The sequence below is a fragment of the Hoplias malabaricus genome, chromosome 10, assembly GCF_029633855.1.
Source record: "Hoplias malabaricus isolate fHopMal1 chromosome 10, fHopMal1.hap1, whole genome shotgun sequence".
Lineage (NCBI taxonomy): Eukaryota > Metazoa > Chordata > Actinopteri > Characiformes > Erythrinidae > Hoplias > Hoplias malabaricus.
Window position 1 is genome coordinate 19868816 of NC_089809.1, and position 60948 is coordinate 19929763.

The 60948-nt window shown below is 38.0% G+C and overlaps 1 protein-coding gene across 2 annotated transcripts; it reads right to left on the minus strand.

Annotated features, from left to right (window-relative positions):
- Positions 1 to 8219: 8219 nt before the first annotated feature.
- On the minus strand, positions 8220 to 59333 carry lancl2 (LanC lantibiotic synthetase component C-like 2 (bacterial)). Of its 2 annotated transcripts, none has more exons than XM_066683260.1 (10): positions 59122 to 59333; positions 57595 to 57888; positions 47178 to 47295; positions 45752 to 45959; positions 44787 to 44934; positions 39019 to 39165; positions 29875 to 30057; positions 27709 to 27885; positions 21745 to 21817; positions 8220 to 8991 (listed from the first exon to the last, which is right to left on the minus strand). In XM_066683260.1, the coding sequence occupies exons 2-10, from the start codon at positions 57754 to 57756 to the stop codon at positions 8915 to 8917; spliced, it is 1293 nt and encodes a 430-aa protein (XP_066539357.1). In that variant the 5' UTR covers positions 57757 to 57888; positions 59122 to 59333; the 3' UTR covers positions 8220 to 8914. The 2 variants fall into 2 exon arrangements, with proteins under 2 accessions (XP_066539357.1, XP_066539358.1); XM_066683261.1 differs by having other exon boundaries at positions 59112 to 59333.
- Positions 59334 to 60948: the final 1615 nt, after the last annotated feature.

Below are 60948 nucleotides of genomic sequence, written 5' to 3' on the forward strand. Positions count from 1 at the left end.
TCTACAATTATTCTGCCCTCTACACTGTCTACAATTATTCTGCCCTCTACACTGTCTACAATTATTCTACCCTCTACACTGTCTACAATTATTCTACCCTCTACACTGTCTACAATTATTCTGCCCTCTACACTGTCTACAATTATTCTGCCCTCTACACTTTCTACAATTATTCTTCCCTCCACACTGTCTACAATTATTCTGCCCTCTACACTGTCTACAATTATTCTGCCCTCTACACTGTCTACAATTATTCTGCCCTCTACACTGTCTACAATTATTCTGCCCTCTACACTGTCTACAATTATTCTACCCTCTACACTGTCTACAATTATTCTGCCCTCTACACTGTCTACAATTATTCTACCCTCTACACTGTCTACAATTATTCTGCCCTCTACACTGTCTACAATTATTCTACCCTCTACACTGTCTACAATTATTCTGCTCTCTACACTGTCTACAATTATTCTGCCCTCTACACTGTCTACATTTATTCTACCCTCTACACTGTCTACAATTATTCTACCCTCTACACTGTCTACAATTATTCTGCCATCTACACTGTCTACAATTATTCTGCCCTCTACACTGTCTACAATTATTCTACCCTCTACACTGTCTACAATTATTCTGCCCTCTACACTTTCTACAATTATTCTGCCCTCTACACTGTCTACAATTATTCTGCCCTCTACACTGTCTACAATTATTCTGCCCTCTACACTGTCTACAATTATTCTGCCCTCTACACTGTCTACAATTATTCTACCCTCTACACTGTCTACAATTATTCTACCCTCTACACTGTCTACAATTATTCTACCCTCTACACTGTCTACAATTATTCTGCCCTCTACACTGTCTACAATTATTCTGCCCTCTACACTGTCTACAATTATTCTACCCTCTACACTTTCTACAATTATTCTTCCCTCCACACTGTCTACAATTATTCTACCCTCTACACTGTCTACAATTATTCTACCCTCTACACTGTCTACAATTATTCTACCCTCTACACTGTCTACAATTATTCTACCCTCTACACTGTCTACAATTATTCTACCCTCTACACTGTCTACAATTATTCTACCCTCTACACTGTCTACAATTATTCTGCTCTCTACACTGTCTACAATTATTCTGCCCTCTACACTGTCTACAATTATTCTACCCTCTACACTGTCTACAATTATTCTACCCTCTACACTGTCTACAATTATTCTACCCTCTACACTGTCTACAATTATTCTACCCTCTACACTGTCTACAATTATTCTGCTCTCTACACTGTCTACAATTATTCTGCCCTCTACACTGTCTACAATTATTCTACCCTCTACACTGTCTACAATTATTCTGCCCTCTACACTGTCTACAATTATTCTACCCTCTACACTTTCTACAATTATTCTTCCCTCCACACTGTCTACAATTATTCTGCCCTCTACACTGTCTACAATTATTCTACCCTCTACACTGTCTACAATTATTCTACCCTCTACACTGTCTACAATTATTCTACCCTCTACACTGTCTACAATTATTCTGCCATCTACACTGTCTACAATTATTCTGCCCTCTACACTGTCTACAATTATTCTACCCTCTACACTGTCTACAATTATTCTGCTCTCTACACTGTCTACAATTATTCTGCCCTCTACACTGTCTACAATTATTCTGCCCTCTACACTGTCTACAATTATTCTACCCTCTACACTGTCTACAATTATTCTACCCTCTACACTGTCTACAATTATTCTGCCCTCTACACTGTCTACAATTATTCTACCCTCTACACTGTCTACAATTATTCTGCTCTCTACACTGTCTACAATTATTCTGCCCTCTACACTGTCTACATTTATTCTACCCTCTACACTGTCTACAATTATTCTACCCTCTACACTGTCTACAATTATTCTGCCATCTACACTGTCTACAATTATTCTGCCATCTACACTTTCTACAATTATTCTACCCTCTACACTTTCTACAATTATTCTACCCTCTACACTTTCTACAATTATTCTACCCTCTACACTGTCTACAATTATTCTACCCTCTACACTTTCTACAATTATTCTACCCTCTACACTGTCTACAATTATTCTGCGCTCTACACTGTCTACAATTATTCTGCCCTCTACACTTTCTACAGTTATTCTACCCTCTACACTGTCTACAATTATTCTGCCCTCTACACTGTCTACAATTATTCTGCCCTCTACACTGTCTACAATTATTCTGCCCTCTACACTGTCTACAATTATTCTACCCTCTACACTTTCTACAATTATTCTGCCCTCTACACTGTCTACAATTATTCTACCCTCTACACTTTCTACAATTATTCTACCCTCTACACTGTCTACAATTATTCTACCCTCTACACTGTCTACAATTATTCTGCCCTCTACACTGTCTACAATTATTCTGCCATCTACACTGTCTACAATTATTCTGCCCTCTACACTTTCTACAATTATTCTACCCTCTACACTGTCTACAATTATTCTGCTCTCTACACTGTCTACAATTATTCTGCCCTCTACACTGTCTACAATTATTCTGCCCTCTACACTGTCTACAATTATTCTACCCTCTACACTGTCTACAATTATTCTGCCCTCTACACTGTCTACAATTATTCTGCCCTCTACACTGTCTACAATTATTCTGCCATCTACACTGTCTACAATTATTCTACCCTCTACACTTTCTACAATTATTCTACCCTCTACACTGTCTACAATTATTCTACCCTCTACACTTTCTACAATTATTCTACCCTCTACACTGTCTACAATTATTCTGCCCTCTACACTGTCTACAATTATTCTACCCTCTACACTTTCTACAATTATTCTGCCCTCTACACTGTCTACAATTATTCTGCCCTCTACACTGTCTACAATTATTCTGCCCTCTACACTGTCTACAATTATTCTGCCCTCTACACTGTCTACAATTATTCTGCCCTCTACACTGTCTACACTTATTCTGCCCTCTACACTGTCTACAATTATTCTACCCTCTACACTGTCTACAATTATTCTACCCTCTACACTTTCTACAATTATTCTGCCCTCTACACTTTCTACAATTATTCTGCCCTCTACACTGTCTACAATTATTCTACCCTCTACACTTTCTACAATTATTCTACCCTCTACACTGTCTACAATTATTCTACCCTCTACACTGTCTACAATTATTCTACCCTCTACACTGTCTACAATTATTCTGCCATCTACACTGTCTACAATTATTCTGCCCTCTACACTGTCTACAATTCTACGTTTGAATTATTATTCATCTACACTGTCTGGAAAATAAGGTAATAACCTCTTTGGGCTGCTTCAGTAAATGGAAATTTTTCGGTAACTTTATTTGTGGTATAGAATTGTCAATTGGTTATACAGACGTGTCCATGGGTGCCTGTGTGAATGTATGATGGACTGGCGCAGATATAGGGGGGAATATTTTTGTTGTAAAACCCTTGAGCACATATGACAGTGAAATTTGTAGGTGTAGAAAGTAGGAGTAGGAAACCCACACGGACACGGGGAGAACACACCAACTCCTCACAGACAGTCACCCGGAGCGGGAATCGAACCCACAACCCCCAGGTCCCTGGAGCTGTGTGACTGCTGCAAAACTGAGCACATGATATTTGTATGTGAGTAGAATCGTATTTGTGCACCAGCAATGAAGAATTTGTAAAGGTGTAACTATTAAGTTGTATTTGTGGGAGAGGGAAAAAATCTACGGGTTTGCAACTCCTCAAGAGATTTTCTCCATGACTTCAAATGTATTAATACACATATGTGACTATTTTCTCCAACTACAAATTTCACTGTCACATGTGCTCAGGGGTTTTGCACCAAATATACCTCCATTATTTCAGGCGTGTGTTCCTGCCTTGCGCCCCCCATATTTTTGGAAAAGACATATTTCTGCCTTGCTCTGGACCCACCGTGATCCTGAACTGGATAAGCGGTTACAGATAATGGATGGATGGATGGATAGTCCCTACAAGTTTGGTAATGTCAATACAATATGTACAGTACATATAAATATATATATATAACTATCGCTGCAAAGATTAGTCAGCATAACCAAAAAAAAAAAAAAAAAAAATGTTGACTCTCAATTGGGCGGCACGGTGGTGCAGCAGGTAGTGTCACAGTCACACAGCTCCAGAGACCTGAAGGTTGTGGGTTCAACTCCCGCTCCGGGTGACTGTCTGTGAGGAGTTGGTGTGTTCTCCCCGTGTCTGCGTGGGTTTCCTCCGGGTGCTCCGGTTTCCTCCCACAGTCCAAAAACACACGTTGGTAGGTGGATTGGTGACTCAAAAGTGTCCGTAGGTGTGTGTGTGTTGCCCTGTGAAGGACTGGCGCCCGGTCCAGGGTGTATTGCTGCCTTGCGCCCAATGATTCCAGGTAGGCTCTGGACCCACCACGACCCTGTACTGGATAAGCGGTTACAGATAATGAATGAATGAATGACTCTCAATTTCTGTGTCAGTGCCTGGTTAAATCCCTTTGCTTTGTGCTCCAGGTTGAGCCAAGAACATTGCCCAAAACCTCTTTGACTTATGTCACAGCATAAGTTTTATAGTTCTACTGTATATTTTGGTGGAATATACAGCCCAGGGTTTATTTCTAATATGAGGCTTTATGACCTTATGTGAATGAGTAACATTAGAGAAACTAATGTCCTAATTAACTCATTAATATTCATGGTATTCTTGATTAATGGGACAGTTGTGTACATCCTTTGTTTATTCCTTTTAATTAACAAAGATATTACCTTTTTCCCCTGATGATGTAATTTATCATAATATACCACAGAATTAACACAGCAATAGGGCTAATTAAATGTACTGCATGGTCAATATGCTAATTGGATCCATCTGTTTTACCCATCCACTGAGATCTTCTGCAAAGGATGAAGCTATGTGAACTCAGTGGGTTTCTTAGTAGTCTTGGAAATGTCAGATGGTTCCTAGCTGCATCTGACAGCTCCTGATAAGGGCGGTGTGCTCCAGGTGTAAACAGGACAGAGCAGTGTGTGTTTGGTTAGGTGTTTTCAGAGAATGGCTGAGGGAAGACGGCTGAAAATCAGTGTGTTTGTAGTTGGATTAGTTCTGAAAAACATGAGTTGTTGTGGACTGTATGTTAAGAACCTTTGATGCTATCAAGTAATTCATGATTAGAGGGTGCTTCTGTGCAAAGGGATTTAAAGAAGCAATGACACAAATTCAGAGTTGACAGATTTTTATAATCAATAGTGTTGATTATGTTGAATATTCGTTGCAGTGTTCATTATATATAGTTGTATTTCATTGTTATTTGTTGATTAATAAAAACATACATTTACTTGGTTAATCAAACACTAAAGATATAGAATGCAGCAATTGTTGAATCCCACTTAATCCTTCAAGACAAATGTTGAAATAGAATATTGATTTGTACAGGTATGGACCTAAGCAGAATCTTGTAAGTTGTAAACAGACAATACTGACATTAGTCTGTTTTGCATGGGCAATTTTAGTAAGTGTGTGGAACTCAAAGTTTGCACCACATGCTTAAAAAATATATAGTGTACATTAAGTCACTGATTGTGGAATTAATTTTCCATTTTAAATTCTTTCAAATTATCAGTAGAGACTGAGTTTTCTGCAGTTAAGCATTACTCCAGTCTTCAATTAAAATTACCCTATGCTTTTCTCATTTTTCTTCCAGGCTAACAATTTTAGATTCATCGTTGTAACTTGGTACATAAATCTCCGCTCCCTGAACCCCTCACATAACTCAAGGCAGGGGCAGTTTTAGTGCTTAACTGAGAGGTGGGTGTAATTAGACTTTACATAACTGCCATACCACCCAGAGGCCCACTGACCTCCAGCACAGTAAATACTGTAGAATGTGCCTTACAACGATACAGGAGACATGGTACAGTCACGCCATATTTGTGGGACTGTTATATTTTAACCACCTTTTGTGAAATAAACCATGATAAATGTAATATGGCAACATATGGCTCATGATCGGTCCAGTCTGACTATTAATACATTGTTGCCACCTATTGGATATGTCTTGAACTGTAGTAATTAATAATGAAATGTGTTAATTTCTATATTTTATGGGTAAATTCATTATTAAAATTAATAAATTCCAGTAGGGTTTTGAAAATGTTCTTCAGTCCCGCTCTTCAGAACCAACATGCAACCTAACATTATTGTATTTAAAATCTCTATTAAATAAAGCCCCCCCACCCCACCCCAGAAATTGATTAAAACCATCAAGACTCATCTCTACTAAATTCAATTATTTCTACAAATATTTATTTACAGTGATTATAAATATATGTAGTTCATTTTTAGAAATTCTAGAAATAAAAATCCTATAATGCCTTACAATTTGCTCAAATGTAACTCTACCCTTTTGCCATATTCATTATTCCCCACCTCCATCTTCACTGATTCCTCCAATCATCACCTGCTGCTTGAAAGCCCCGCCCAAGGGGTTGACAGGATTGGTTCCTTAGGTTTATTATCTATAAAACACTGACTGTCTGAATTAAGCCTTTTGAGGCTGTCACTGGAACACTGCAGTTTGAAAGCAGAAATTCTCAGTCCTTTTTTGTTCATGATACCGATTTGATGGTTTAAAGTCATCCTGAAACATATCCTGACAATTTATTGAAAATATATTAACCAGTAAGATCATTCCTCATGTCACAACAATCAGCACCACCACCTATCACTCAGCAAAAATCCATACTGATCTCAGACCCTCCCTGTTTCTTTATTTCAGGAATGACCATTTCAAATTTTCGTTTGACTTTAAAATCAATGCTTGTGATTGTAATCTAATACTTTTTAAAATTTAGGTAAAGTTGTGGGTGTTGCTGTTTCTGCTTCATAGGTGGGTAATGGGTATTTTTTTCAGTTTCGGATGTATTAAGATAGAACAGACTGCTAATGTTTTACCAAATGGCTTGAGTTACAAATGAGTTTCTGTGGTAAATTGAACAGTGCATGAAAACTTAGAGACAAGTTAAACTTCAACCACGAACAAGGTACATTCAGCTTCTTACTCAAACGTACCATCCCAATTTACACTAGATGTTGGAATGTTTTTGTGAGGGTTTAATGGCATTCAACCTTGAGGCCAGGTACTTTGTTGGATGATTAGTTCTGGATCCCAAATGCTGCTCATTTTATTGCACTTTATTTGTGCATGTTGAACTAAGTCTCATATGCAGCTGCTCCAGGTCCCATTTGTTTCAGGCTTTTCTATGGAAAAATATAATCTGTGTGTGAACATCTGTGTGTGAACATCTGTGTCCACAACGGGAGCGCTGTAAAATATCTGAATTCAACCATTATAAGGGGTGTCTACAAACTGTCATAAGCCCAGTTCGGATGGGATTAGTTTTAGGTGGGGAGCTGGCGTAATGTGATTTTATCAGCGTACATCAGTAATGTTTTTGATGGATTCAAACTGGATAAGAAATCTTGAGGAAAATAAATAAGACATGAAAGTGGCTACACAATTCAAGTACCACACAGTGGATCATACACAGCATAGCTACTTAAATATTGACTCTCATTGCTTTTCTGAGAACAGCCCACCACCTGAAATATCCATCTCTCATTGACCTTATCTTCTAGTCCTTCATAACAGATAATGGGTGAGCAAGTGGTACAAACTTTACCAATCGTTCACACAGTTATTTTAACTGATATTAACCGTTTAATTGTAGCTGAATGATTAGGAAACCCAATCATATCACGTATGGAGGATATTGTGAAAAACCCACTGAGTGATCCTGTAGGTTGTTTTGTGGATTTGAATGTGGTGCTTAACCTCATACTTCTACTGTGTATTTCGTCACTGAACACCAACTCCAGCTCCTCTGTTCTCGAGAAAACCCACACAAAAGTTCCTTTTACCGTGTGATATGATGGAATATTCCCCCACGTCTATGTGCATGGGGTTAAAATAAACAGGGATTATTTTTAATGCTTTTTTTAATGCGTTTTACAGTAGGTAAAAGGATTAGAATCGTTTCTGAAATGCGAGTGCACACTCGTCAATTTGGACAAGCTTAAGACCACAGATTTACCCTCTGTCCAAGTTAAAACTAATCCTGTCTGAATAGGGCTGTATAGTGCACTTTAAATGTGGGTGATGTGATTTATTTCTACTCAGATATGTTTCAGTTCAAAGAAGCCCAATTTATTGCAACATTCAAAACAACAGTCTGCCTGAGTGACCAATTTTTACTGGAAAATTGTTTTTCTTCTCAATCTCTTAAGACGACATGTTCAAACATCAACTGCACTGACACACATTCAAACTCAACACTCATAGGAACACCCACGCAATTTTGGGTGCATCAGTGATGTTAATAGTCTAATTAGATCTGTACAGTGGCACGTTTCAGCCATCCCCATGCAATGACACGACAAAGACAGGTGTGAACACAGGAAAAGCCCTTTCACACGAGCGATAAAGTCAGAGGCGAACATGAGGCGATCGAGGCACTGCTATAGAATCCAAACACAAGCATGCAGAGGCAAGGATCCATTTTAAATTGAAGACCATCCCTTTTTAGAAAAAAGAATGCGACAAATGGGAATAAATGGGACATTTTTACAAAGACTACACACAACTCATCCTTTCACACGTTTTAAAAAAATAGCACAGCGAGGGCAAAACGTCCAAGTGACAGAGACAGGCCGCGTGTTTAAGTTAAAGGCTGAAGGTCGGGATATTCTTTTTTTTTTCCTTCACATTTTTGCGTGTGTGTGCCCTGGGATATCGGCGTTTTCACCGTCTCAGCTCTCTTCTGATAACTAGGGCATAAAAGTCAGTGCTTTCCAAGGTCCAGGTTAAAGTTCAAAGGCAGGAAATCTGGAAGCCTGAGGCTGAGCCAGGTCTGAGAGAAAGTGTATCGCTCCAGCCATTCCTACAGAGAGAGGAGAGACAGAGAGACAGACACTAATGTCTTAGCATGCCTGAAAAAAGGAAAAAGGTACATTTGTGTCATTATCTTGGACTGAATCAAACAATCTCAATCAGGGTCCAGGAGTACTCGGCTCATTGCACCGCGGTCACGCCATCTGCACTTCGCGAAAACGCAGTCACGCCATCTACACTAGGATTTCTTGTGCGCTTCTACATCACAGTTTACGGTAGAACGTGTGCGAGCGAGAGGGGGGACTCGCAGAAAAGCGCAGATATTGAAAATTCATAAGAAATTAATTTAAAACATAATTCAATACAGTTAATATTAAAAACCTTAAACACCTGATTTTAAACACCTGATTGGCTAAAATATTAAACACCTGATTGGCTAAAATATTAAACACCTGATTGGCTAAAAGAACGGTTTGTTACCAGAAAATCTCACTGTTGTATTGAAAAACATGTCCTCAGGTACACAGGGTATAACATTTATGTGCATTTACTGTAAGAATTAGAAGTAATAGGCTTGAAAAAAACTTCAAAAAACCCTATGGATATTAAATTCCATAAAATGGTTAAATCAAACTGTTACCAGACCACTCCACTGCATTCTTGAAGAGCATGTTCTCAGGTACTCATGGTATAATTTTCATACATTTTTACTGTAGGAATATGAAGTAATATTATTTGATGATGTTTAATTTACATATATGGACAATTTTGAGTTCTATTAAAGGGTTAAATCAAACTGTTACCAAACCACTCCCAGCAGCCTTGAAGAACATGTTCTAGAGTACCCAGAGAATAATTGTCGTACATTTTTACTGTAGGAATTTGGAGTAATATCATTTCAAACTCATAAATATGCTGTTTAATTTACAAATATTGCAGAATTTTGAGAGCTATTAAAGGGTTAAATCAAACTGTTACCAGACCACTCCACTGCAGTCTTGAAGAGCATGTTCTCAGGTACCCAGAGAATAATTTTCATACATTTTTACTGTAGGAATTTGGAGTAATATTATTTCAAATCTCATAAAAAATGATGCTTAATTTACATATGTGGCCAATTCTGAGTGCTATTAAAGGGTTAAATCAAACTGTTACCAAACCATTCCACTGCAGTTTTGAAGAGCATGTTCTCAGGTACCCAGAGAATAATTTTTATACATTTTTACTGTAGGAATTTGGAGAAATATCATTTCAAACTTATAAATATGCTGTTTAATTTACAAATATTGCAAAATTTTGAGAGCTATTAAAGGGTTAAATCAAATTGTTACCAAACAACTTCACTGAAGCCTTGAAGAACATGTTCCAAGGTACCCAGAGAATAATTGTCGTGCATTTTTACTGTAGGAATTTGGAGTAATAGCATTACAAACTTCAAAAGAATTTCGTTTAATTTGCATATAAGGCAAAATTGTGAGTCCTATTAAAGAGTTAAATCAAATTGTTACCAAACCATTCCACTGCAGCCTTAAAGATTATGTTCTCAGGTACTCAGAGAATAAGTTTTATACATTTTTACTGTAGGAATTTGGAGTTAGAGCATTTCAAATTTCAGTAAAAATTGTTAAATTTGCAAATATTGCAAAATTCTGAGAGCTATTAATGGGTTAAATCAAACTGTTACCAAACCACTCCACTGCAGCCTTAAAGAATATGTTCTCGGGTACTCAGAGAATAATTTTTATACATTTGTACTGTAGGAATTTGGAGTAATATCATTTCAAACTTATAAATATGCTGTTTAATTTACAAATATTGCAGAATTTTGAGAGCTATTAAAGGTCTAAATCAAATTGTTACCGAATCACTTCACTGAAGCCTTGAAGAACATGTCCCAAGGTACCCAGAGAATAATTGTCGTACATTTTTACTGTAGGAATTTGGAGTAATAGCATTACAAACTTCATAAGAATTTTGTTTAATTTGCATATAAGGCAAAATTGTGAGTCCTATTAAAGGGTTAAATCAAACTGTTACCAAACCACTCCACTGCAGCCTTGAAGAACATGTTCTAGAGTACCCAGACTATAATGTTCATACATTTTTACTGTAAGAATGTGGAGTAATAGCATTACAAACTTCATAAGAATAAAAACACAATTCCATAAATTGCAGAATTCTGAAGGCCATAAAATGGTTAAATCAAACTGTTACCAGACCACTCCACTGCAGCCTTGAACAACATTTTCTAGAGTACCCAGGGTACAAATTTCATACATTTTTACTGTAGGAATTTGGAGTAATATTATTTCAAATCTCATAAAAAGTGATGTTGAATTTACATATATGGCAAATTTTGAGTGCTACTAAAGGGTTAAATCAAACTGTTACCAGACCACTCCACTGCAGTCTTGAAGAGCATGTTCTCAGGTACTCAGGGTATAATTGTCATACATTTTTACTGTAGGAATTTGGAGTAATAGCATTACAAACTTCATAAGAATAACAACACAATTCCACAAATTGCAGAATGCTGAAGGCCATAAATTGGTTAAATCAAACTGTTACCAGACCACTCCACTGCAGTCTTGAAGAGCATGTTCTCAGGTACCCAGAGAATAATTTTCATACAATTTTACTGTAGGAATTTGGAGAAATATCATTTTAAACTTATAAATATGCTGTTTAATTTACAAATATTGCAAAATTGTGAGAGCTATTAAAGGGTTAAATCAAATTGTTACCAAATCACTTCACTGAAGCCTTGAAGAACATGTTCCAAGGTACCTAGAGAATAATTTTTATACATTTTTACTGTAAGAATTTGGAGTAAGAGCATTTCACATTTCAGTAAAAATTTTTTAATTTGCCAATATTGCAAAATTGTGAGCGCTATTAAACGGTTAAATCAAACTGTTACCAGACCACTCCACTGCAGTCTTGAAGAGCATGTTCTCAGGTACCCAGAGAATACTTTTCATACATTTTTACTGTAGGAATTTGGAGTAATATTATTTCAAATCTCATAAAAATGATGCTTAATTTACATATGTGGCCAATTCTGAGTGCTATTAAAGGGTTAAATCAAACTGTTACCAAACCATTCCACTGCAGTCTTGAAGAGCATGTTCTCAGGTACCCAGAGAATAATTTTTATACATTTTTACTGTAGGAATTTGGAGAAATATCATTTCAAACTTATAAATATGCTGTTTAATTTACAAATATTGCAAAATTGTGAGAGCTATTAAAGGGTTAAATCAAATTGTTACCAAACAACTTCACTGAAGCCTTGAAGAACATGTTCCAAGGTACCCAGAGAATAATTGTCGTACATTTTTACTGTAGGAATTTGGAGTAATAGCATTACAAACTTCATAAGAATTTTGTTTAATTTGCATATAAGGCAAAATTGTGAGTCCTATTAAAGGGTTAAATCAAACTGTTACCAAACCACTCCACTGCAGCCTTGAAGAACATGTTCTAGAGTACCCAGACTATAATGTTCATACATTTTTACTGTAAGAATGTGGAGTAATAGCATTACAAACTTCATAAGAATAAAAACACAATTCCATAAATTGCAGAATTCTGAAGGCCATAAAATGGTTAAATCAAACTGTTACCAGACCACTCCACTGCAGCCTTGAACAACATTTTCTAGAGTACCCAGGGTACAAATTTCATACATTTTTACTGTAGGAATTTGGAGTAATATTATTTCAAATCTCATAAAAAGTGATGTTGAATTTACATATATGGCAAATTTTGAGTGCTACTAAAGGGTTAAATCAAACTGTTACCAGACCACTCCACTGCAGCCTTGAAGAATATGTTCTCAGGTACTCAGAGAATAATTTTTATACATTTTTACTGTAGGAATTTGGAGTAATATCATTTCAAACTTATAAATATGCTGTTTAATTTACAAATATTGCAAAATTGTGAGAGCTATTAAAGGGTTAAATCAAACTGTTACCAAATCACTTCACTGAAGCCTTGAAGAACATGTCCCAAGGTACCCAGAGAATAATTGTCGTGCATTTTTACTGTAGGAATTTGGAGTAATAGCATTTCAAATCTCATAAAAATGATGTTTAATTTACATATATGGCAAAATTGTGAGTCTTATTAAATGGTTAAATCAAACTGTTACCAAACCACTCCATGACAGCCTTGAAGAACATGTTCTAGAGTACCCAGGGTACAATCGTCATAGATTTTTACTGTAAGAATTTGGAGTAATAGCATTGCAAATTCAGTAAAACTTTTTAATTTGCACATATTGCAATATTGTGAATGCTATTAAAGGGTTAAATCGAACTGTTACCAGACTACTCCACTGCAGCCTTGAAGAACATGTTCTAGAGTACCCAGATTATACTTTTCATACATATTTACAGTAGGAATTTGGAGTAATATTATTTTAATTCTCATAAAAAAATGATGTTTGATTTACATGCATAGCATTTTTGAGTGCTATTAAAGCGTTAAATCATACTGTTACCAGACTATTCCAATGCAGCCTTGAAGAACATGTTCTAGAGTACCCAGAGAATAATTTTTACTGTAGGAATTTGGAGTAATAGCATTGCAAAATTCACTAAAATATTATGTTTAATTTGCACATATTGCAAAATTGAGTGCTAATAATGGGTTAAATCAAAATGTTACCAGATAATTTACAAGAAACTGTCCACTGCAGTCTTGAAGTACATATTTTCAGTTTCCCTGGGTATAATTCTCATAACTTTTTACTCTAGGAATTTGGAGGAATAGTATGGTAAAATTCAGAAAAAATTATAATTTAATTTTATGAATCTCGTAATGTTTAAGACCGTAAAAAGTTTATAGTACTAGGTACTAATTACCAGGGATATGTACTGCATTTACAAAGAACATGGTCTCAGGTAAGTATGTTTTTTTGTTTTTTTGTGTGTTCGGAATAGTAATATTTAAAATTTCCCTAAAAATTATGGTTAGATACAATTGCAGTGTTACCAGGGAGCCAAGTGCAGTCTTTAAAACCTTTTTTCTTAGGTACAATGTGCATACGATTTCATTATCGTTTAGTTTTGGTATTGTGGGTAAAAGCAGTTAATGATTATCTCCTGCTAGTAATTCATATTTCCTGAAAATGACAGTTATAATAGAATTTTAAAAATGTTTAAAAATGTTAAATTCAAAAAATGCTAGAGATCATGTCTGTAGTCTTGAAAAGAGTTTTTAAAGTTTGAAAGTTATTGTCTTATTGTTGAATTTAACATTTTTAAACATTTTTAAAATTCTATCTAACTAAATTCTATCAATTGTATCTAACCATAATTTTTAGGGAAATTTTAAATATTACTATTAATTGACTCACAATTTTGCCATATATGTAAATTAAACATCATTTTTATGAGATTTGAAATGCTATTACTCCAAATTCCTACAGTAAAAATGCACGACAATTATTCTCTGGGTACCTTGGGACATGTTCTTCAAGGCTTCAGTGAAGTGATTTGGTAACAGTTTGATTTAACCCTTTAATAGCTCTCACAATTTTGCAATATTTGTAAATTAAACAGCATATTTATAAGTTTGAAATGATATTACTCCAAATTCCTACTGTAAAAATGTATAAAAAATTATTCTCTGAGTACCTGAGAACATATTCTTCAAGGCTGCACTGGAGTGGTCTGGTAACAGTTTGATTTAACCCTTTAGTAGCACTCAAAATTTGCCATATATGTAAATTCAACATCACTTTTTATGAGATTTGAAATAATATTACTCCAAATTCCTACAGTAAAAATGTATGAAATTTGTACCCTGGGTACTCTAGAAAATGTTGTTCAAGGCTGCAGTGGAGTGGTCTGGTAACAGTTTGATTTAACCATTTTATGGCCTTCAGAATTCTGCAATTTATGGAATTGTGTTTTTATTCTTATGAAGTTTGTAATGCTATTACTCCACATTCTTACAGTAAAAATGTATGAACATTATAGTCTGGGTACTCTAGAACATGTTCTTCAAGGCTGCAGTGGAGTGGTTTGGTAACAGTTTGATTTAACCCTTTAATAGGACTCACAATTTTGCCTTATATGCAAATTAAACAAAATTCTTATGAAGTTTGTAATGCTATTACTCCAAATTCCTACAGTAAAAATGTACGACAATTATTCTCTGGGTACCTTGGAACATGTTCTTCAAGGCTTCAGTGAAGTTGTTTGGTAACAATTTGATTTAACCCTTTAATAGCTCTCACAATTTTGCAATATTTGTAAATTAAACAGCATATTTATAAGTTTGAAATGATATTTCTCCAAATTCCTACAGTAAAAATGTATAAAAATTATTCTCTGGGTACCTGAGAACATGCTCTTCAAGACTGCAGTGGAATGGTTTGGTAACAGTTTGATTTAACCCTTTAATAGCACTCAGAATTGGCCACATATGTAAATTAAGCATCATTTTTATGAGATTTGAAATAATATTACTCCAAATTCCTACAGTAAAAATGTATGAAAATTATTCTCTGGGTACCTGAGAACATGCTCTTCAAGACTGCAGTGGAGTGGTCTGGTAACAGTTTGATTTAACCGTTTAATAGCGCTCACAATTTTGCAATATTGGCAAATTAAACAATTTTTACTGAAATGTGAAATGCTCTTACTCCAAATTCTTACAGTAAAAATGTATAAAAATTATTCTCTAGGTACCTTGGAACATGTTCTTCAAGGCTTCAGTGAAGTGATTTGGTAACAATTTGATTTAACCCTTTAATAGCTCTCACAATTTTGCAATATTTGTAAATTAAACAGCATATTTATAAGTTTAAAATGATATTTCTCCAAATTCCTACAGTAAAATTGTATGAAAATTATTCTCTGGGTACCTGAGAACATGCTCTTCAAGACTGCAGTGGAGTGGTCTGGTAACAGTTTGATTTAACCATTTTATGGCCTTCAGCATTCTGCAATTTGTGGAATTGTGTTGTTATTCTTATGAAGTTTGTAATGCTATTACTCCAAATTCCTACAGTAAAAATGTATGACAATTATACCCTGAGTACCTGAGAACATGCTCTTCAAGACTGCAGTGGAGTGGTCTGGTAACAGTTTGATTTAACCCTTTAGTAGCACTCAAAATTTGCCATATATGTAAATTCAACATCACTTTTTATGAGATTTGAAATAATATTACTCCAAATTCCTACAGTAAAAATGTATGAAATTTGTACCCTGGGTACTCTAGAAAATGTTGTTCAAGGCTGCAGTGGAGTGGTCTGGTAACAGTTTGATTTAACCATTTTATGGCCTTCAGAATTCTGCAATTTATGGTATTGTGTTTTTATTCTTATGAAGTTTGTAATGCTATTACTCCACATTCTTACAGTAAAAATGTATGAACATTATAGTCTGGGTACTCTAGAACATGTTCTTCAAGGCTGCAGTGGAGTGGTTTGGTAACAGTTTGATTTAACCCTTTAATAGGACTCACAATTTTGCCTTATATGCAAATTAAACAAAATTCTTATGAAGTTTGTAATGCTATTACTCCAAATTCCTACAGTAAAAATGTACGACAATTATTCTCTGGGTACCTTGGGACATGTTCTTCAAGGCTTCAGTAAAGTGATTTGGTAACAATTTGATTTAACCCTTTAATAGCTCTCAAAATTCTGCAATATTTGTAAATTAAACAGCATATTTATAAGTTTGAAATGATATTACTCCAAATTCCTACAGTACAAATGTATAAAAATTATTCTCTGAGTACCCGAGAACATATTCTTTAAGGCTGCAGTGGAGTGGTTTGGTAACAGTTTGATTTAACCCATTAATAGCTCTCAGAATTTTGCAATATTTGCAAATTTAACAATTTTTACTGAAATTTGAAATGCTCTAACTCCAAATTCCTACAGTAAAAATGTATAAAACTTATTCTCTGAGTACCTGAGAACATAATCTTTAAGGCTGCAGTGGAATGGTTTGGTAACAATTTGATTTAACTCTTTAATAGGACTCACAATTTTGCCTTATATGCAAATTAAACAAAATTCTTTTGAAGTTTGTAATGCTATTACTCCAAATTCCTACAGTAAAAATGCACGACAATTATTCTCTGGGTACCTTGGAACATGTTCTTCAAGGCTTCAGTGAAGTTGTTTGGTAACAATTTGATTTAACCCTTTAATAGCTCTCACAATTTTGCAATATTTGTAAATTAAACAGCATATTTATAAGTTTGAAATGATATTTCTCCAAATTCCTACAGTAAAAATGTATAAAAATTATTCTCTGGGTACCTGAGAACATGCTCTTCAAAACTGCAGTGGAATGGTTTGGTAACAGTTTGATTTAACCCTTTAATAGCACTCAGAATTGGCCACATATGTAAATTAAGCATCATTTTTTATGAGATTTGAAATAATATTACTCCAAATTCCTACAGTAAAAATGTATGAAAATTATTCTCTGGGTACCTGAGAACATGCTCTTCAAGACTGCAGTGGAGTGGTCTGGTAACAGTTTGATTTAACCATTTTATGGCCTTCAGCATTCTGCAATTTGTGGAATTGTGTTGTTATTCTTATGAAGTTTGTAATGCTATTACTCCAAATTCCTACAGTAGAAATTTATAAAAATTATTCTCTGGGTACCTGAGAACATGTCCTTCAAGGCTGCAGTGGAATGGTTTGGTAACAGTTTGATTTAACCCTTTAATAGCTCTCAAAATTCTGCAATATTTGTAAATTAAACAGCATATTTATGAGTTTGAAATGATATTACTCCAAATTCCTACGGTAAAAATGTACGACAATTATTCTCTGGGTACTCTAGAACATGTTCTTCAAGGCTGCTGGGAGTGGTTTGGTAACAGTTTGATTTAACCCTTTAATAGAACTCAAAATTGTCCATATATGTAAATTAAACATCATCAAATAATATTACTTCATATTCCTACAGTAAAAATGTATGAAAATTATACCATGAGTACCTGAGAACATGCTCTTCAAGAATGCAGTGGAGTGGTCTGGTAACAGTTTGATTTAACCATTTTATGGAATTTAATATCCATATGGTTTTTTGAAGTTTTTTTCAAGCCTATTACTTCTAATTCTTACAGTAAATGCACATAAATGTTATACCCTGTGTACCTGAGGACATGTTTTTCAATACAACAGTGAGATTTTCTGGTAACAAACCGTTCTTTTAGCCAATCAGGCCTGTTTTTAATATTAACTGTATTGAATTATGTTTTAAATTAATTTCTTATGAATTTTCAATATCTGCGCTTTTCTGCGAGTCCCCCCTCTCGCTCGCACACGTTCTACCGTAAACTGTGATGTAGAAGCGCACAAGAAATCCTAGTGTAGATGGCGTGACTGCGTTTTCGCGAAGTGCAGATGGCGTGACCGCGGTCTCATTGCAGTGTTTTCCTCACCTCAGCACCCCCACGACAACTCGCAGAATACATTTTTTAACTGATCAATCCTGCTCCTCCCACAAAAACATCCTTTTAGAGTGATTTTTTTAAAATCCCACTTTAAGGACTTCATTCATTAATTCATTTTGTTTATTTGGAATATTTTATTGAAATTGTCTAATTTTATTTTAAATCAGTGCGGACAAATGCAATGTTAGAAATAATGCCCAAGATGGCTTTCTTTGGATACAGCTTAGGTTTCCTGTCTGAGCAGGAAATAAGTGCAAATGTTCTAAACTTTGTAGTCTGTCACACCTTGTTCATTATTATAATAGAGGATATTATTATATAGTAATATAGAAATTAATGTGTATAGAAATAAAACAGAAAAAATTTTTAATTGAAATCACAATTAAATATCGTTGCTGTGAAGAAAAAAAAATCTCTCAATAGTAATTTTAAAGGAGACAGAAAAACTTTCAGTGGAAGTGAATGTAAAAAAATTATATTCCAAGTAATTTGTGCATTTCTACTGGTCCATTCATCGTGAATATTTTCACAAAATGTGAAGGACAGCTGCTGTGTTCAAATGATGTGGTACACAAAAATATCAACAAAAACGGAGATATGTTTTTAAAGCGATAGCAATCATTTACTGCCCAAATCATTCTGACATATCTGTGGTTGGAACATTAAGTTAGTTTGCAATCACATTCCATCTTAATTTGAAATACTCCTAAATAAGGGATCAGTGAAACAAACCACATGCAACAAATATAACGGTTTTGTAAAAAAGATCTAAATATTCACTGTAAATTACGTATTCCCACCTCTAGAGAAGGGTCATGGATATGATGCTCTTTGTCATGATGATGGTGAATGAGCACTGAGGGTGTGTTCTCTCTGGTGTTTGTGTGTGTGTGTGTGTGTGTGTGTGTGTGTGTTTGTGTATACTGAGGCTCACGCCTACCACTAGCCTTTCTGCATCTGGTGCGAGGTAGGCTCCACCAATCAGGGGCTATTGTTACAAAGACTCTGGTGCAGGAAAGGGTGTTACTATAGCAACAATAAGGTAAGGCTGCAGATGAATGGCTTTGGATGCCAACTCCTTGATCATGGCTGCTGGCATCCAGCCCAGAGCACACATGGAGGAATGATGCTACACTAGAGAAGACTGCAGGCACTCATGTGCAAAGTCAGCTTGACACCCAAAATAACCTCTTAACCTATTTAACTCGTTAGCGCATGTGCCTAGTTGCATTAAAAATGTTACATTTGTCAAAAATTCTTGTTCTAGTGTCTTCTAACACACAGCATAAACGTGGTCCGAAGTCTGCTTACATCAGAATAGGCTGAGGGGTGGGATGAGGGGTAGTATTAATCAATAATAGCATTTCTCATCAGCTCCACCAAGTCTGAAGCAATGCTAAATCAAAGCCCCTCCCACTGTTACCATGTTTCATTTGGAATTGTGACATTACTGAAGGACATTTACAATGCTTTTAATTCTGTTGTCATTTGGAAATGGACATAATTCTTACTGTGTATATATATATTTTACTTTATTATAATCAATGCTCCTTGTCTGCTGGGGAATTGTTCCACAATCCCCCATAGATATCAAAACCTACTGATGCTCAAGTCCCTTATATAAAAAGATGTAATTGTTGCAAATAACCCAATCCCCTCCAGCAAGCTTTTATATCATCTCTATGATACAGAATGTAGATGCAAATAGCTGATATATTGTTTAATTATTGTTTAGGACAGTGGTGGCCAAAGTTTTTTCTGCGGTGCTCCTTTATTTTTTTATTGATTTATTTACGTATTATTATTATTATTATTATTTTGAAGATAAGAATAATTTTTGAGCCCTCACTAAGGGCATACCCAGAAATTGTCTGTTGGGTGGGCATTGGCAAAAGTGGGTTTTCAGAATTCTTTGTTGATGGGTTGCTCACACTTTATGCATTGTGTGTTTTACCTACAACTCAGAGTCATAGAAATGTGCTCGGAACAGCCAGGATGAGCACGTGTCCACACATGTGAACTCGGATGCAGGGAAATCACTATGGCTGACTGAGTGAGCCTTGGTCCAGTTATCCCCCCTGCCCATCACTCTGATATACTGAGCTAGCAGTGCTCAAACATGTCTCGATTTTGCCTTGCTGCACCCCTGTGCAACAGTGCTGTGCCCCTACTTTGGAAAGCACTGGTTTAAAGAAAAATGATGAAACAAAGTCAATACTTGCTCAGTACAAATGCAAACAGCAGATGAATGAAAAGAGACATGAACAATGCTAAAACCACGTGCTGGACTGAGACTGAGAATCTGTGAAACGGTGGAAAGCTACAGAGGGCCAAATGTACATTACCAATCAAATGTTTGGGCACTCAGGGAGGGTTTCCTTTGTTTTCGGCCATTTTTCACATATTGTGAATGTACAGTACCATCCAATGTTTTCTCTGTTTTTTTTTTTTACATTATTTTCTATATTGTAAATGAATATGGAATATATTAAAACTATGAAGGAACACATATGGAATTATGTAGTAAACTAAAGTATTAAACAAACCAGAATATATTTTATATTTCAGATTCAAAATAGCCACCTTTTGCTTTGATGACAGCTTTGCACACTCTTAAAGTTCTTTCAGTCAGCTTCATGAGGTCCTCACCTGGAAAGGTTTTCAGTGAACAGCTATGACCTCGTCAAGTGTTAAATTGTGGAACTGCTTGCCTTCTTAATGTGTTTGAGACCAGAACTTGCATTGTTCTGAGGTAGGGCTGGTACACAGTTCTATACAGTGAATAGTCCTATTCCACCAATGACTAATGTGATGTTTCCAAATTTTTGACTGGTACTGTATAACTGCACATAAGCATCAGTTATGCATTAAAAAAAATCTTTATGTATGGTTCTGACAAAACCTCATTTTATTTGATGACTTTATTAAGGGCTGATACCCATGCTTTCAACATTTCTGCTCATTGTCCCTTCACTCAAATGTATATAGATCTATTCTTGAATCCACGTGGAACCTAAGGACTAAAGCAACCTTTTTGTTACTGAAGAAACTCAGCATGCAAACAGACAAAACTCTCAGAGATAGATCACAGAAACCGCTCTATGCCTTTTATACTCTTCTATATAATGACTAAATCTAATGATGTCTAATACAGAAAGAAGGTCATGATTCTTCAAGGATGGAAACATGGGTGAAATGCCTGTTATCTACTTCTTTGTAACTGGCCTTTGTTGAAGACTTGAGAATCCTCAGAAACAATAATGACTATTACAGTGATACTCTTTTATAGAGAGAGGAAAGGTCAGAAGATTATTTCAGAAAGATGAGTATAAAAGGACAGAAGTGAAAAAAACTATACCTTCAAAGAGGGAATATGGGCGGTCTGGAATACGGCAGCCATGTGTTCCATAGTCTAGACACCACTCAGCAAACTACAACATATAATCAGAAGCATATCTACATTAAAGCAAAACAAAAGTACACATTTTGGTTCATGCAATGCATGAAATCCATACATCTTATGGAAATGAGGTAGACACATACATGCTATGCCAAAACATATGTACACAGCCCTAAAATGAATGAATCCTGACTCTAGCTAGTTTAAGGTCAAACCATTGTGGACACAGGTATGCAATTTTGTGCACACTGCAGTGTTGTTTACAGAGCTATAAAACTCTTCAGCATGAGACTGAAACAGTGGAACTGTGTATAATAATGGTTTGTCCAAATACTAACTGGCTGTTACTGCAGTAAAGCATTTGTGAATGTTTACAGGATATAAAGTGCATTAAATCTGAGCAAATCATGTCAGTAGATACTTTCACACCCTGTAATCAACTTTCACAATTCTTGCTTAAAGGTTACATTCACCATAATTATATTTATTACACACACACTTTATATACACACACATATATATCACACGCACTTTTAATAAAGTTCTGAGTATGTTAGCTTTCCAGTCTGCATGCCTGAAACCTAATCTAATGTGTTTATGAAACCCCACTGTCTGTAAATTGTTAAGATTCAAATTATCTTAGTCTGTATGGTTAGATTTTTCTTTCTGCTCATGGCAGAAAAACAGCACTTTGGAGTTTTTTAGACAACAAAGAGCCCTCCAAATGCTGAAAAGAATGAACAGAGATGAGGATATTGCTCTATTCCTGCTCTATAAGTGGGTAATGTTGACTTTTGCAGTAAACATAGTAAGGAACTTACTATAAATTTGGAAGAGCGCAAACTACATTAAAGTATAATCACCGTCCAAGATGTAGAAAGGGGGGGGGGGGGGTCTGCATGACGGCAATCGGCTCCACCCAATTAAGGCTTATGTGGATGACATGAAGACGCTGATGACTACTGGGGAAGTTAAATAATAGTGTAAGATTGGCTAGGCTACTAGAAGTCTGTCAATTTTCAAGGAAATCTTGTGGAGGAAAATTTTTTGATGGAACGACAAAATGATCCCTACGGTACTGGAAGAGACCAGTGAAGAGTTTAAGTCAATGGTATAGTGCTGCACTACATGATATTGAGCAGGTCATGGGAATAAAAGCTGAACAGTTAATAGCACTGATAGTTCGTTTTTGCCAGGGAAGTTGAAATTGTGGTGTCTGCAGTTTGACTTACTGCCTCATATTGGGTAGCCCATTGACAGTTTATGATGTTTCAATCACAGAAATGGAGAGGATGGAAAGGGTTATGAACAAGGTCATAAGGAAATGGCTACGGGTGCCGCAGTGTTTAAGTAGCATGGAATGATATGGGAGAGGGATACTGGAGCTACCACTCAAATTTATTTGAGGATTTTAAATGTAAAATGTAGCCATTTAGTAGCCAACATAGATGTGCAGGTAGCGAGGAACTCATTAGAGCTAAGGGATGTGATTGGTCTTTAGTAAGGCTATAATCACCAGAGAGAAGGCAAATGATGATTAGTTTTATTCACGAGCAGGAAGAGGGAGCACTGTGCGCAACAGCAGTGGAACAACAGTGGAAGATTTCCTGGCAAGAGCTGTGGGCAATGGAGGCAAATCATATTAAGTTTTAGCTGGGAACAACTTACGACGTCCTTCTAACACAGTAAAATCTTGGACAGTGGCTAGGTGAAGACCCAAGTTGTACATTATGTACAGGGGTTGGCATGCTGAAGCATATTCAGCTTGTAAGGTTAGTTTGTCACAGGGTCAGTATACATGGAGACATGGGCGACATTTGAAACTTGTACCGGTGGGGCAAGACATCTCAGCCAACATCATTAACATAAAGTAATCTGCATATAATAAGACTGATAAAATGCACGACAGGCAAAACAAAAACCAGATCAGCTGTAGGTCTGTATTCGAGCCAGATGTAAATTTAAACCAAAAATTTGGGGTGGAGATTGGAGTTGCCAACCTCCAACCTATCTTGTGTATGATTATAAATGTCTTCTCACTCCCAGAGAAATCAACTCGTAGTGTCATTGCTTTGACAGGAAAAGCACAACCACATTGCCAGTGCAACTCTGCACATAAAGCTGGAGTTGCTGCGACAGTCACTGAGTGCATTCTTCTTTTTCTCATGGCCCAGACAAGAGTCATGTCTGGCAGATAATTTGACTCCCGCTGTAAAAGGTTACTGCAATAATGCAGGAACAGCGGAACCCATTATGGCTTCATTAGTTGGCCAGTTTGGCCATGCTGCAGTAATTATTAGAGCTCTAATAGGAAAGCATCCCACACCAGCAGTCTGTATGTCTCCAATCAAAACACAGAGTGTCCCTCGGCAGGGACAGAGGGTCAGTCTGGAGGCCGGCACTGTCCTAGACTGCAAAACAGATTTGTGAGCTTTGTCAGGAAGAGTAAAAAAGGAATATTCAAATGTAAGAAGGTTTAAGTGATAGTACAGTGTTGTATTAAAAGCTTTGCAGTATCTGTAGTGCATCATACATTACTAAACCTCCTCAGGTCACATCAGGCAAATTATTTCTACTACCTTTATAATTAACAATAAGAAAAAAATAAACCTTAAAACCCTACATTTAGTAAGAATGTAGCCCAGGAAATACTCCGAAGACCAGAAGAACTAAATCCAGAGGCAAAAATAGAGAAAAACTTAGCAAGAAATCTGTAAGATTTGAAGACATGAAGACAAAATAGAAGAAAACACTCGGCTGAAGGAAAGCATGGCCAAAGGAAAACGCAGAAAACGCATCCCTTTGTATGTCTGTTAGGTCTGTCTGTTTCTTTCTCTTCCCTTTGTTTACCCTTGCTTTGCCTGTTTGGTTGGTCTGTTTCTCTCTCTATTCCAGTTTATGCCAATATACTACCTTTTGTACTTTTGTTCTACTGTTTGGATTTCCTTTCTGTGCTCAGTTGGTCTGTTAATGTTTCTCTCTCTCTCTCTCTCTCTCTCTCTCTAGTCTGTTAGAACTTCGTTCTATCTCCCTAGTCTGTTGGTCTCTCAGTCTCAGTAACCCTGTGTAAGTGTCTGTCTCTCTGTATACCTGTCTAGTTCTCCCTGTCTTTGTCTAAGGTCCTCTGTTAAATTACTTGTATCAGGCTCTCTGTTCAGGTCTCATCCCTGTCTAGGTCTCTCTGTATTTGTCTCCCAGTCCAGGTCTGTCTGTATCCGTCTCTCAGTCTAGTTCTCTCTGTATTGGTCCTTCTGTCTAAGTATCCTGTCTAGTTTTCCAAGTATAATTATCTCTGTTGGTTTCCTTTGTGTCTCAGTTCAATGTCTTTGTGTCAAAGTTTGTTGTTATTGCATTTGCATCAGCCCCAGTCATTCAACCCAGTCCTGACAGCTGTTTTCACCTGTAGCCTATTAAAGCACATAAAGGATAAACTGACCTCTTCTCATTTTTATTTCTTTCAAAAAGCTTATTGCCCATAAATTTTATGTTCTCATAAACGTATAATTGTTTAAAACATTCAGTTTTAGGCCTAGTGATTTGTATTCTTTATAAGTTTTAGTAATTATTTTTGATCATTTTGTGTTAAGTATGCAAATTCCAAGTAAATAAAAATGCCTTATGGCCAGAACAGGGGCCACATGTTTCTGCGGTAAAAATCATAGGTGGTACTGGATCTTTTGTTTTGATAATGGGTGGTACTTGGTCTAAAAAGTTTGAGAACCACTGGTTTAGAGGATGGAAATGCACATTTAAAGGAAAACTCCTAAAGTTAAAGTTTTGATTGGATTTTTAACAAAATCAGCTAGGGATAAATACACCAGATAAGGCCATTAATGCAAATTAATTCAGTTTCCAAATAGACCTTTCTCATATAAATGTGCAAGCTCCAAATCTCAAACCCCAGAATTTATAAAGCATTTTCAAATTCAATACATGTTTGAAATTCCATTTTTTTCCAAGCTGAATTTTTCTAATTACAAAGGATATATTTTCCATTAAAGCTAAGGACAATTTCCTTTAAAGAAATTACCATCTTATTAGAACTTTTTCATTAAGATGTAATAGTATATGTATATAAACATGTAATATTACATAATCACTTATGAACGAATAAAACTGATATATATCAGAGCCTACCTGGAATCATTGGGCGCAAGGCGGGAATACACCCTGGAGTCCTTCACAGGGCAACATAGACACACACACACACATTCACTCACACCTGCGGACACTTTTGAGTCACCAATCCACCTACCAACGTGTGTTTTTGGACTGTGGGAGGAAACCGGAGCACCCGGAGGAAACCCACCAGGACATGGGCAGAACACACCAACTCCTCACTGACAGTCACCCGGAGCGGGAATCAAACCCACAACCTCCAGGTCCCTGGAGCTGTGTGACTGCGACACTACCTGCTGCACCACCGTGCCATCCGGTTTCCTCCCACAGTCCAAAAACACACGTTGCAGGTGGATTGGCGACTTGAAAGTGTCCGTAGGTGTGAGTGTGTGAGTGAATGTGTGTGGCGCTGTGTTGCCCTGTGAAGGACTGGTGTCCCCTCCAGGATGTATTCCCGCCTTGCGCCCGATGATTCCAGGTAGGCTCTGGACCCCCCGCGACCCTAAAATTGGACAGATAATGGATGGATGGATGGATGTAATCTTTGCTGAGGTTGTTTATATTATCAGCTTTGTTCTGATTAAAATAAACCCTGTTGTGATTGCTCTATTAGTGCAGTTCATTAGAAAAGGTGTGAACTGTTCTATTCAAACTGGTGTGCACCAAACAAGGAGACTGAGACCACCCAAGCAGCTTCATAAACAAATTCTGCTGCAGTTTAGTTATTATATACTTATACTTATGCATAAGTATTAACACAATACAAAGCAAAGACATCTAAACACAGGCCATAATGTCACAACATGCAAAACGAAACTGACTGCAAAAAAACAGTGCATTGAAAGAAATATCCCTGCGAAGCCCATGTAAGTGTGTGAAGCAATATGAACCTTTGTGAAGCTGTGTGAGGCAGTATGAAATAATTAGAAGCAGTGTAAGGCTGGGTAAATCTATGTGAGGCTGTGTGACATGGCTGAGATTGTGAAGAGGTAGTGACTGATCCCACAGCACGGTGAATGGCAGAAGAGCCATGAGGAATTCAATATGGAACCACAGGGGAGTGGCTTCCGTAGCACAATCCACTCAGAGATCTCAGCAGCAGTGGGCTGGCCAATCGATGTGTCATCAATATGCAAACAATACATGTGCAGACACACACACAATACTGTGTTGAACATGCCGAAAATTTTTCACCTGCTCAGTGGAACTTCTTCTGAAATTAAAGGTATTTTTGGTAGTTTGTCACTCTTCTACTGCAGCAATGGTCTCTACACGTCTTGAAAGGCTTAGACTAAATATTGGCTGGACTTTGGCATTCAGCCACTAGAACATTACTGAGGTCAGCATTGAAGTTGGGTGATTAGTTCTGGATCACAAAAGCCACTCTGACTCATCCTACAGGTATAAATTATGGCTCCATCTCCCCAGAGAACACAGATTCACTGTCTACAGCACAAAAATGGGTGGCTGGACACTGACACATGGCACTGGGCACTGTGACCTTAGACTCGTCTGTGTCCGACTTAGAGCATTCCATTTCATTACATGCATATAGAGATTATATAAGCTGTGTTTACCCCTCCCCCCCCTTCTCTTCTCATCATGATCGTATATGCGTGCACCTTAAAAAGCTAAAGTCAGTAATTACAACGGCAAATATCTGGGCACTGTACATTTAAAAGGCAGATAATTAAACACAAGCAAATAAACATTTATAAACTACACAACTTATAGTTTTCTAGAATTTACAAGAGAATGCTCACACACACACATAAACAGCTCTGTGTTTGTTCAGTTGTGTACCTTGCAGGCTCTATACAGATATTTCTGCTCCTGTGTGAGTTTGTAGAGGGAGAGAAAAGCATATCCATTGCCAGCTGTGCCGTGACAAATCCCATAGCCCTTCCTCAGTAGTCCTCTCTGCCAGATCACCTCCCCACATTCCACTGCATCCCTCAGGTACTTCTCATCCTTAAAAATCTGGCCACACACACACACACACACACACACACACACAGTGTGGTTAGGATTCAAGCAGTTATTTTAATTCATTGTTGTTTGGTTAACTTTAATATGTAATTATATTTCACATTTAGTTAATCACACCAATGAAGACACCTGCAATTCTCTCTCTCTCTCTCTCTCTCTCTCTCTCTCTCTCTCTCTCTCATAATCATCTCTTTCTATCTCCTGTAGTAATCAGCATATCTAATCTACAAATATCACACCCACTGGACCTCTGTGTCTGTGTTGTTATTTAAGTTGTGCATTGTGACTGAGAGTAGAATAGAACTACACTGTATACACGAATACAAAGGAACTACAATATGCTCTCAGAAGGAAAACGAAAAAGTCCTGTAAGTCTAGTTTTGTGTCCTAAAGGTACATTACATTCCTTTCTCCAGAGGGTGAGTTGAATATTTGTAATTTTTCATTATAGAAATGTGTAAAATAAAAGTAAGTAATTAAGTCCTAAAACGTGTGGATTTTTAATTTTCACATTTAAAATCATTATAGACATATAAATGTATAAAAACATTACAGTCATAAAATTGACATAACAATCATTATAGAATATGGTACAAACACACTTAAGTAAACTACACTTAACATTACAACCGCAGTTGTTGTGGTTTCCAAATCCCACTGTTACTGTAGAAACGTGTTTTGCAACATCAGCAGGTACCTTTTTTGTGGGGGGCTTTATAATGGAGTAGGGTAGGTACCAAGCAATGGAAAAGCACCATATGATACATGAGATCTGTAATTGAAATAGTAGGTTTCTGGATATGCTTGTTTTCTGATATTGCTAAATGGCACAGTAGTCAGCTTTAGCCCTCAATACTTCTGAATGGCAGCTCTAGAAAATGCTCAGATTCTGCCCGAAAATCAAAGAAAGCTTGTCATTGTGGGGGCTTGGAAAAATAACGTTACAAGTATGAGGTACAGAGGAAAGTGCTTAATAGAGATCCACCCGAGGGTCCACTTTGAATCTTCTCATATGCCTTTGGAGGGAAAAAAATTGATGTGAATGCTACGAGTGATGGCTGAAAGGCACACTGTCATTTGTCACAGCGGCAGAGTTAAACACATTACCGAGGAAATGTGTTTCCAAATATAACACATGCTCAGTTTCTCCCGCCAGCCTATTTCAGAGAGATAGAGAGAAAGAGCGAGAAAGCGCAAATGGACCATCTGTCCATGAGAAGTGGGAAGGTGTGATATGAAGAAATGCTAAGAAATCTTTTCATTGGAGCAGAGAAACGTTCGCTGATAGTACAGCTAATACAAACTGAACTCTTTAAAGAGCAGACACCATTTCTTGCAGCGATGTGTACATCACATCTGTGGGACAGTAGAGATGACCTCTGGTGACCGCAACTTTTATTCAGATTTCTCACACACAGGTCAAGGTCAAGTCTTTTTTGTTTGTTTGTTTATTTATATACTTTTTTAAAATATATCAGACTGTCAGTTGTGAGAGGAGCGCCTTAATATTTTGTGAAATATTTATTCCAATAATTATTTTTAGGTCCAACCACTAGATGTCAGTGTTGGTTGCTTTGTCCAGTTTGAAAGCATGAACTATAGTCAGAAACATCATGTGGAGAAAGGAGTGAGAGATTCTTCATGAGCTGGTGTGACCTTGTGCATGTGATTTGCAGGTCTAATAGAGCAGCTATGAGCAGGTAATATGCTTTATTTCATTACAGTCTGAACCCAGACAAGATCTGTGTTCATTAGTCATTCTGATTAGCTCCCTGCATTGATCAGTGAAATTCATCATTAAGATGCATTGCAAAGCCATCACTGCCAGATACTCTTCGAGTCAGAGATGGAGAGACAGAGAGACGCATGGGTTTTTAATTCCAGTGATAATTTAAAAATGATACACATAATACAGCCGTTCTCATTAAAGAAGTTGACATTATGTTGTGTGTGTTTGTTTATACTCTGTTTGTCATTTACCTTATGGGCCATGATGAGCATGTGCACCACACCTGGCGCTCCATGACACCAGTGCACAAGCCTGTCGGTCTCATTACTGAGGGAGGATGGGTAATTGCCTGAGCGGAACTTCTTGTGCCGTAGGTAATCCACACTTGGCCGAACCAACTCAGACAGAATATCAGGATTCACTTTGGCTGAGGGCTACAGAGAGAGAGAGAGAGAGAGATGGTGTAGCAATGATATCTGCCAATCCTAAGAACGAATGAGATGTCATTATAAGAGAAGCAGGATAAATCCATATACAATTTCCTATTTTTGACCTGTTGCTACCAGGCACAGTAGCAATTTCCAGAAATGTAGACTCCAGTTTTGCCAACAAAAATTGCTGGAAACTAAATTAAATGTGAATGCATAGTGAAATTGTTGCATTAAATGTTTTTCCCCCTTTTCCAGTAAAGGTACTATTTTGGAGGTTTTGTTCTGGCAGCAATAGAAAAAAGCCAGACACAATGGTTTTATTAACACTAAATTAAACAGTAAAAAAAGTAAATAATATTCTAGCATTATAATAAAGAAAGCACTTGGTCAGAGTCCAGACCCACTTGGAACTGGACTTGGGACTTATGACTCAAGAAGACTTAAGATCCCCCACAAGCCTTTGACATGAGCTATGTGCCCATGTCAACACTTCTCTTTACTCTAGTGGGGAACTGTGTAACATGGAATTGCCTATTTGACAATGGCCTTAAGATTTACTGGTCACTTACTCAATTACTTGTTTGCATCCCTGTCTATTTCAAACCGCTCTTCTGTACCACAGCTAAGTTGTTTTCGAGTATGAATTGTGGAGAAGCTCTGGAGAAAAAGATAATTTTCCAGACATTTTCTGTCCAATGCGTTCTCACAGACGGAAATGTTCCACATGCTTTAGGCCCGGGGTGAAGCCTGTACAGCATGTGCAGGAGATGCAGCAGGATTCTCTGAAAAATTTGCAGCTCTAGTCACACATGAGCTCACTCTGACTATAACTGGAGTTTATACCAGTGGATGCTAATGGATTCTAGTTACCGAGGAGCATGAATTGGTGTCAAACTCTGGAGATTATTGTACTTTACCTGGTGTGTCCAATTTTGTTCTTTATCGCCATATTATAATTATTCATTAAATCTGCCATGTGTGCATTTGCATATTATAATCAAACACAAGCTAAGATGTAAAATATCCTATGCCAATCCATTAAAGTTTCACATTGGGCCCACCCTGCTTTCTTCCTACTGGCAGCCACACAATTTCTATTGTTCCAATCCTACAGCTACACCCTAAGGTTGCTTTGGCTGTTTATGATCTGATCAGCAACCAGCTACCCTTAACTTCTACTTCATGCTCAGTACCACCAGTTCCATGTGATCTTTACATGCTACATCACCAACCACCACAACAGCACCTCTACAGTGCATTTCCCCAACTAGTCTGTGTTCTCCTTATCCACAACCACTGACTAGACCTTTCAGCTGTTTCTGAAAAATCCTTCACAGCTGCCCATAGTTTCCAGCCCATGCTAAACCCCTTAGCACCTGATTATGTCGCCATGTATACCTCCCCTGTGACAAACTAACCTTACAAGCTGATAGAATGTGCTTCAGTGTGCCAACCCCTGTACATAATCCTTCACCTACCCACTGTTTAAGGTTTTGTGGAGTTGGAAGGACATCATAAGTTGCTCCAAGCAAAAACTTAATATGACTTGCCTCCATCGCTAAGTGATCTTCCGCTTCTCTAGATTCTCCCAGTGAAGACATTGGCCTTGTTTTGCCAGTGACGCTGCTGTTGCACACCATGCATCTTCTTCCTGATTGCAAATAAATCTAGTCATCATTTGCTTTCCCTCTGGTGATGTGGCCTTACTGAACTCTTTCCACTAATCATCTGACCCAAGGCTCGCTCTTCCACATTGCACTTGGCCAATCACATCCGTTAGCTCTAATGAGCTCCTGACTACCCGCACTGCAACTCGTGGGTTCCATTTCCTTCCTGTTTTTGTGACTGGTGCTGCTGCTTTAACCACTGCATCCTTTGATCCTGACAAAATCATCTCGCAACTCACCTTTTGCACATTTAAATTCCTGAACTAAACTTGTGAGTGGTAGCTCCAGTACCCCTCTCCCATATCATACCTTTAGCCACTTCCTTATAGCCTTGTTCTTAACCCTTTCCATCCTCTCTACTTCTGTGATTGTAACATCATAAACTGTCAACAGCCATCGAATACAGGGCAGTAAGCCAAACTGCAGACACCACAATTTCAACTTCCCTGGCAGACATGATCTATCAATGCTATTAATAACCTTCACCAATTCAGCCTTTACTCCCACAGCTTGGTCGATATCATTTAGCACTGCACTATACCATCTACCTAAACTCTTCATTGGTCTCTCCAGTACTGTATGAATCATTTCTCCTTCCATCCAAAAATTTTCCTGTATAAGTTTTCCTTTGACAATCAACAGACTTCTAGACTTGCTCGGTTTAACTTTCAACCTAGCCAACCTTAGATTATCATTTAACTTCTCCAGCAACTGCTGTGTGCAAGGCACAGTAGTTGTCAGAGTCGTCATGTCTTCCATGTAAGCCCTGATTGGGGGAAGCCGAGTACCATCATGCAACCACTCCCCACCTACGACTCACTTAGAGGCCCTGATTACCAAATCTATCACCACTGTAAATGCTAATGGTGAAATCGTACATCCAGCAATTATACCTATTTCTAACCACTGCCATGATGTAACAAATTCCCCTTTACAAAAGCAAAACTGAATGTCCTCAGAATATGCTTTATGAAGCATAACCTTAGTAACCTTATCTGGCACCTGGAAACATTCAAAAGTTTTCCATATAAGTTTATGTGGCACTAAGCCAAATGCATTCGCTAAATCTAGGAAAATGAGATGTAGATCTCTACCCTCTATCTTTGCTGTCTGAATCTGATGCCAGATCATGCTGCTATTTTCCAAACATCATGCAAAGCCAGAAACCCCTGCCTTTTGTACTGACGTATCAATCAACTGTTCCTTTCAAATAAGCAAACTAAATTATAAAAAATCTCTGCGCTATCACATTAAAGAAAATCTTACCCTCCACATTAAGAAGACTTATAGGCCGAAACTCTTCTATGCCCACAGCATCTTTCTCCTTAGGGATAAGGATACCGCCTGCTCCTCTTCACTCTTTTGGAATAATCCCTTTCTTCCAGACTATGACCATCAACCTCCACAAACATTTCAAGATCTCAGGTGCATACTTGTACACACGATACAGCACACACATTAGGCAATGGAGCAGAATCTGCCTTTGCATGATGCACCACATCTTGAACCTCACTCCATTTTGGTGGGCTAACCTCTATTTGCCGCTGTATTTCACCTTTGCTTTATCATTATCAATGTATGTGTTTCATAGTAGCCTTTATTGGTTGCGCCCACATGATTGATCACAATGCCTGCTGCTGCTATGGGTTGCTAGACATATAACCCATCTGAAAAATATGTAGTGGAAAATAACATTTTTGTGTGGTGGAAACAGAAACATTTCAGACATGGAATAGATGAATTTGGACTTATTAATCCCCCCCTCTGGGTAGGGAATGATGGGTAGAACTAAATGAGAATGTAGCTAACTGCCTCAGGGACATCAAACAGCACAGCTGCTACTCAGCCCCAAATCCCAGTTTGTATATGCATTTCTCCACCACCACTGTTCTTCCATTGCTTCTCCTGGTTAGGAACCTGGGAGGGAAGAATCAGATAACTGATTTAAAAGGGAAAAAAATAATAAGGAAGAGATTCAGGCTTGAGTCTGATATCCTGCTGAAGGCTCCTGCTGAGCTAGACGAGTTACTGCTGTTAGCAGTTGGAGGTGTGAGGAGAGCGGGGAGCGCTTCTTCAGGATATAGCAGTGTTCATTCACACTGGGATTTTCTCACTTTCTTTCCAAAACAGAAAACCCTGCTGCTGAATTTTTCACAGTTGTTACGCTGCTGTAAACAACTGCTGATATTACCAGTGCTTGAATTTTAAGAATCTATTGTATTAACTATTCAAGTAATCCAACAATTATTTTAATGATTAATTAAATAATCAAGGACAAAAATGAAAAGAAAAATGTAAAAATACCACCAATAGGTTTATTTATAGTCAGCCTAGACCACGATTTCCAAGTGGGAATATCTTTTGTAAATGAGGTTATTAGGTTTAAACAACGACAACACTGGGTTTTAGAGTAAGCTGGTCTCAAAACTGTAATAATACTGATGCTGCTTTCACTAACAGAGGTAGCACACCTAATCCCTGAACAGCTGCTTTTTGTGCTTCTAATACAGCAGCTGCTACAGTAACATTCAATGCTGCATCTGCTGCTGTTAGAGCTGCTCAGACTGGTCCTGATTCTGCTGTTTTATGCACTACTTTTTGCTCTTCTGCCACTTTGCTCATGCTCCACTCGAAGCCTGGTTGTTTGAGTTTCAGCTAAATAAGTGAAGAGGCCAAATCTAACACAGTTTTATACAGCTATGTATATATACACACACACACCCACCCATTATGAAGACAGCACAGAGCATTATTATGATCAGTGGACCATGTCCTTCTGCGTCACCATGACGCACAGCTCCATTGCCTTAGCAACTGCAAGTGAGCCACACCCAACCATCTTGCAGGGTCTCTGAGGTGTGTGTGTGTGTGCGCGCGTGTGTGTGTGAGAGACTGTTCTGAACACTTCCCCCATTTTACTTGACTTTTATGGGCAGTGTCACCGGGAACTATTCCAAGCATAACAATTTAGTCCCTTATCAATAATTCACCCGAGATTTGGACGCAGTTCAGGGACAGTACATTTGTGAGGCGTTATTTGTTTATAACCGACGTGCTCAGGAAAGCTAAATGTAGGCTGCTTTTATTGATAACATCCAACAATTCACCAGTGTTCACAAAAGCTGAAGCAGCTGATTAGATTTGTGTTGTATGTGAATGAGAGCTTATTGATTATTGGACACAGGGGAAGCAGGATTGTCTGAGCTGAGGACATGTGGTGAGAGGGAATGGACAGAGAAAGTGAGGAGTTACAATACAAAAATATAGCAAGCAAGCAAACACACACATACACACACACACACGTGCATCTAAATAAATTAGAAAATCATAATTTATTCCAGTAATTCCATTCAAAAATGAATCTTTTAATGATGATGATCATGGCTTAAAGCCAATGAAAACCCAAAATTCATTATCTCAGAACGATAGAATAATCAACACAAAACACCTGCAAAGATTTTTCTAAGCTTTTAAAATGGTCCCTTAGTCTGATTCAGTAGGATACGAAATCATGGGGAAGACTGCTGACTTGACAGATGTCCAGAAGGAAGTCATTGACACCCTCCTGCTGTATCCAAGCATAGTAATGTAAAGTTGTGTGGAAGGAAAAAAGTACTAAAAATGTAATAACCACAGTATCACTGTGATTGATTAGCCAGAAAACTCGCTTGACCATATTGTCAAGAGGAAGAGGAAGAGGAGAGACGCCAGACCCAACAATGCAGACGAGCTGAAGGCCACTATCAAAGAAACCTGGGCATAATTATCAACATTAAAAGAAATAAACATTTGAAATAGATCACTTTTATAACACATCTATATAATAGATTTTTTAATTGAATTGCTGAAACAAATATAATCTCATTCAGTTGTCAACATTTTGTGAGATATCCTGTTAAATATGTGATGTTTACATGAAATGCCTCAATGTAAAAACAAATAAAAGCAAAGAAGGGTGATCCTGGTATTCTGAGAGAAACAGTTATATCTGAGCTTTCGTTCTACAGTTCAGAGACATATTTACAACGTGCAAACGCAGCAAAGTAATATACACCTGCATCAGCACACCCATTTCACACAACACTTAATCACCTCATTAATGTCTTCACCTTCCTACACAACATACACCCACATACACATAATCATTATATCATCTGCCTGCCAAATAACGACCCAAACCTCCCTCCCTCTACTGTAATGGCACAAAGGGTTTTACTCTAGTCAGCGCAACCATGGCCACATATTACACCGAGGCAGCTCCACGTGAAAAGCCCCATTTAAAGCAAAGTACAAACACAAGCCCCAAGGGTAAGGGCTGTGAATGGTTGTGAATGGTCAACCACACACCAAAGGTCAGAGTATTGCACTTGTGTTAGCGTGACTGCTGCAGGACACATCATTTCACACACACAAACGCAGAAGCCCAAAGAGTGACTGTATTACAACAGATACGGGATAAACGTCTTTAGTTTTCCTTGGGTTGAAAAGGTTTGCAAATACAAATCCTACTGTTGAAGTAAACCGCATTTACAGCAACTGAAGGTTCTAGGGAAATCCATTAGAGAGAGGGATTAATTCTCACTGGGAAAAGTAGGCCCAGAGGATAATGCAGAAATAGGATAGAATCGGTGTAAACTCAGGGATTGGTCAACTTCCAACTCTTAAACATTGTACTCAGCTTATACACAATTTCTGCTCTTGGCCACACAAATTGTCAGTGCAACCACCTAGGGTTTTATTCACAGGCTTTACTTTATATGACATTAGCTGTTTATTTTCTTGTGCTAAGAGAGTGCTTACTAGTGTTGTGCCACATAGTAGCATGTGCAATAATATCTCAATATTTATTTTAACAAAAAAAAATCAGTATCATGATTATTGTGATATTCTGACTTATTTACGTAATAACATCATGCAATCACACATAATATGGTGTACATTCATTATGTGAGTCATTTAGGCATGGCGACAGGTACGGTGGAAATTTGCTCTGTGTTCAAAAATTTCCTCCAAAAGACGAGTGACATCAGTCGTGTGGAGGTGGTTTGAATATAAAATATTAATATTCTAAATATTTTTTAAACAGTGTCAGAATCTTGGTAAGTTATGGTTGTTTATAAAATAAGCAAATGTTTACATATTTATTTGTTGTTTCTTCTGAATTTTTGATTTTGTTAGATTTGGACTAAAATAAAATGTAATGAAATATTATTTACATATTAAATATATTAATTTAATATAATTAATATTATTTTTTTTGTTGTTGTTGAAATAGTGCGTTCTTGAAATTAATAAAAGTATTTCCAGTGGTTTTTCATATTGCCAAAAATATAGTTAGCGCCAAAATACCCTGAAATATTGTGATATTTTTTTAGGGCAATATTGCCCACCCCTAGTGCATACATCAAAAATCACTCTGTATGAAGAAACAACTCACTGGAGAACAGTATAAACAGATTTTAAATTGATCTTCTATTTATTAATAGCTATTTCAGCATAACTGATGACTTGGGTACATTCCTTGTAAAAACAAATCCTCATATGGCAAAGTAAATCCGTACTAAACTTGAATCAGTTATAACAAAAACAGTGACTTACAGATATAATCAATTTACCTCCATTAATTTCCCTAAGAAAAAAAAGGGAGCTTTCTGCATTTGAGTTTGCTCTACATATTTGGGAAAACAGAAAGTGTACAGCAGGTCACTCACTCTGGGCTGTTGGCCAGCAGTGAGGCTCAGCGGTCTCTTATGAAATTTTAAGTTCAACATCTTAAATGTTCTCCATAAATTATTCATCAGCTCTTGGGGATCCCCAATCAATCTGAAATATGATTTATGGCAAGTTTACCACATTTCCAAGACTATAAAATAGTGGTTTTACATAGAGAGTGGGGGAAGTCAAAATCATTTATACGCTGTAGTTTGAACAGCATTCTACATTAAACATGAATGTTTTTCAAGGTCTTGCTCAGTGGGCACACAAACAGAGCAGTGATTCCCGGTCCTTTGTTCAGGAACACCCAGATGGCTCATGTTTTTGCCCAGTTCCACCATCAAACAGATTTAAACCAAGCAACTGAAAGCCAATGAATACTTGCTGGAGGTGTGCTGGTAGCTCGGACAGAGCAAAAGCGTGGAATGTCGCTTTGGACAGCATTGGAAATATAAAAATTGCATTTCGCATTACATGATGCAGCAGAGTGCAAAGCAAGGACTGCAGTGTTCTCCAGAATGCAGCCGTGAATACATCCTGCAAACACACCATTTTCAGAAGACAGACAGGGAGATCTAGTAGTTTTTATGTGCTCATATTTTACAGCAGTGTAGCAGAGCACATAAAATGGTAATCTGAAAACACAATCAAAATGTTAATTAAGCTATATTTCTGGGACAATTAATAGCCTTTTATATATATTTTTTTTCACAGCAAATTGTGTCATTTGTGGTCGTAGCTTAACTATGGAAGATTTGGTAAGCTGACAGTGCAAAAAAACAGTATTTTGTCTGCAACCCAAATAGAGCTTTGATGTTATTTGTGTTTATTACTGCTTTTATAAAGCAGTTCTAAAAAATAAATAAATGAATTATCTAGTCTAAAAACACAATCAAAATTAAACTATGTTAATTAAACTATATTTCTGGGACAATTAATAGATGTTTAAAAAATTCATAGCAAAATGTGTCTTTTGAAGTCGTAGCTTAACTATAAGAGAGTGGGTAAGCTGACATTTTTACTAGATTCATGATCAAAAGCACATAAGTTAAATGGCCATTTCTGCCAGCAATTCAACCTTGTATACACTCATAGGCCAAGAAATCGCTTTTTTTGTAACAATGATATCTCCCCAGCACTCAAATACCACCGGTACACTCCAGTCCTACTGCACTAATTGCAGACTGCTGCTCTAGGGCAATTTTCCAATCAATCGCTGACTGCTCAAACGACCAGAAGAGCAGGCTCTCATGACCATTAATCACTTCACTGAGGCAATTAAATGCTAAAGTTCAGCTTAAGATAGATACACACATACACTGTTATTTCGTTACAAATGTAGGGCAGCCCTGAATTTAAAAGGATAAACGATACTCACATTTTACCTTGGAGGGTCTTTGTGAGCATGTGTTGAGTGCAAGTGTTTCTCATTCTTAATCAGTCAGTAATTAAGCAATGGGTAAAAAGGGACAAGTGAATCTAGGTTGATGATTTAATTAGTCTCAAACTACCCATGCAAGGCACTAGTGAGATTTGAGTGTGATTGAATCTGGCATCAGTGAACCACAAGTGTGGCCCTTACCTGCATCAGCATGTAGTAGATGCCAGCCAGTCCATGTGCTGCTCCCACATACTGCTTCTTATGCCACTCATAAAGCAGTGGACAGCGCTCGGTCTTCTTCTCTTCTTTGGACAGGTTCTTCCCTGACTCCAAAATGGCCGTCACTACCTATAGGAAACAAACAAAATATCGTAGGTAACTCAAGCATCTGCAAAAAATTTAATGGTAAACTAAAGAGAACTAAAAATATGCCAACTTTGGTGAAGGGAATGAAATGAGATTTTCAAGAAGCTAGAATGAGACTTGAGTGAGCCTGGTGTAAGACGCTCAATGTTGCATGTGTATATTCTATGATAAAGTGCTAATGAAGTACTAATTTATAGCACAGCTTAAACTCATTACCATTTAGACCTGCGATTCCTAAATCAATTCTTAGGGACCCCAGGGGAAAGATGTGATGAAAATTAAACTTGGAACTGAGCATTATAGCCGCTAAGCTAATCTTGAAGCAGGCAACCCTGCGGTGAAAAGAAATAACTGTTAAATTTACTGTCAGCTACAGATGTATTAAAGAACATCCCATACAGTGGACTTTTGCCTGAAAACAATAAACCCCCATTTGCTTGTGCAGACACTTGATATAGGTTACTTTAATAATACTCCCACAAAAGAGGCTGAGGAAAACAGCACGTTTTAAATTGTACTGGCCCTTTAATGTTTTGATTAAGTTTACAACACTCATGTGGACACTGACCGACAGCTAAGTCCAAGCTTCACACTCAAGCAGGTGATCCAGGGTCTTTTATTAAATAATAACAATAGAAACATGAAAATAAACAACAACAACAATCATACACTGAATGCCGTTAAATAACAGAGTGAGAGAAAGAGAGAATTTGAGAAGCATCATAAGAGGGATAAAGCCACCTGCTGTTTGCTCCCCTTCCATTTTCCAGCACATCTACACATAGCACATGCTGCTCAACATCACTGACACGTGATGCCACAATATGCTTAGGTGACAAAACCATTATTATCTTATTATTGAAATTAATGAGCAGTGATAATATCCCTTTTCAACCTTCAAACAAGATTATCATACAACAGTCAGAAATGGATCACTTTCAGAAACACATACAAATCTGTTACACTGCAGGTCAGCGCTGACCTAATCAGTGCTACTCTAGAGTCCCTATCAGAGTCAGAGTTTCTTCCATGTCTGAGTTACAGGAATCTCATGTCGGCTGCTAGTTTATGCATGGACGATGAAATGGAACATGACATGCTTCCACAACACGCAACAGCAATAGTGAGGTGCAGTGCGCCACTGAAGGATTAACCCATAAAACAGCTTTGTCATCCAGGGAGCACTGCCCTGCTGAGCCATACTGTATAGGTAAGCAATTCAGAGGATCCATGCCAGAAAAAGCTTTGATATCTCTCTGTCTCTCTCTCTCTGCGCACAGATCACAGATATGTAAAGCAAGCTCTGTATGTGAGCTTTAACTTAGGAATTCACAAATCCACATTTTTCTTCCCTTAGCATCAGTTTAAATATCAAATCTCAATAACGTTTCAGCAAGGGGTTTTTGACTGGTATTGACTGAGTATTGACTGAGTACACAAAAACAACTACAAAAAAGGATGATTGTGAACTTGAATATTTAAAAAATGTATAATTAATATTTGATAATGCCATTTAGGATAGAGTTGCTGAAGTATGAAATGTGCAGAAAGAATGTTTTCTGTGTCATGTTCCAGCATCTTGCAACTGTAAACAACACAATGTTCCAGAACCAATTTTTACAATATGCTTTATTCACATTACCTTCTGGCAGTGTTTTCCACCACTGCTCCTGGAGGCACATTGCCCTGCGCAATTTAGTGCTTTCTTGAGTGTTTGGGAGTAAGGAAAAAATAAAAAGTGCTGAGCAATATGCCTTTAGGACCAGGTTTGGAAAACACTGCCCTATGGATTTTCTACTGTTATTTCAATGCAGTATAAATATTAAATGCCAAGGGACCACTAAAGCTCAGGTATTATGAACCTGTACAGGGGAAATCTGTTTGTGATCCCAAACAGAATTTGCGTCAGTCAACATGAAGTTCGAGATCACAGAAGTAAATCAACAATAAAATGACTCAAATTAAGTGAAATGCTGAAACACTACATGAAGCAGGCAAATCAAACAAGACAATTTTTCATCAACTGAAGCAGTTCTGTAAAGAACATTGTTAAATTCATTAGTTAGATATACACTATATTTGCTCATCTGCCTTCCCACACACATGAACTTGAGTGACATCCCATTCTTAATCTATAGGGTTTAATGATGTTCCACAAGGTGACTGTACAGCCTAGTCGTCCACACCAAACTTGCTCATTCATGTCTTTATGGACCTTGCTTTGTGCACTGGTGCGCAGTCGTTCTGGAACAGGAAGGGGCCATCACCAAAATGTACGCACAAAGTTGGGAGCACAAAATTGTCGGTGCTGAGCCAAACTCGGTACACTTGGTACAATGCTCACACAAATACCATTCTCCTGGCAACCACCAAACCCAGACTTTTCTATGGGATAGCCAGGTGGAGAAGGGTGTTTTGTCACTCCAGAGAACACATCACTGCTCACTGAGTCCAGTGGTGGTGTGCTTAATGTGGAATGTTTTGTAGCAAGGATATTTCACAGCTGGTTCTCAAGCTGCACTAGTCTACCATTCTAACCTGATCACAAACACGAAGTTACACAGGAGAAATGCACGTGTTATGTAAAAACAAAATGTATGCAATATTTTTACATCTATATTTCAAGCTCCTAAAAAGTTTCAATGTTGCAGTGTATCTCTATAACAAAGCTAACTAGCAGTTTGCAGGTTTAATGTCAGAAGGCACAGAGATACAGTGTGTTATTATGTCCACAAGCTGTGCGTTTTATTAGGAATACACAGCAAATCTTTCCTCGCAAAATAAAACTGGTCTCTTGTCACGTACAAGAGCATTCGGTCCCAAAAGAAGGATGTTTTTCTTTTTCTGATCTAATACACTGGCATACACTCAGTTCATTAATATTAATGGTGGTATTCTGATTACAAGCATTATTATGGAAGGGCATGGCTGTACAAATGAGGGGAAGTGTTCCCTGAAAATGCTGTTAGGAGCCAACTGTCTGTTTTATGCAGGTTGTGTCTCTGGTGCATATTACCTGACACACTCTATCTTGAGCATCTGTTAATTTTATGCTACGCAACACATTAGTTTGGGTCACTAGGGCAATAATATGTGCTATTTGAAATGTCTGAACAGCCAAAAGCCAAGTTCCAAATGGTCTATCACACTTGATTTATTAAATCAAGCATGATTTAATAAATCAACAATTATTGATATATATTCAAGCCCATACCAGTCTACACAGAGTTGTCAAAGCATTATTTTAGCCCAATGAAGAGACAGATCTCATTGCTGCTTCTGAGCAGAAGAAAATCCAAAATACAGACATAGCTTTTCCTCTGAAAAGCTGAAACATCCATATAAGTGCAAATAATTTATTTGGACACCATATTACTTGGGAAATCCTCAGTAAAAATCTGTTAGCCACATTAGCATTTTCCTACTAGTATCTAATAAAAAAAAACTATTCTTTTGGATTTCAATGCACTTCTCTGCTCATGACCAATTCTGTGTGAGATATTCATACATAGATCATATACAAGCTTTTTGTTTGCTTGCTTTGATGGAAAATTATGTCTGTTTGCCTAAATTATTCTTGTGGTTTGACTTAATATTTAAAAAAAATCTATGACAGATGTTTCAATGTTGCAGCGACGAAGCTGAATCTCAAACGCCTCCTTACACCCTCCATAGTGCAGAGTGTCTGTCATAAAATAATGTAGTGCATTATATGTCAAAAAAAAATTTGAGTGACCTATAAGCTTCAAGTTTTCCTCTCAAATTAGCTTCTAATTGCGGTCTATATTACTGACTTTTATTATTTGTGATGTGAACTATATGTAGGGAGTATGGCGCTACTTTGCGACGTGCCCCAAGCTCCTCTACTGACTGACACAGACGAACAGAGTTCTGTTTACAAACATGATGTAGATAAATTTGTCAGGAAATTATTTTGTTTTAACGTCTAAGTGAGGACTAAGTGTTGACAGAAACATTAAAACAATTTAAAAATCACAGTTTTTATTGTTTGTTAAATGAGTAATGTAAAAATAATTAATTCATTCATTATCTGTAACCGCTTATTCAGTTCAGGGTCACGGTGGTTCCGGAGCCTACCCCGAATTATTGGGCACAAGGCAGGAACACATTGGAGGAAACCGGAGCACCCGGAGCAAACCCACGCAGACATGGATAGAACGCAACAAACTCCTCAGAGACAGTCACCCGTATCCGGACTTGAACCCACAACCTCCAGGTCCCTGGAGCTCTATGACTGGGCCACTACCTGCTATGCCACTGTACCACCCTGAACTTATTATTATTTATAGTAATAATAATAGCAGATCAAAATAATTCAATAAGTACTTGGTACTTTAAAAAGTGTTGTTTATTAAGAATACACAGAAATTATTTTTTAAATAATTTACTATACTATACTGTATCATACTATACTGTATCAAAACTGCATAACAGTTCAACTAAAGGGTATAGATTCATAATTTCCCTCCTTAAGGAATCCATTCAAACTTAAGATGTTACTAGACTTGAGAGATGAGACTTGTATAATTCATTCTTGTATAATGTTATCTGTTTCTTGCAAGGTTCATTTTCTATCCCTGTCTCTACTGCTCTCTAGGGGCATCCCCTCTCAGTTTTTGCTCCAGGCTGCAAGAGGGCGTTGGCTGGCTCATGACACATTTCTGGTCTGTTCACTCTGGACGCACTACTAAAAATAGGCTGTCTGGCTACTCAGAGTAGAACAACAAAGAGGCAAAGAATATAAAGTTTGTGTTTGCGCTGTGGGGATGTAACTAAACACACAAAAATATTATTCACAATGAGCAATGCATGCCACCTTGATATGAATACACATAGGTAGCACTTCTATTGCATCAACACCCTCTTTATATTTTGATTAACAGCAATCAGAGCAGGTCCCATGCTATGACTCTGTAAGATACATTACAGACTCCAGCTGAAATCAAGTCCATTTGCCTCTGTCCTGGTAACCAGACTTAAACAGAACCGAGACAATCCCTTAATCCAGTAAGTATATGGCTTGCAAAGTACCATGCCATTCATCACAATAGTTTAAGGACAGAACAGAGGCTCTCTTGTGCAATTTGTGCTTTTTCCTTACTGCTTAGAGTTGGTTATGTACTTAAAACTACATCCCTTTCATAGAAGATTGCATTATAATCCCTAAGGACCCTTGGGCCAGTTTTTGAACTTCTATTTCAGACCCCAACTGAGCCAGGTATGCCAGACAATACAGTGCTTCATTAAAGGACCCAGTTAGAGACCTGGAAAGAACAAGAAGCTGAATTGTGTGAACTGTCTGGGAAAAGAACATTTGGACTGTCAGAGAAACACTGAAAACTTAAGCTACTTTAATGGACTGTATTGAGTTCTGCAAAATGGGAAAGAACACTTAACACCTGATACTTAACAATAGGACCCTACAGTACTGAGCTTAGCTGCATGGCTTTAAAGGGGCATTATTATAATTGAACTCTTCTTAAGTACTCATAATGTGACATCTAAGGAAGCACGAGAATGTTTTTTCAAAAGTGTTGGTTCTCAGTAATGTGTGTGTGTTGCCAGCAGAACTGTTGGGTTACCTTGGCAATGGTGCTCTCGTCCACTGTGTCTGGGCCGATCTCTTTGTTGACATAGAACAGGGCATAGAGGTATCCAGCTCGACCATACAGTAGCTCATCCGGGATGTCTGAGTCTGGACTGGTGACTGAGCGCTGCAGCTGCAGCAACCTGCAGGAAAACAAGAGAGCTGCACAATCAGAGTGTCCCTGTGCTAAACAAATAATCAGCAATGACAATGAAAGGAAGAGAATATGTAAGGGACATGTCTATTATTCTTAAGCAGATGGACAACCCAGCAAGCCCCCAGTAAAGGCTGCCAACCAGTAAGCATCACATTCAGAAAGAGAAAAAAAAAGTCGATTGTGGTCCTAGCGTCTCACAGACTTCATAAAAAAGATGAGAAAATGGAAAGCGAGTGAGATAGAGAGATCTGATTTCAGTGGCTGAAAAAGATTTGAGTTTACAGGATGTGTAATCAGTCTCATGCTGAGAGCTGCAGAGTTACAGTGCCACACTGCCAGAGAGAGAACAGAGCACAGCAAGAGTCCTGCTCAATAAAACACCTCCTCTTAGTGTGTGTGCACACACACACATTCTCACACTCACTCTCTGTAGACACGGGGGAGTGAGGGATGTGGGGGAGGAGTGAGATGTGTGGTAGGAGAGGCATGGTTGACAGAACGCTGAGGCATGGGTCTAACTGGGCTTTGACTCAGATATAAGCTAATATGAACAGATCACAACAGATTTCTGAATGTCAACATAAATATCAGAGAACATTCAGTCCCTTAGCTCTCACAGTGCTCTGCATTATTGAATGTTTGGATGCCATTCTTCAAACTGTAAGAGCTGCAGGCAGTTACAAAGTGAGAACTGTTTATATCAGAGATGTATCCAGACTGAGATGTAGCAGGCAGTAGCAGGAGGGTTGTTAAAGGGAGGAGGAAGAAATGTAAGACAAAGAGTAGGCAAATGAATGTCGTACTTGGTGATGCATTCTTTAGAGTCTGCCTGGTTGTTCAGCCGGTGGTGGACCACCGCGGCCACAGCCAGAGGTCCAGCATCTCCACAGAGGAAAGTGACTCGCCGGCCGTTCAGGTTCCGCAGAGTCCGCTTCACATAATCCAGAGAGCGCTGCAGATATGCGGCCTCATTGCTCACCCGATGCAGCTGCAGGTACAGCAACGCAATACCTGCAACACCAAAAAAATAAATAAAATCACATTTTCTTTTTGCATGAAGTATCCAAACAGTGTTTTGGGTCTGCTCAGTCTTTTTTGGCCTGCTTTACTCACTGATGCTCTATCACACCTTAATAATGCTAGTATGGATAGAAAGATTAAGCTGTGCTGGCTATTCTACGATACGTACACATTCCTGACTTGTAAAGCCTGGCAACAGAGCTGCTTCAGATTACATTAGGTGGAATTTCAAGTTGTTTATTGGCTAGATAGCTCAAAAATGCTTTACCAGATTTTGATTATGCCAGTATGGGTTAGACAGATTAGGCCCTGCTGAACTTGAGGTATGTGTATCGTGTCTGAAATGTTATCTTGTTCCTGAGTTATTACATCCAACCACAAATAGGAGGCATATAATTCAAAGGGTTAATACTCATGAGCCACAGTGTTATTTATATTTATAAAATTTCCACTGACAAATATATTCACATGAAAAATAAATGAAATATATATCTATAAATGTACACATTTTATTTAGATTAAATAAGCCACTATATGTACTGAGATATAACCGCTATAAACAATTTAAAGGTAATAATAACTTATAATTTATTTTTCCAGTTTATTTATACATTTGTTTTTAAAAACAAAAAGGGCAAAAAACAAATGATTACACCCCATACCTTGCTACTCCGTTCATAATTTCCAGTAGCACAGACAAATTATCTATTATTAGTGCTGACTCATTTTAGTATTGTTTTTATTACGCTGCAGTTTCTAACCGTAAGTAAAAATTAAAATGCAAAGGTTTACTGTAATGAACAAATCTAATAGTAAATAATAGTAAATGCTGGTAATTTTCATGAGCCCTTACAGGGGGTGGAGGGGGTGTAATAAAATCAGTGGCTATCTAAATTGCACCTAAAATTTGGGTAAAGGAAAAAAAAAAAAAAAAATCGGTACCACTTTAGAATAAGACTACACTTAAAAAGGCACATACTGTAAATGGTTTAAAGGTGTTTACAACCTAATTAATAACCATGTAAAAAAATAAACCTTTATAATTGTAGTCTTATTTTAAGTGGTTCCGAAAACAATGTAAAACAGACTTTCCTAATATTAAAGACAACCAAGCACGTGTCTGCACATTCATATTAAAGCTGTTTATAACAAAGTTAATCAAAATCATTGCATATGTGTAGGTACTGAGGCCACCAGAGAGACCCTCACCTGTCCAGCCTGTGTAGGTGGAGAAGTCATGTGGGTCTGCAGTCTTCAGTCCTTCCTCCATCTGCTGAAGAAGGTCTTTGATCTTATTTTGTACTTTCTTCTGGAAGGCTTCGCTGAGCTATTGCAATGAGAGAGAAATAATTATAAACAGATGTTTTTCACTGGCATATACACTAGAGATGTAGCTATCATAATGTATCAACCACAATATATCATACTGTATCATATTAGAATGAAGAATAGTGTAGAATAGACAGGTACATCGGCAGCCACTCATTAAAGTTCCCCTTCAAGTGGAAAAACAAGGGGTTATTTTTACCTTGTTAACATGTCCATGTTGTGTTTCTTTATATACACTAGAAGAGTGAAATAGGCATTCAACACCATGGCTAAATGTTTGCATAAACAGTCCACACATAGTATGTCTATTTCCTCTCTTAACAGGGAGTAGAAAGCAGTTTCACATTTAACATCTGAGAGATATTTAGAAGCTCAAACTACATACAGTGCTGCCACAGATTCACTTCTGTCAGGTTTGGTGTCTTAAGTTTGCATCTCTTTAGTTTTACACCTGAGCTTTTGGCTACATGTATTTTGATTAATAATTTATTAATAACTTTTATATTGCAACAATTTTTTCCAAAGCTTACAGAATTACAAATGGCATTTAATGAATATCTCCCAAGGTTAATGCTTAACAAACTAACGTTCTTCATCATAATAGTGTGTGATTCACTGTTTCATTATCATCTACAAGGGGTTGGACAATGAAACTGAAACACCAGGTTTTAGACCACAATAATTTATTAGTATGGTGTAGGGCCTCCTTTTGCGGCCAATACAGCGTCAATTCGTCTTGGGAATGACATACACAAGTCCTGCACAGTGGTCAGGGGGATTTTAAGCCATTCTTCTTGCAGGATAGTGGCCAGGTCACTACGTGATGCTGGTGGAGGAAAACGTTTCCTGACTCGCTCCTCCAAAACACCACAAAGTGGCTCAATAATATTTAGATCTGGTGACTGTGCTGGCCATGGGAGATGTTCAACTTCACTTTCATGTTCATCAAACCAATCTTTCAGCAGTCTTGCTAGGTGTATTGGTGCATTGTCGTCCTGATACATGGCACCGCCTTTAAGATACAATGTTTGAACCATTGGATGCACATGGTCCTCCAGAATGGTTCGGTAGTCCTTGGCAGTGACGCGCCCATCTAGCATAAGTATTGTGCCAAGGGAATCCCATGATATGGCAGTCCAAACCATCCCTGATCCACCCCCATGCTTCACTCTGGGCATGCAACAGTCTGGGTGGTACGTTTCTTTGGGGCTTCTCCACACCATAACTCTCCCGGATGTGGTAAAACAGTAAAGATGGACACATCAGAGAACAATACATGTTTCACATTGTTCACAGCCCAAGATTTGCGCTCCTTGCACCATTGAAACCGACGTTTGGCATTGGCATGAGTGACCAAAGGTTTGACAATAGCAGCCTGGCCGTGTATATTGACCCTGTGGAGCTCCCGACGGACAGTTCTGGTGGAAACAGGAGAGTTGAGGTCCACATTTAATTCTGCCGTGATTTGGGCAGCAGTGGCTTTATGTTTTTTGGATATAATCCGGGTTAGCACCCGAACATCCCTTTCAGACAGCTTCCTCTTGCGTCCACAGTTAATCCTGTTGGATGTGTTTCGTCCTTCTTGGTGGCATGCTGACATTACTCTGGATACCGTGGCTCTTGATACATCACAAAGACTTGCTGTCTTGGTCACAGATGCGCCAGCAAGACGTGCACCAACAATTAGTCCTCTTTTGAACTCTGGTATGTCACCCATAATGTTGTGTACATTGCACCAGTAAGAGCAGAGTGTGAAGGTTCAGTTAGCAGAGGGTAAGAGCACAGTTTTGCTCAAAATATTGCAATGTGCAATTAATGAAGATTGGCGTTTAAACTATTTAAATAGTTACTGTGTCATCAATGAATCTGTGAGAAATATCCCAGGCTCATGGCCTAATCCTCTCAGAGTAACGGTAACTTAACTCTTGTGTCTGCCCCGGAGGCTCGCCTACACAACACAGTTTAGTGTTTTCTCTGCTGCCAATATGCCTGATCTTACTCATTAACAGCTCATTAACTAGCTCTTACTAAGTCTGTATGCATACATTAGAGCCGGGAAAACACACACAAAATGTGCAGGACAGGGAGGTCTCGCTGTAAGAAAAATTCACACTGAAACCCTCATTCAACAGTATAAAGGTGCACAGTGTTCCCTACTTATACATTCATATTTCAGAGGAACAGTGATGAGTTTGTAAGGGTTTAATTTATGACTGGAATAGAGGCTTTAACATCACTGGAGGAAGAGACGTATCAAACAGAGAAACCAATGTATTACGCAGAATCTGTGACAGTGTTTTAATGTGTTGGGTAGAGGATGCAGAATTCAGCCCTTTAAATAAGAGCAAAATAATAACGGATGTGTCCCTGGGGTGAAAGCGTATTTCCAAACACCTAGCTACTTTCATGAACAGAAAGAGAAGGTTAAGCGCAATAATGCCTCTATGGCGTTTAATATCAATCCCCGTGGCACTGCTCCAAGAGCCAGTGTATCCTCTATCATAAAAGCCTCATATAAACATACACATGCACACATCAGACAAACATTATATCCGTGTCAGAAGATTATATATTAAATCCCTGAATTAACGCTGTTAAATCACATTACTGGTGCATGATTTCAGTGTTCACCCAGATCAGCTAATCCAAGCTGGACTAATTTGTGCCTGGCTGACAATGGCATGAGGCAGCTCTGGGTACTGGCTATTAGATGTCACACAAAGGAAGTCTTTGGCTGCAGATAAAGAGCAGTACAGAGGTTTTTGATCAGACTGTGTGCCGTCATTGAGGGACAATCAGTGTCAGGGCATCTCTATCCCTTGCTGTGCCTGTCTCTCCATCTGTCTCTCTCTCACTCCCTCTGCTACACGCACACACTCCTCTGGTCGCAGGTTTTCAGAATTGACACTGCCAGGTCCAGCACCTCGGGCACTGAAGACACAGAGAGTGAGAGACAGAGAGAGGGAGGTGGACAGTTCTATCTGCAGGAGCTCTGTGTCTGTGAGCTGAATGCTAATGAGAGATGAGAGACTCTCCTGACCTCTGAATCAAAACATTCACCTATCAGACTGCGCAGAGACAGCAGAACCCAGCCCACCTCAGCAGCAGACACACACATTGAGCAGAAAACTGCACTGCAACATGTTAGGATTTCAGATGATGAAAAGAAATAGTGGGCTGTAAAGTAGGAATTGGAGGTTATTACTTAAAAAAATAAAACATCAAATTACAGCATGATATTAAAAAGGCAACAAGCAATATTATTTGTTAATTCTTTCACTGCTATATGACCCTCAGGGGCAGTGGTTCTCAAGTGTTCTCAAACTGGGGCCCATGTTTTCAAGTTATCTTTAAGTCATGACCCATTTTTGTAGAATTCAGACAAGCTTTTAAACACACACAATGATTAATAATAATAATAATAATAATAATAATAATAATAAAAAAGACAAATATCCACACTTACATCCTGCTTTTAGAGTGCATTACTTCAATATTAAGCTGTGTACATCACAACTGTGTGCTGTTGATTTCTAATAACCATAAATATCATAAATGCATATTGCGTTTGTACACACAACCTACTGCACCTTTCACACATACGTCAAAATAAAAGGATGCCATCAGCTAGCTAGCTCTCTCTCTCTCTCTCTCTCTCATATATATATATATATATTATTTTATTGGACTAACTCCCTCAACCCTGCAACACATTCAGAACTAGTGTAACCACAAGTTGAGAAATGCTGCTTTAGGGCCTTGTGTGCTGACTTACAAATGTGTCAGAAAAAAAATAAAATCTATATCTGCTCATTCTGATTTCACCATCCCAAAAACATGAAAAATAAAGACAAATCTGTACCAACAAACCATTGATGAAACATGATGAAACCTAATAAAAGAAAAATGGTTTTGGCAAAAAAAGTCATTAAAATGTAAGATCATATATTTGGCACATTACTGTCCCACACTCCCCAGTAAACAAAATGGCACATAATTCTTTCCTTCATGTGTGTTTTTTTTTTACTTTTTAACACAGTATAGCTGAGTAAACTGAGTATTGTTTGGTGAAATCTGTTTGCTATAAACGGTACATTTTTTTCCTGGTTGCCTTAGATGAGCTGCCAGTCAGTAAGCATGTTTTGCGAGCTGCAGTGATTGCGATTGAGTCTCCTACACTGTGCCACACCACCTCCTCTCTGTTTGCTCACAGCCCTGTAACAAAGCCTTCTGCTGCCTGTTCAGAACGCGAATGTTTTAAGGAGATAAGTTCCCTCAGCAGTTTGCATAACAAAAGGAGCGGGGAGTGTTGTTCAGCTTGCGCGTGTCCCATGAGCTTCGACGCTTTGCAGTCGAAAAATCCCAAAGCCAAGTGAAGTGAATGAAAATGGATTCTGATGCAATCATGAACCTAAGTTACATATTATAAAATGGAAAGCTGTATTTTTCTGGACAATTTCTGGGTTTGATTGCTCCTCTGTTAAAGGAAAACCTACAGCAGAAAAAACATTGCTTATATGTTAATTAATTTTATTTTATTTATAACTTTAAGAATTTAAACTTTGTGGGACATTTTCAAATCTTTTTCTTCTTCTTTAACAAGAATGGTAGGATTAAAATACACAAGAATACATTATGTACTACAAGCCTTGGGATAGGCGTAGTTAGGGTGGGGCAGTACATCGATAACATCGTATATCACGGTATTTGAAAATGTGGACGGTGTCACGCCCTGGTCTCGTCAGGTTTGTTTTCTCTGTCTCAGAACGTGGCTTTGTTTTGTTGTCGTTCACGCCCTGCCTTTTTCCGCCTTCTTGTTCCTCACTCTCGTTATGTTTCAGGTGTTTCTCGTTTGTTGGTGTGTTTAGGTCCCCTTCCCTCACTTCCTGGTGTCGTTCATTGCTCTTCGTGTTCTTTGTAACGTTCGCCTTGTTCTTCGTATTGTTTGCTTGTTCACCTTGTTCTTTGTAGTGTTCTTTGTTATGTTCGCCTGGTTCTTTATATGGTATTGCTCTTTGTACTGTTTGTTCCCGATTCTCGTTCGTAGTCTTGTTCTTCCCTCGCTTAGTGTTTGCCCCCTAGTTTGTTAATGTTTGTGTTGTTCTTTGTCCTGTTAAATAAAGTCTGTGTTATTAGCGTCCGCCCTTTGTCAGTCCGCACCCCTCCCCACTAACAGACGGTATCTTAAAATGAGGGTGGTATTATGACGTGTGTGTGGTGTGTCAAATTTCTGTTGTGTCTTTAAAAGTCGGCGAAAATTATCATGTGCATTTAAGAGAGCCACAGGGAGGGGGCGCTGTGGGAGCTCAATGACTGCTGATGTCACGGTCTGAAAACGGGTGGAGAAAAACACAAGCCCAGTAGCCCACCGCAGCTGTAAGTTTAGCGCTGAGTTTGGGTTAAAAGAGAAAGGAATTAAGCTGTAAACAAACATAATTCTCAGCAAATCACTTCACTTCACTCAACATTGTGCTCACAGGTTTATAGTTTTATTCTCTAAATATGTGTGTTTTGAGCCTCAATTCACTGAAAAATCTGCTGTGATGTGCTAAACCACAAGTGCCCGTTAGCACCAGCTGTGCTTCTAAACAGTGTACAGTACAGTGTTTTATTTTTTAAATTTTCTGTTATATATATATATATATATATATATATATATATATATATATATATATATATATATATATATATATATAACAGTTTTGTCCTAAAACCAGCAGTGTTGTTTTTCCACTTTCAGCTGGTTCCATGAGAGGTCACCACAGTGGATCAACAAATCTGCAGTCAACTTGGCACAGGTTTTACACCAGATGCCCTTCATGAGACAGCCCTCTGATTGTACCCAAGCCTGGGACCATCACTAGGAGCAGACACAGGGAAAACACAAACTCTACACATCCTGTGGTAAGGACAGAAACTCTCCCCATGACACTCCAGAGCAGTGAAGCAGCAGCATAACTACTGCACCACTGTGCCACCCTTATCACAGTATGCAATATATTAAAATAACTCTAATGGTGTCTGCGCATCAGTAAGATTTATTCAATAAGCTCCATTCAAAACTTTTCACTGCCCTCTATTATATATTCAGGAAAACATAGGGATATAAACTAGTAGAAAATGAAGACTGATGATGTAAATTGGCACAAGCTGAGCTTGATCTATATCTGAACTAGGGGTGGGCGATATAACCCAAGAATAATATCACAGTATTGTGCTGATAACAATATCCTTGGCAATATGACAAAACACTGAAAAATACTTTTATTAATTTCAAGAACACACTATTGCAACAATTAATGTTGTATTAATATTCATTATAATAAATATTTAATTTGTTTTATATTGTTATATTAAATTATATTACGTTTTTAGTACAAATGTAACATTTTCAAATAGTCAGAAGAAACAAAAAAACATTTGCTTATTGTGTAAACAACCATAACTTACCAAGATTCTGATATTGTATTCAGTCAATATTGTAGCGTATAAATCTACTAAACAATTAAAGTGCAGAAAATTTAATGTGTGCACATAAACAGTAAACACAAACCATTATGCAAAAAATACCCTTAAAGTGTCACAGTATATATTAAAAAAAATACAAAATAGTTGCTTTGGTCTGCTTGGGTTCGAGCTCACAATGTCTGATGAACTCTCCTCGTGGCGTTTTTGACATTCCTCGTACTCAACTGGGTGCTTTTGCTTAAGATTTGTTGTGTTTCCACTTTTTGTTGTTACAGGCTTCTTTCATGTGTTACAATTACAGTGGTTTATTGTACATCTGATATTTTGTAACCAAACCATCTCCACACTACTGACGTCACCCCGTTTTGGCTCAAATTCTTATACCGCAGAGCAGCTCTCCACTGCACTTGTCACCGTGCCTTAATGACTCATGTAATGAATGTACGCCACATTAAGCTTAACTGCATGACATCATTATGTAAACAAGTCAGAATATCACAACATAGATATACTGATTTATCGTTTTAAAAAATAATATCAACATTGTGAATGATACGATATGGCACAGCCTAAATCTGAACCAGCAGCCCCTAACCATTAACATTTCAGTCATTTTGCTACTTTAAATGTAACTGCAGTAATACATATTTTATTACAGATTTACACATTCATTCTTAAAAGCATATTATAATAATTTCAATTTAAAAAGTCTAGGTCACAAAATTTAATTTGTACAAATTTATTTCCATAAATTAAGCAAAGAAACATAACAGACATTGTGGCAGCTAGTGTTGCACAGTATACCGATACTATAAAATATCTCAATACTTTGTCATTAAAAAACGATACAATATCCCATATAATGATTTCCGGTACTTTAAGAAGGATTGTTTTAAAATAACAGTGCTATTTCCAACGAGTGCCACAGGGGGAGCAGAGTGCACCCGCAGGGCTTTGCGTCCTCTGACTCCCTTAATGATTTTGCCACTGGTTTTAGCGACTTTTTAGATCTTCTAGTAACTACCATCAGCGACATTATGTACAAGCCTTTTTTTAAGAAGAGAGTCGCCGGTAGGAACACCGGGACTGACCGTGAGCTGTCTCAGCTCTCTCTCCGTGGCTGCTCTGCTCCCTTGGTGCAGCTTAAAATCATGATGAGCTGCGAATGTGCAAAAAAATGCTGTTAAAGGCTTTTTTGCTCGTTTGCTTCCTTTTGTATTGAATTTATTGCTTTTTCTGGATTCCTGAACTGAGATCACATAATAGATTGAGGCATTCAGCTTTATTCAAACAGTAAACACATCTTATGGATGTATGACACGGGGCCAAAGGCACGATTGGGCCCTGAAATGGCGAAAGGTCACGTGTGGCGTCACACTTAACAAGCAGATTCCAGTGATTTTGCCGACCGCCCTCAGCTTGTAGAGAAAGTTCATTACTTTTCCTGATGTTTTAGGTTTTTGCCATGGTATTGTTTCAGTACCTATATAGAGATATTTAAGCCGGTATCATATCAAAAGTCATCATTTTGGTATTGTGACAACACTAGTGGCAGCTGAACCACTTCTAGACAATTAATCAAATTATATATTATTCATTGTTCATCTGAAGGTTAAGGACTGACTAACTTCATGTGAGATGAATGAGACTTTCTGAAGTGCTACATAACAGCTAAAAGGCCACCCGAGGAGCAGTAGAGAGAGCACTGACCTTTTGTTTAATGTCTGCATAGGATTATACATGTTAAGTGACAGCATGACCTTTCCTTTTTTACCAACAGATACCATGCCCACCATCATGGCCCCAACCAGTTACAAACTAAACCCCAGCAGGTTTTTTTCTTGGGGTCACTGAATAATGGCTGTGAAGATGGCCTGCAGTGATGGATGTAGCCACAGTACATTCTATGTTTGAAAAGAAAACTTTTGCTTTCAATAGTGATTGTAGCAGAGTGCCATTGACCCCAGGTTTAGTCCTCATCAATGCCTCAGCCATCCAAGGCCAGAGTCCAAGAGGACAAGGGTATTCCTCACTCTCTGGTGGGTAGATTAGCCTTCCCTCTCACATCATTACCAGCACAATGCTAACCAGTGTGGGTGTCTATTAGCTGACATAACACATATGGGATGTTAGCACTCTCCTTCAAGTGTATTGAGCAGAACTGGTAGTTGGCCCTTGGAGTCTTAGTTAAACATAATTACAAATGACTAGGATTGGGGATTTAGCAATTCCCAGTTTCTGTGCGCATCAACAGACCTGTACATGGAGTATATAAAATACATTTTATTTTATTAAAATTTGTGCGGGCGGCACGGTGGTGCAGCAGGTAGTGTCGCAGTCACACAGCTCCAGGGACCTGGAGGTTGTGGGTTCGATTCCCGCTCCGGGTGACTGTCTGTGAGGAGTGTGGTGTGTTCTCCCTGTGTCCGCGTGGGTTTCCTCCGGGTGCTCCGGTTTCCTCCCACAGTCCAAAAACACACATTGGTAGGTGGACTGGCGACTCAAAAGTGTCCGTAGGTGTGAGTGAATGTGTTTGTCTGTGTTGCCCTGTGAAGGACAGGCGTCCCCTCCAGGGTGTATTCCCGCCTTGCGCCCAATGATTCCAGGTAGGCTCTGGACCCACCGCGACCCTGAATTGGATAAGCGGTTACAGATAATGAATGAATGAATGATAAAATTTGTGCTTCCCACTGTACAAAATGATTATTATTTTTTTTGTAACTAACATGATACATAAAAAAAATACTGAAATATTAACATGGTGCTGGCCAGCTCAAAGTCACTCTAAGTGCAGTATATATGTATGTATATGGATGGATAGTGCTTCCAACCAAATATAGAAACAAACCAGCCAATATCTCCTAAAGGACTACATCAAGTTTTAAACCTTTTATGTGGGCTAGTTTAATATCATGCTACTGTGGAGCTCTGAGAGGAGTACAGGTGTAGCAGAGGTAAAGCTTCTTGCACCATCTTAAGCTACAGCCCAGAGCCCAGCAAAGCAGCCATCTGTTTACATAAGTCATACAAACTCACTTAGGTATTTACTAGAGGCTTATTTCACAGTGAGCAGAAAATCTAAATAGTTAACCAACCTAGGTCTAACAGACAGTTGTTATTAATACAAAATAGCATGTTGTACTGGGTACTAATTATCATGAGTTAATAGCTAGAAATTACTAATACAGGTTTGATTCATTTAAAAAATATATGTGAAGCATTATTTCCAAACACATACACCTTATTTAGTGAGGAAGAATAGGTTGATTCCAATCTGTGTACTTCTATAATGACTATCATGCTCATTTAGAGTTGTTTTGAATATTTCTGGGCTAGCTGTTTTCCTGCTTTTTGGGAAAGAAGAACAGTTTAGATGCCTATCATTAGTAGGCCTAGTAATAATAAACAAGGCATACTATCACCACTAATTATTATGAAACAAATTAATATAAGCCTTTTTTATTTTACTTTGGCATGGAATGGCTGTTATTGCTGTTTACGTTTGGCTACTGTAGGCATAGGCAGAAAAACTATAACACAGAAACTGAATAAACAGTAAAATAATTGACTCTAAAGAACTGTTCAAACCACATAATGAAGATTGTAGGCTCCAGTCGCAGCCTAAACGGGTCGAGTCATCACCACAATTTACAAAAGACATCCGATTATCAACTGCTCTGAGTTTGTTGACATTTCAGAACCTAAACTCGATGGTCGGCGCTTATTGGAGCGCGGCCCGAGTCCAGTTCACACTTTTCTGCAGCAGCTGAAAGAGGGGCGAGCGCAACGATGTTTAACTTGTTTAAACATACACACAGCTGCACGTTACCTTCCCGTTGCCATCGCAGGGCTCTGCGGCGGTGCTGCCGCTGTCGGCGGAGGAGAGCACAACTCCTTGCTCCCAGTCCGGGAAAGAGTTTAGAAACGAGCGCTCCTCCATCTCAGACTCTGAGCCTGGCAGCTTCAGGCGCTTTGACAGGTTCTCTCCCATTTCAACGGCGCGTCGCCGAGGACAAACTTAAAGCGTGCGGACAAAACGCGTTTTTCGTCTCTCGGAGAAACTCTGGGCTCCTGATACAGTTTGAGGACGCGGTAACAGTCAGCAGTGATCAGTGTCAAGAGTCTGTACAGAAAGACAAGGAAATGGGTCTGTTACAGCAGGGATTTACAGTAACTTTAAGTAATACGTGTGCTAACTCTTTGCATATGTTTTTATATAGTGTTAATGATGAATTTAGAGAGAGAGAAAAAAGTAATAATATGACCATGCATGTTCTATATTGTCTAAATGTTCATGTTTTTATTAACGTTAATAACATAATCTTAAATATTCCTATATTTTTCCAGTGTAACATAATCTGTCAAGGGTTTTTAACACTTTACAGGAATATTATTTTCAATTATATTTATTTGTATTTTTTTGGTTTTTGATATCACCTCTGTCCAAAGAAATATACGTATCCCCAGAATCAGGACTTTACAAGAGAACTTGTTTAAAAGTTTAAAAGATTTTATTCAGAGCATTTCTATTGGTCCATTCTTCATGAAATATTCACACAATATGAACCGCTGCTGTGTTCAAATGATGTTGGAAATTAGAAACTAGAAATTGGACAGTGACAATATGTTAGTTTAAAACGGTTCTTTAAAGCATTGGGACTTGTAAATAACATAAGACACATTTGTGGTAATGTTCTCTGCTAGCTGGGTAACTTAGCTTATTTATTCTAGAGCCTATACAAATAGTCTGTAGATGTTTCTCTCTAAAGTGGCTAATAACGCTGACAATAACTTTATAATTTTTACATTGATATTAATAAAAATGATGTGTGCAAGCTACAAAAAGCATATTGAATACAGCATTATTATTATTATTATTATTATTATTATTATTATTAATAATAAACTTTCTGTTTTAAAAAAAACTGAATCAGCCCATTGCTTGCTACTTCCCAAATACATTCAGCCTACACTCACACTGAAGCTATAAAAAGTGTTTCTGTTTAGAAAGCTTTCTGAATGAGGAATAATGCAGGGCCATCTGATCAGGGCTCATTTACATCTATCAGTCTTAAAGGCACAGCCTCTTATTTAAAAGGATAAAGAAAGGTGAAGTCAGAAACATACTATGACTTTATTGCACCATGATATCACACAAGTTATAAGAGAATTTCAGGGAAAAAACCAACTAATAAACCATAAGAAAAAATGCAGGAATCACAAGCAACAGACGTTAAGACGTGGGAACAGTCTAATTAACATCCTTCATTTCATTAGTGTCAGTGCAAAGCCGGTCATTAGAGTGAGCTGCCTCTTCATGCTGATGAATCAGATTATAAAGTGTACCGTGTCTCACCGGTGTCCAATGAAAGTCTCCCATTTCCCGCGGAGTGAAACAGACACGGCGCTCAGGGCAGAAGAGGAGCTCCATGCGGAGAATCCGCGTCTAAACGCACAGTTGAACACTCCACCGTCACCACACACAACAAACACCACGCACACGACCCTCAGAGACCACCAGAGCGCATCCGAAAGCTACCGGCGCCATTCCCCAGTCACTCAGAGACAAACCTGCCATCTCTCTCTCTCTCTCTCTCTCTCTCTCTCTCTCTCTCTCTCTCTCTCTCTCTCTCTCTCCTCTCCTCTCGCTCTGAGACTGCCGGTCTTTCAGTGAGAGAGAGCTTTCACTTTACACTGTTTTACCTCTCTCTCTCTCTCTCCCTCTCTCTCTCTCTCTTTCTCTCTCTCTCTCATCAGGAGTACAGAGTCTCAGAGGAAACAGATGGTGATTCCGGGTGTGATTTGCTGCAGGCTCCGGATTATACGGCAAACAAATCCATCATCAACCCCCACCCCACCCTAAAGACACCCACCCACCCACACAACCCCGCCACCACCCCCTCTTTCACTCATCAGTACCGATTTTATTTTTACTAGGCTACTACTGGACAATTCCATCTATTTTCTCGTCGTACGGATAAATACAATTCAGCAGTGTAGAGTGGGTACAGTAACACAGGACATAATAGAAGAAAGACTTCACACAACAATACACCTTTCATGTTAATGTAGGATAAATGTGTGCATGCACACTTCATTAATTTAACACTTTACATCATTAACTTTTCTTTTTCAATCATCATTTATTATCTTCTTCCTTCTTGTTTACCTTCTTCTTTTGTCTTCTTCTTCTTCTTCTTCTTCTTCTTATTATTATTATTATTATTATTATTATTATTATTATTATTAATGTTTTGTGAAACATATTTGTATCAGACTCGGGCAGTTATTAGTAGAAAATGCTACAGTGAATATCAAACTATATAATTCATTTTATCATGGTCACTGTCATTAACATTTGCTATTAGTTGTAACAGAATTAGTAGAACTATTTAAACAGATGGTACTGATACTGATATCAACATCAGACACTAGACCAAGATCAGCAAAATAACTTTTTGATTGATATAACATATTGAACTGGTATATGAGAGAGAACAATGATGATGATGAGATTGAGATGGTATCAGACTAATACCAGGTACAGGATGCAGTAATGTAACAAACTCATTCTCACAGTGTGATGTGCTTTTTTTTCTCCCCTCTTAAGCTCTGGATTAAGCCATATTTAAATATACTATAAGTAATAAACTACTCAGAACACTAGACTAAGCCATGAGAGGAAATACCCAGATAAAAAAAAGGCTAGTTGGTGTCAGATAACACTCCATCTTTGTGGCCTGTATTGTATCTTCAGCATTGTGGCCATCTTGTATTGCGTCATCTCTAGTTACTGGATCCAGGACCACTATTCTTGGAATACACCAACCAGCTTTTAGAGTTGTGAGGTTACTCTTTTCACATTCCGTTCCCTTTCTCTATCTTGCCTGACGTAGAGGACAGTTTTTAGGCCTGTGCTCCCTTTGTGGGGACAGGGGGCTTCACCCAGAGGAGGTTCATGTGATTTGGAGTTACTTGTATATGGTATTCATGTGACTGTGGAATTGGGTACCACTTCACAAAAAGACAACCATCAAAAGGTGTTTATGACTGGTGTTAAAAAGTTCATTCTATAAATGTTCATCTTAATAAACATCTTAACGATCATTAATGAGCAGTTAAAACACATAATCTATGGTTCTACTAATCATCAGCCCCTTTCTGAATCAGGAATATTAAAAAA

Excerpts from the sequence above, each read along its gene's own strand:
- lancl2 (XM_066683260.1), bottom strand. The coding sequence starts at position 57,756 with ATGGGAGAGAACCTGTCAAAGCGCCTGAAGCTGCCAGGCTCAGAGTCT. Across the intron at positions 47,296-57,594 it reads CCTGCGATGGCAACGGGAAG|CTCAGCGAAGCCTTCCAGAA; the intron begins GTAACGTGCAGC and ends TCATTGCAATAG. Across the intron at positions 8,992-21,744 it reads CCCATATTCCCTCTTTGAAG|GAATGGCTGGAGCGATACAC; the intron begins GTATAGTTTTTT and ends CTCTCTCTGTAG.